At 33.3% G+C, this 72089-nt stretch overlaps 2 protein-coding genes and 1 long non-coding RNA gene across 4 annotated transcripts; 2 read left to right on the forward strand and 1 right to left on the reverse strand.

Moving 5' to 3' along the window:
• The first annotated feature begins 2682 nt into the window (after nt 1–2682).
• Nucleotides 2683–6440, forward strand: LOC133203259 (uncharacterized). Its single transcript, XM_061339076.1, has 6 exons — nt 2683–2860; nt 4925–5029; nt 5138–5204; nt 5291–5547; nt 5779–5823; nt 6427–6440. Exons 1-6 carry the CDS (start codon nt 2683–2685, stop codon nt 6438–6440), a joined length of 666 nt encoding a protein of 221 aa, XP_061195060.1.
• A 4285-nt stretch (nt 6441–10725) lies between these two features.
• On the forward strand, nt 10726–51348 carry LOC133203270 (uncharacterized). Its single transcript, XM_061339086.1, has 8 exons — nt 10726–10776; nt 14285–14758; nt 15192–15431; nt 27566–28051; nt 44643–44897; nt 45426–45659; nt 48403–48524; nt 49920–51348. Exons 2-8 carry the CDS (start codon nt 14533–14535, stop codon nt 51219–51221), a joined length of 2865 nt encoding a protein of 954 aa, XP_061195070.1. The 5' UTR covers nt 10726–10776; nt 14285–14532; the 3' UTR covers nt 51222–51348.
• Nucleotides 20174–25108, reverse strand: LOC133203287 (uncharacterized). 2 transcript variants are annotated; one of them, XR_009723374.1, is made up of 5 exons: nt 24723–25108; nt 22816–22898; nt 22279–22738; nt 20402–20484; nt 20174–20324 (listed from the first exon to the last, which is right to left on the reverse strand). It is a non-coding gene; the product is annotated as an uncharacterized LOC133203287 (long non-coding RNA). The 2 variants fall into 2 exon arrangements; XR_009723373.1 differs by lacking the exon at nt 24723–25108 and having other exon boundaries at nt 22816–23046.
• Nucleotides 51349–72089: the final 20741 nt, after the last annotated feature.

Genomic DNA, 72089 nt, shown 5'->3' on the forward strand with positions numbered 1-72089 from the left:
GATAGTAATACCAAACAATAAGGGTACCAATTCAACAAACCCACACTTAAATCTTCATTCAATAGATCCTATACTGCACAATCATGCTAAGATTTCCCTTCATTAATTGATTAATAAAGAAATAACACGTTGTAATTTAAATCCTTTTAAAGCTTGTGTTTACTTGAAGCAGATTTATTATGAAGGAAGATCCCCTCCTCAAAAATAATTATAACAGAAGTCAGAAATAAGGTCACACTAATCAATTTTCAACACATACAGGTAAAGGGGATATTTAAAAAAAACAAGGTGAAGGTTACCAAAGGGACGCCATATAAGGTATACGAACCTTAGCTGTCCGTCAGATTATGGATAACGAGAGTACCTGATTTCAGATATGTAGAGAGATAATTACATGAGGTAAAATATACAATAGCTAGATAGATTTGATGTTTTATTTGAAAAAAAAATATTTTATGAGATAATCTGAAAAAAAAACCTAGTTTCGTTTTTAAGTTTGAATGTACAGATCGTGGATTATTGACTTCAAGGAAAAAATGATGAATAATACGGATACATGTATACTCGAAATAAAATTAATATTCTTTTCATAATGGTATTTCCATTCTTCAAATATTTTTAAATAGTTCGTTGCTTTCATAAAAGGTTTCAAAGAAGTATCTGTTCACAAAGTTCGTGTTCCATCGGCATCGATGTATATAGTATACAGTTAAAGTATATCATTGAGGGAGTTAGCAAGATTCAAGTTCCTTAAGACCAGGACTATTTCCCGAGGCGAACTGGAATCTTGCTAACCCCCGCAATGATATACTTTTAACTGTTTTATTATACGATACAAACGTAAAATTTAGAGGATTCAGATAGCGTGATTCCAAAGCAGGGATTAGCTCACTGAACTAACACATGGGGATTAGTCCATTCACGTATCATACCAATGTAAAAGTAAAATCTAGAGGATTACGGATACCAGGAATTAGCTTTCGAAGCAGGGATTACATGTAGCTCACTTGACTAATGTACGGGGATTAGTCCTTTCATAACGATTTCTAGGGAATAAGTCACATCTAACGATCTAATGTTATATAGGGAAAAAAATCAGTAGAGTCGTAATAATCATATTTAACGATCTAATGTTATACAGGGGAAAAAATCAGTAGAAGTGTAACATGTGTAATAATACAAAATTATTCAAATTGCTAAATACAGAATCTTGGTAACGTGCCTTGAATTACATTATAATCTTAGAAAAGTGACGACTTTTATATCGTTTTTAAAAGCATTTTTCTATCCATTCTTGTTCCTGGACTGTTTTATGATTACAATCATGGAATTATTGACATTATAAAAGGCAAAAAACATAAACTTAGAAAAGAGAGTTTATTTAAACGGTGCAACCAACCTTTAGAGAAATAATTGTTATCATTATGACATGTTTGATATTGGAGTTTTTTTTTAATCCTGTTCATTTGTTTTATAAAGACATTAAGGTGGTAATTAAAACAAACAAAAACAAGATGTGTTTGTGAAACACTGATGCCCCCGTATGGCAACTTATAGCAAAGGTTAAACTTTCTCAAATGCAAATCAAATAGTTGGTACCCAAAGTAAGGTCTTGTGTCGAGGAAATATGAGAACCCTAGCAGCAATCATTGAATAGATATGGAAAAGGTTAAAGTTTTTTCCAAGTAAGTCAAACATCCAGGACAATGTCAAATGGTCAAAATTAATGGTTAAGGAAAGGCCTTCTCACAAGAAATATACTGGTGAAATATGAAAGCGCTACCATCAACCGTTCACAAGTTATGGCAAAGGTTAAAGTTTTTCAAAAGTAGGTCAAACTCCAAGGTCAAGGTCAAGGGGTCAAAGTTGTTGGTATCCAAAGAAAGGTCTTGTCACAAGGATGTGAAGTATGAAAGCCCTAGCTGCAACGGTTCAAAATTATGGCCAAGGTCAAAGTTTTTCAAAAGTTGGTCACTCTCCAAGGTCAAGGTCAAAGGGTCAAAGTTGTTGGTACCCAAAGAAAGGTCTTGTCACAAGGATAAAATATGTGAAGTATGAAAGCCCTAGCTGCAACGGTTCAAAAGTTATGGCCAAGGTCAAAGTTTTTCAAAAGTAGGACAATCTCCAAGGTCAAGGTCAAAGGGTCAAAGTTGTTGGTATCCAAAGAAAGGTCTTGTCACAAGGATAAAATATTTGAAGTATGAAAACCCTAGCACCAATTGTTCAAAAGTTATGGCCAAGGTTAAAGTTGGGGAAAATTTAGCAAAACTGGGTCAAACTCCAAGGTCAAGGTCAAAAGGTCAAATATGGTGGTACCCAAAGAAAGCCATAGCTCCAACCAATCAAAAGTTATGGACAATGTTAAAGTTTTTGCGGACAAACAGAAAGACGAGCGGACACGGCAAAATTATATACCCCCGAATCTTCGATACGGGGGCATAAAAAACCCATTTCAGCTGGGTCATAAATGATGGAAATTTTAATTACATAATTATTAACAACCCATCCTCCCCCAATGTATTTTTTTTATTGTTCTATTATAGTATAAACTACAATTCTATCTTATAAATTAGTTTTATTTCGAGTTAAATATTATATGATAACCAAAGTTCTTTGTTCTTCCTTTCATTTGATGAATGCACTTTTCATTTCCTGTATGTGATACATATTTTCTGTACAGCAATGGCTGGTATAGTCGACTCTTGTCCCCAGAACCTGACAGATACACTGCTAGCATCTGCAAGGCTGCGCTGTGGGAAAGACAAGTATGGTAATGATCAGTATTTATGTATCCCTAACTCAGAGAAGACGGGTCTGGTAGAATTATGTCACAATGGAATTACGGGGATATTGGAAAGAGGTAAGTGATCATTTTTTTGATTATTAATACATGTACAAAAAATTAAGTACAAAGGTTTTCAAAAAATTTCGTGGAAACATGCCACAGATTTCTTTTTGTTGACGTATACCATACCTAATAGGTATATGGTTATATATTTTTTATAAGAAAAATATTTAAGGTCAAGTGACTGTGCAATATGTACATCAAGGACCATTAAAACTGACAAAATGCTGTTGTCCATGATTGTTTGGACAACCCTCGTATATCCTAACATTTTTTAATGTTACATAGAAAAGAATTTTTCGAAAATTTCCATGTTATGAGCTTGAGTTTTTAACGAGTTATCAAGAGGGCAATGAAAGGAGCCCTTTTCTGCATATAAATTATTTTTACGTACACGTACACGTACTACAGCAAAAGCTAAATTCTTTAGAAAAAGATTGTGATGATTGGGGTATGAAAGTAAATTCTAATAAAACGAAAATTATTATATTTAACAAAGCTGGGAGAACAATCAAACATAAATTTCACTACAAAAATTTCAATACTGAATGTGTATCTAGTTATAAATACCTAGGCATCTATTTCACAGCCTCGGGGACTTTCTCTATGGCAAAAAATGAGTTATACAAAAAGGGACTTAAAGCTTTTTTCAAGTTACGAAAAGACTTTCTTAGCTTAAATCCTGGGATATCCACTAGCCTCAATGTCTTTGACCACACAATTAAGCCTATATTACTTTACGGCTCAGAAATATGGGGAATATTTAATGTTAATAATTCAAAAATAAAGCAATCTAATCAAATATTGATGCAACTATGCTATAAAAACTTTACAGGAGAAAATTTACACATCAAGTTCTGTAAAACTATACTAGGTCTGAATAGGAAAAGTACGAACCATGCCTCTCTTTCAGAATTAGGTAGATATCCTTTACATTATGATATTATCAACATGTTACTTAAATATTGCTACAGATTAGAAAATTTAAATTCAGATTTCCCTTTACTAAAAGATGCATTTATATGTAGTAAGGAACTTCATTTCGCCCAAAAAACAACTTGGTACTCCTCAATAGAAAAATTACTAAAAATTCTTGATATTCCAAACATAATGTCCTATACTAAGAGTAATTTTATGAATTCATTAAAACAATCCATGAATAAAAAATACTCACTTGATTGGCAACACTCAAATGAAACACTAAAAGAGGGCAAACTTGTCACTTATTTATTTCTGAAGAACAATTTTAGATTGGAAAAATATCTAATTTTATTAAAACCTGAATACAGAAAACCAATATGTAGATTACGTGTATCAGCGCACAGACTTTTCATAGAATTAGGCAGATATAATAACACACCCAGATCAGAAAGAATATGTAAAAATTGTACGCTAAATCAAATTGAAGATGAAGAACATTTCCTTGTTCACTGTAGCAAATTTACAAAGGAAAGAGAAGACCTATTTAACCTGATCTCATCTAAAGTAAAACATTTTACAGATTTGCCTGATAAACAAAAATTATTCTGGATTCTAAATTGCGAAGAACTAGATATACTAAACTCTCTTGGAAGATTTTTTACAAAAAACATTACCATAAATTTTAGGAATGTAACTTTTTTTATTATTAATTATGTAAAAGTATGATACTTTCAAGTATATGGTTTAGTAATGTATGCATATATATATGATGTACTGTATATATACCTATAAAACAAGTCTTATGTTCATATAAAATATTTTGGGTATTCCCCTACTTGTATGTCTTTTTCTATCAATCAAGCAATTCTTTCCCTCTTATGTATATGTATATTGTATTTCGTGTGTATGATCATAATCATTATATACATTTTAACAATGTACTTTCTTTTTGCCCCATGAGGGCCCTTAATTGGTCAATAAACGAACTGAATTGAATTGAATTGAATCGTACACGTACACAAAAAATATGTAAATGTAACCACATCGACCATAATATATATAATATATATTTCTCAAAATTACACATCGCAAATTTATATTAGTTTAATTAATAAATGCATACCATGACATAATTAAGTTATCAACATTATGTTTTAGGTTATTGTTTGGAAACCACTGGCGATCAGCTGTCTAGAAGTAACTGCTCAGATTTTCTAATGGGCTGTCCAGAAACAGAAATCCACATCAACGAAATGTACAAACGTAAGCACAACTTCATATTTGGTGTTTAATTTCATTGACATCCTTAAACTTAAAAAAATATTTTCCTAAATAAAATTAAATATTAAGTATTATTATCCTTTAATTTAGATCCAGCCTGTCTAAGAATAAGTACAGACCATCATTGCTATCTTGCTGATCCATCCTGTGGAAATACGTAAGTGATGAATATTTATAGTTAAATGAGCAAGTAGTCTTAGTCTTGTATCTATATTTACAGATATATTTTCCTTTAATGTATAGCACATGGAATACAACTACCAAAGACACAGCAGAGACATTGGTGACCCAGGGATTGTCTACAGACCATGAGATGTATAATGTTACGGCAACTAATATTCAAACAACCACTTTACCAGGGGATAACTCTGCAGTAATTGGGACAATCGTGGGAAGTCTTGTTGCTGTGTTGGTCACTCTTCTTCTAATTCTGACTATAGGTAGAGTTTTACGAAGAAGAAAACAGAAGCAGAAAAAGTGGGGAGAAGATGATGTTTCAGGTGTGCGTCTCATTTCCTTTTCAGATTTTCTGCTGTTAATGTAATCAAAAGATTTATGTTTATAAATAAAGATAGGGAAGAAATAAAGTAAAATAAAAATTAAAAAAATAACTTTTTATCAAAAATAACTTTAATACATTACATCACTAATAAATATAGTTTTGTATTTTTCCATTCTTACTCAATTCATCTTTTAATGAATAATTATTATATTATGAATTTCCTTTTTAGATGACGAACTTGAAATGATGTTGAAAGCAGAGGAAGTAAGACAAGGTAAATATATTCAAGAAAATAGTGGCACATATTTTTTAAATGATTAAGCAGTCACCGCAATTATTGACAAAGTAAAATAGTTTTCCCCTGGCAGCATATAAGCCTGAAAAATGACGTCAATATACAAGGACGATACAAAAGAAGTCCTCTTGTAAACAATAAAGTTATTGATCCTGAATGTAAAAATATACTGCTACCAACCGGATAGGATAAAAAGAAGTATAAAGTTTAATATCAATCTGTATATTGATGCAAATTTATGAACGCAATTTACTGCCTTATATTCTTCCAGTCATCTATAGGAATGCCCCCCCTTTTTTTTGCAGAAATTCCTCTTGGAAGATTGGCTCTCTCTCTCTCTCTCCTTTCTCTCTCTCTCTATAACAAAACTGCCCCGGATAATTTGCCATACACATGTTGCAAACGTATCCCCGAAGAAGGATTACTGTATTGTAAAATTCCTCCTCTCTAAAGCACTTCGCCCCCTCCTTAATGGTTGTGATATTTTAGATGCACCCAATTATAGGAGTATTCAGCTCGTTATTTTTCCGTTTTATAAAAAGTGTTTGAAACAATTCAATTCAACTGAGATATTTCTTACAGCCATAAGGCACTGAACTTTGACTAATTCGAGTGTTGTTAAAACGCAGAACGGAAAACAGAACGGAATGCTAAACGGAAAAATATGATACCAGGTTTAATCACGTGACAAATATATAAATAATTCTAGTCTACGAAAAGATATATTTCATCTAAATTGTTCATATTTCATCCTTGATTATAAAATGCAGGTTGATTTACCGGTAGTCATGATTATTCTCTTATAAAGATCGCTGAAGAAAGACAAAGCATATAGGGTATGGAACACGGAACAGAAAATATAATGCCGTACATATAACGTGTCGTGTTTGTCAAATACGCCTGAGTGAAATAACTTTATTCAAGACCACTCTGATTGATATGAATGACCAGATTCGATATTTATAGTAAGTAACGCTATCTTTTCTCAAGAATTTGTGATCTCCCCTTCAATTTCATTTTTTATATCGTTCTGTGCAATCAGCTTATGATGTTTTTCAATTTGGCTATATACGATACGGTATTTTTATTATAATATTTAGGCCAAATTATTATTACTTTATTGATATTTTTATTATAATGTATATGACCTTGTACCATAGGACTGGCGGTAAATTTAGATTTTGCTTTCATGTTGCTGTGGTGTATTTGCCAGAAGAATCACAGTTTTTTTTAAGTCACGCCCACCTTTTGGCATCTAGCCATACTGTGTCAAGACCTTGACTAATGAATGAATGATGTCAATTTCAAGACCAAGGCAATGGCTGATGAATGAATTAAGTCAACATTTTAAATTTCAAAAATACTAACATTATTTGTACCATAGGACTGGCGGTAAATTTAGATTTTGCTTTCATGTTGCTGTGGTGTATTTGCCAGAAGAATCACAGTTTTTTTTAAGTCACGCCCACCTTTTGGCATCAAGCCATACTGTGTCAAGACCTTGACTAATGAATGAATGATGTCAATTTCAAGACCAAGGCAATGGCTGATGAATGAATTAAGTCAACATTTTAAATTTCAAAAATACTAACATTATTTAGCTTGTCGGTGTCCGCTTCATAAATTTCTGTATGTTTTCTCCGCGTATCCTTAATCAGTAAATGATACGTCCCATCTCGAATTCTCGTCATTTTCTTTCCCGTCTCCAAATACATATAGCAATTTCACATCAGAAGTCCCCGCATTTTTTTTTACTTCCAATACCATTTCAAGCTTTCATTAAAATGTCACAAATCATTTCATTTTTTTTCTGTTCGCCGATTGCCATAAAGAAAAAGTTCAATGCCGATGTTTCCCATATCCATCCCCCCTTAAAAAAAAACGATCTAGAAAGATAACTTTTCTTTCAGAGTTGACGGCTTGAACATAAAAGCCTGCAATCGCTACCCCTATACCTGTACCTGACAAAAATCATGTTTTCTGCGTCTTCAACATTTCAAAGGTACAATATCTTCACACGTACCAATTCCGATTTTTTTATCAACAACTTGTACATGTAGTAGCAGTGCCGCAGTAAAGTATGATCCTTGCAGATGGAGACAGCTATTTATACAGACTCCGGACCGTGTCTTGACACCTCGTAGTAGGCGGTGCTATTTATCAACTCGCTTTTCTCTCATTGGTCCTCTGGTACAAGTAACTTACACAATAGATATTAATTGGTTAGCTGTAAATACACTCACAGTTTTTATTCACTCGGGGCTCCGCCCCTCGTGAATGAAAAACTGTGAGTGTATTTACAGCTAACCAATTAATATCTATAGTGTAACTATAACTTAGCTTGTCGATGTCCGCTTCATAAATGGTTTTGTATGTTTTCTCCGCGTATCCTTAATCAGTAAATGATACGTCCTATCTCGAATATTCTCGTCATTTTCTTTCCCGTCTCCAAATACATATAGCAATTTCACATCAGAAGTCCCCGCATTTTTTTTTACTTCCAAAACCATTTCAAACTTTCATTAAAATGTCACAAATCATTTCATTTTTTTCTGTACGCCGATTGCCATAAAGAAAAAGTTCAATGCCGATGTTTCCTATATCCATCCCCCCTTTTTTCAAAAAAAAAAAAACGATCTAGAAAGATAACTTTTCTTTCAGAGTTGACGGCTTGAACATAAACGCCTACAATCGCTACCCCTATACCTGTACCTGACAAAAATCATGTTTTCTGCGTCTTCAACATTTCAAAGGTACATGTACAATATCTTCACACGTACCATGCAATTCCGATTTTTTTTTATCAACAACTTGTAGTAGCAGTGCCGCAGTAAAGTATGATCCTTGCAGATGGAGACAGCTATTTATACAGACTCCGGACCGTGTCTTGACACCTCGTAGTAGGCGGTGCTATTTATCAACTCGCTTTTCTCTCATTGGTCCTCTGGTACAAGTAACTTACACAATAGATATTAATTGGTTAGCTGTAAATACACTCACAGTTTTTATTCACTCGGGGCTCCGCCCCTCGTGAATGAAAAACTGTGAGTGTATTTACAGCTAACCAATTAATATCTATAGTGTAACTATAACAAATTGTAAAAGTGAAAAACAGCCTCAAACGAGGTTGCACAGAATGTTATAAAGATAGAATTGATGAGGAAATCCATATTTTTGAGCAGATATATACACTTTGATTATATTTTGGTAATTGTGAAGGTGATGTTATCGCAGAGAATACATTATCCACGCTTCAGGTAACCGTGAATTGCAGCAACAGCCCCACCCCTTTTAAAGGTGCATAGACACAGATTTGAAGTTTATATTTTCTCAAATTTTCTGTATAATATCACAACTTATATATTGCTATAGCATTTCACACGAAAATAAATTTAAAAACTTATTTAATCTGGAAATTATTGAAACTACGAATTTCGGGAGGCGTTTGATTAACACATCCTTGCGCTTTCACAATCTTTAACTTTATCCTTAATACTTAAGAAAAGTAGCAATGTTGTTGTGTATTAATGAATAATATTACATCTATAATCCAGAAAATTCAGAGTAAAAATGTGCGAAAGCAAAACCCACTCACTTAAGTATTGTCAGCCCGTGCTCAGTGTTGTGTAGTTGTGTACAGAGTTTAACAAATTGAATACACTCGTGAAACGTAAACTGTTTTTGTAAACAGGGCACGAGCTCTGTTGTTGTTAATGTTTATGTTCCACCGGGTGTGCTCAATTGTTAAACTCTGCACACACCACTGAGCACGGACTGACAATACTGGTGAGAGGATTTTGCTTTCTACATTTCTACTCTGAAATTTCTGCATTATAGTTTTAATATTTTTCATTAATAAACAACAAAATTGCTACTTTTCTAAAGTAATAAGGATAAAGTTAAAATTTGTGAAAGTGCAAGGTTGTGTCTATCAAACGCGTTCAGAAATTAGAAGTTTCAATAACTTCCAGATAAAATAAGATTTTTATCAAATTTTCGTATGAAATGCTATAGCAACATATAAGTCATGAAATTATGCAGAAAATTTGAGTAAATATTAACTTCAAATCTGTGTCTAAATAAGTAAATAGGAAGAGTCATACATATGAAGCTTAAGAAGTGAATGAAATTAAAGTTTTCATTATCCCCCTCCCCCCCCCCCAATAGTTTTTTTTTTTTTACAAAAGGAAAGGGGTCAAATAAATTTCTTGTTGGATTTTTTTGGACGAGGGTGGAACCCCCCCCCCCCCTTTCCCTCGGAAAAAAAATCCTTGATCTGCGCCTGCCATCCAACATGTCTGTTTTTTAAAAAGCAGAATCTTTTCAGGATATGTTGTCTACTTATTTAGGGGGATAGTGCACAAATATGGTATTTATGAAAGGATATGGTTATATTTGTAACATTACTCACTAAAGCCCTGTCTTTGATTATGGTCTACTACATAGGTACCCTAACAAAAATTTACTAACAATAGTTAACTATAGTTTAGTATAGTTAACTATAGTAAGTACAGGTACTTTGATTTATTATGAAACTAAACTCTAGAACTTTTTGAAAATTTAGAGCCTTTATATTTATAAAGTACATACCTATGACTTAAATGTTTGAAATAATAATTATGTGAATATACAAGGTTAAAGTAATCATGTTTATTCAAGAAAATAAGTGATTAAAAATGAGTCGCGAATTGGAACTGTCGTGTGACATGCAAAATTGTTTTCGTATATTTATGTTACATATAAACTTGTTACATGTAGTAGTCGGAAAATAGCTCTTCAGAGCTAATGTTTCTTGTTGTCTTACTCGTCTTTAAATAAATATTATATTATGTTATGTCTTTTTGATATCTATTTCATTTATTCCGATTTTTTTTTCTCTTGTAGATTCACCCTTCGTGGGCAATTACAACGTGTGGAAGACAAAGATATCAGGTGAGCATTTATCTAAAAAAAGAAAAAAAAATACATTTGTGAAGGTTAACAATGACTATCAAGGCCATCTTTAAAAAAACTGTTTGTTAGCCCTTTCCGACTGGCTAAAAGTGGCCCGACTCGAAACTTTTTTTTAAACCTCCAGGAAACTTTTTTTAAAATTCATTCTGGAATTTTCTTATCCTGTCAAGAACTATTTAAAGTTTTATAAGTACCCTCAATTTTAATAGATTTTGAAAATTCTGCATTGATGTTGAAATTTTTCTGGGAATTTTTTTTCTTCCAACCTACATGTACCCGCCGACCCGTTTATTATTATTTTTTTAATCTGCTTTCGGAGAGGACAAACAAACATTATTTTAAAGAATGCATATTACATATATGTACATGCAATGCTTTAGCAGTATCTCGAATTCATGGCGTTATTCAAAAACATATACACATGTATACGTCACAGGATATTTTTCGGATAGGGTCAAGGTCTTTTTATTGATTTAAGAATCCAGGAAATACTCCCTTCCATGATGTCATATAAACGACATCTCTATCTATTTTTTAATTAAGCTTTACGTAGGAAAAACATTTTTGTTCCTCTGTAAGCTAAATGCAGGGAATATTGATTTGGACCTGTCCGTTTATCCGTCCATTTGTATGTCTTTCTGTAACTGTTTAGTTTCCGGATTATATTTCCAAAAAAAAATCTTTCGGCTTTTGCATCAAAAATTATGTTACAACATTTGACTAAAATAAAGGACAAGATAGGCTAAGACCCCTTTTTGGCTCCTGGTTTGCAGTGTCTTTTTAGAATGATGCAACAGTTTATTAATAAAAATCTGTTGTCAGCCCTGCCACAAAATGAATTTTGGTTCTAAGTTATGGGATACACAGAGGTCACAGGAAGGTCAGAAAATATGTCAATTTCCGAATTTTCTAATTTTATGCAATTTTTCATCGATTTTACAACACATTTTGTTTCAGATAAAACATGGAGCACAAGATTGCCTATCTATGAAGTATAAATATTTCATGCACTAGTATCAGATGCTTTTTGTGTATAAAAATCTCAGATAGGCAAGCGTGCGCTCTATGTTTACCGAAGTGCAAAGTATTTCAAATTTGACGAAATTCCATCAGAATTGAGGAAATTCGGAAAAATGTCCAACTTCTCAACTTCTGCCCCCTTGTGGCCTCTGTGTAAGCTTTGAATCAAAATTAGTGCTGGTTTTAAAACAAGCATAATTTCAATTTCTTAACTACAAACTATCTCAGTTTTAACTGTTCTGATTTTTACATCAAAAAAGGGGCCAGATTCCGCCATTACCATACCTTGTCCTTTATTTATTTATTTTTTTTTTTTAAGATCAAAGGAAAAAAAGGACAGAAACCCATCTACGTTGTATTGCATAACGTGATTTCCAGATCATTACTATAGATCTTTTTCACATTTCAGCGAAACTTAAAGTGAGGACTTGATCACTCTAAATTGAGAGAGATACCTATTGATTTTGAGACTAATGATGAAAGGTCAAGGTCACAAGTTTTAGAAAAACCCCATTGATTTTGAGGCCAGAAGATGAGAGATCAAGGTCAAAAATTCAAATATACATGTAGTATGAAATGGTTTCCAAATTCACTTAGATACTGTCTATAAATAAACAAGTCCACTATTTATTTCGAGGATAAAGAGTAATATTCAAAGTCTTAAATTTATACAGAATATTGTAAAAAATGGTTTCCGGGTATTTTCTTCCTTCATTATCAGACATAAATTCCAAGATTAAGCACTTTGCGTGCATAAGAAATATTTCAGAAATACTCTTTTCGAATATGCACACCATTATCTATATGAAAATATATCCAGGCACGTATCATCGTTTTAAAAAGAATTAACAAGAATTAAGATAAATAAAAATGCATTGACTCTGAAATATTAAAATATCTTATTCAAAAAAATATCTATATTTTAATTCAACCCGTTTTCCTTCCACATTTCGCATTATTTACTTTTAAACCATTCACAAAAGTAAATATATATATATATATATATATATATATATATATATATATATATATATATATATATATATATATATATATATATATATAAAATCCTGATTTATAGAAGTCTAAACAGTCCAAAGTATTTTGCTTGTCCGTACATGTAGCTTTATTTATATGTATATTTTTTTCAAAACACTTTCAGATTTAATCTGTTCTGTATAATAGTAGTTCACCTTTCCAGTGATTTTTTTGGGTCAAAATGCCATCGATATTCGGCTGTTTCCCCTCACAAAAATTAGCTATTTTTTCCCCAATTATTAGTATATTTTCCCCAATTTCAGTCATACGGAAATTATGTTTTAATTTTGAACAAAAGTCGCTAAATTCATGGCCGTAGGAACCGGGGGGGGGGCACGGGGGGGGGGCTGTGCCCCCCCAATAATTTTGCCGATATATAGATTACTATAGTAAACATAGATACTATATGCTTGTGCCCCCTCAATAAAAACGTCTGATGAGGTTTTTTTTTTTGCTTGTCAGGAAATTTTTGTTTGGTAGGGCCCCCTCAACTGTCAACTGAAAAATGTATAGCTGTGCCCCCCCCCCCCCCCCCCCCCCACTGAAATTGCTTCCTACGGGCCTGAAATTTGCTGACAGAGTAAATACGTTTTTATTCTTCAATTTTATTTTCCAAATCCATGCATATGCAGCCGATTTTTTAAATGAATGTGTAAATCAATGCAGATATCCATATAAGCAGATAAATAGTTTATAATATCCTAAATGAATTAGTAAATAGTTTCCAGGTACAAGTTATATTGCATGTTGACATAATGAATTTGGTATGACTGCCATTATTACATAGAGGGTCAGGCTAGTATCAGGAAATGAACAACACATAGGTTTCAGTAAAATCAGGGAAAACAAACAAACAGTAAAGACTGTAAACTTGATTATAAATATAAGACAGTTTACTAAATAATGAGTCTAAATGCTGTTTTTTTAATGAAATTAGACAAAGCAATTCCAAGAAAATAGAAGCTTTAAGGTGTGACTAATATAAGCCATGTTCACATTCAATAAAATATTGATGTTCATTTTTTTTTTTAAATGATTATTTTATGAATTTAAATCAAATTCAAAGTTAAAATTAAACAAAAACTGTTGTTGTTACTTTGATTAAATGATTTTTCCGAATTTGAGGAAATGTCGCTAATTTTTTCCAATCCAAAAGGAGGGGGTGGTTGTTTAAAAAACAAACAAAATCACTGCTTTCCGATCAGCAGATTGAAAATTTTTAAGGCGATTCCGTGTTAATTGTAAAAGCACTGCTTTCATACTAAGTAAAGAACACTAGGCGGTTTATAAGTAAACATGAAAAACCCCCGAAGTATTCACATTATGATAGTTATTTCAATGAAAAAAAAAAAAATCAGGGTCTTTAAACTATATTATGTATCATTTCCCATTGACAGGGTTACTCCTAATGTATTCGTTCTTTTTTTAGATCAGTTCTCCACACTGACTGATGAAGAGGTGTCCGTGTTATTTTGTTTTCTGTGTTCTGACTCCGGTCCTCCTGACTTCACTGATACAGAGTGGCTGGACTTGCTTAATGAGATACGACAGGAAGTGTACGGTAAAGAGAATCCTGTAACAAGTGAGGAAGCACAGCAGACTCTGGACAGACTGAAGTCACGTGATTATCTTTGGGAAGATCAGGACAAGATAACGGAGGACACAAAGGATGAGACAATGTATAGGATAGCATCAATAAAGTATTTAATACCATTCTATTACAGTAGTTATGACACAGCCAGTGTGTACCTGAGATCAGAGATGTACAACAGAAAACCTAAAGAGAAGTGTGTCTGTAGTGATGGTTACAGTGATTACTTACTGATACTCCGTCTACAGATGAACATACTGACTCACGTCACCATGGAGGACACGTATATATATGATGAGATATACCAGATATGTAAGTCAGTGCAAAGAAATGTAGTTATTTTCAGACTCCAGAGAATGCTTAAAATGATTGATTGACTGAATATTAATATATTTATAAATAAGATAGGGTAAGCATTAATCTAATTTCATGATATAATGTCTTTGATATTGATGACTATTTTATTTACTTCATGAGGCTTGTACACAGCGACTCATGCTACAAACTGTAGATAGATGTACATGTTAAACGATTGTGAATTAATTAAAAAATAAAAGGAGAAGACAATGAACAGTGATCGATCTCTAGGAAATCTAGTAACTATACAAATATGTAAACATATGTAAACAGTGCATAAATCAGGGACGGTGATTAGATATAAATTTATGTATATCTATACGTTTTAATTTTATTTTTGTTGAAATAACAAATTTAACACTGTGACAGTCTTTGTCTTCTTCTACAGTGAATGTTTCAAACCAAATACTGAAGGAGAGTGAAGATAAAAGAGAAGAATTTCTAATGGATCTAAGAAGAGTAGGGGAGGCTGTACATTACAGAGGAAGATCACAGGACAGTGTAGATCACGTGACATGGCTCTGGAGATACAGAAACTGGGCGAGACCTGACATCGTGAGATCCTGTATAGGCCTCCATCCACACAATGATATCTACATCATTGACAACAAAGCTTACAGAAAACCAAGTAAGAAAATTAATATAATTGAAATGTTTTATTCATTTTCCTTTAGGTTTTTTTTTTACAGTATTCACGGGAAGTAGTGGAGACACATAAGTTTTAGCCGTACGACTTCGATAAATAAAAACAAAAAAGTGCACTCTAAACATGAAACTAAACCTTATTCTGCAAAATACTGACCAACTTTATTTAAGGTGTCTGACATCGATAATTAAACAAAGTGTACACTAAACAGGGAACCTTACGTTATTTTGCTCAGTGTAGACTATATCCCTAGATGTATCGATCATGCTACCTTGGTCACAATAACGTTTCATGAGAATGAACAGCTCTAAAAGCTTAAATATGGTCACTGAGCCCCCCCCCCCTCCCCAAAATATCCACCATTCTAAGTAAGTTTTTCATGAATATGGAATTCCTCCTTAACATTTTACTCCCCCAGCTGTGACGTAGCATCATTTTTGTAAGTGGGGGATGGGCAGCCAGAGAAAAAAAAATCAACTAACCTGAAAAAAAGGGGGGAGGGAAAGAATTTGTCCAATCTGAAACCCTGTCCAAACTCGAAAATCCTTAATTCTGGGGGGGGGGATAATGAGGGGAGGGGGGGGGGGTAGGTGAACTTCTTTCAGTCCCAATCTTTTTCATATATTGCTACATTATCTTTATTTGTCTATATTGAAAAAAGTGGGGGGACCAGCCTTTCAAAGTACATTTTCCTTAGAAAAAGTTATGTGTGGAAAAAAGTGGGGGGGGGGGGGGCAGGCCTCCCCTTGCCCCCCTGATACTACCTGCCTGTAGTTCTACTTTAAAATAGATAATGAGTTCCTGTCTATAGTTGCAATGCTTTTATGTTTAAGTGCACATGCACTTAATATAACTTACCAGATAAAATTTGGGACGGTTGATTGCAATTACATGCGGTGTAGCAGCCGCTAATAATAAAACGCCGCTTATAATGTTAGAAATATCATTAAGCATTGCAATGCAACGCTTAATGTCATAAATTATTGCATTAATAGTTGTCATTCTCAATTCTATCATTAAGCGCCGATAAAGCGTTAGCGGTTGAGAATGCCAACTATTAATGCAATAATTTATGGCATTAAGCGTTGCAATTTTAAGCGTTGCAGTTGCAAAGCTTAATGATATATCTATCATTAAGCGGCGTTTTATCATTAACGGTTGCTACAACGCGGGGATCCATTTTTTCTCCTAAAAGGGGGGGGGGGGGGTGTTATGGATGAGCGATTATTTTCGTAAACCGGAATGTGATTATGAAATACGTATCGTGATACAGAAATTAAAATACCAGTATTTAGTATGTAAATATCAATTTCGGAAATAATTAATTTTCTTGTTAAAGTTTTTGAAAACAATTACTAAAATAAAAAAAAATGTTTAAAAGTAGGACAACGACATCCCAGCATTCAAACATGCTTTATAACATGAAGCTTTGTCTTCACAAAATATTTGTTAGAAACACTATCCAAATTCATTAAAACTAGCCAATTCAGAGAATCTGTGTCCCCGGCTTAAGGAAAAAAGAAGAGCATGCGCAGATCCGGGGGGGGGGGGGGGGGGGGGCAGACACTCCAAGAAGGGCGGGCGGAGTCATAGGGAGATATGGTATAAAATTTTATTGCATAAACTCAAAAGCTTCTTGAGATATTGCACGGAAATGAAAGTCTTACACACACTCACAGAATGTATGAATTAACGACCTTGACCTTTGACCTTTTGACCTCAAAATAAATAGGGGTCTTCTTTAGGCCATAGGAAATTTTGGTATAAAATTTCAAAAGCTCAAAGGTTTCTCTAGAAATCGTGTTAACATGAAAGTGTAAAAAAAAAAACAGACAGAATTTATGAATTTATGACCTTGACCTTTTGACCTCAAAATCAATAGGGGTCTTCCTTCGGCCATAGGGAGTTGTGTACAATTTCATAAAAGGGCTCAAAAGCTTCGCGAGATATATCGCGCGGAAACAAAAGTGTTACAGAAAGACGGATGGGACAGACGGATGGACAGACAGACCGAAATTAATATCCCCCATTTTTAGTGAAAGTATGGGACAAAAAAGTATAAATGAAATATCAGCCTAAGGTAATTTTTCCACATTTCTTTAAGAACAAATCTTGTAAATATAAGCTACAAAAATTCCCATACTCTACAGTGGCTTATATTCCTTTCTGTTCATGTGTAGGCTAATGTGGAGCCGAAAAACTTCACCAGGCGCAAAGTGCCAGAACGAGAAGGGTTATCTTAAGGGGGGTGGTCACCCACCAAGAAAAAAAAAATCAGGAAAAAGAACAAAATGGCGTGATATTATATAATGAAAATGAAAGCAAATCAAGTTGTCTTTCCTTGGTTAAAATCTCGAGGTGGCATGTCAGATTCGTTTTCCGGCAAATTGCGTCTGTCTGCGTTAACCTCTGAAAATGAAAGTGAAAGTAGGGGAATTCCAGACTTCTCACTGGTGTTATAATACATAAAATAATTCTGCTGATCTTATTGATGAATTACATCTTTTTTGCAAGGGAACATACTCCTTATCATTAAGTATGAGGCTCAGTTTAATACATTATCACATTTTTTTTTATTCAGTTCTGCAAATTAAGGAACTTGTAATTTTTTCTGCACTACTTTCTTCCCCTATCGATTCTAAAAATAATTAGAGGTATGTACCCAAATATGAAAGAGTATTTTCTGGATTTTACAATATTTTACATCATAAGTCATACTACAGTCTATGTAGTGACACTATGCCAAATTTCAGGAAAATTCAATCATTAATAAAGATTTTACAGCATGCACAGTTCTATATGCAAAATCCTTTAAAAATGCTTTCATCTAGCCACAACTGCACCCACATTTAAGTCATCGGTTAGCCTATTAATGTACTTATACCATTTTTATTCTCTTTCATGACTTTAAATACATCAAGCAAAATTACAATCAAGCACTCATATGGGTCCATTTCTCTTATTTCAAAAAATCAATGCATTTTTGCACAAATTTGATCATCCCTCACCCTTGAATTCATTGTTTCTCCATGATAGACAAAAAAATTAAGTTTACAAATACCCCGAAAGTAGTAAAAATAGAAAGTACTGATTATTTCCTGTCCATTGATGTATCATTCAAGAAAATTGGTGTAGGAATAAAAACGTTATAAGCCTATATATTCTTGTGTACATTCATCTGTTTCAAAGGAATTTTTACGCCAATGCAAGTTCAGTCATCTATGACGTCATAATGACATCATAATAATGGATTGCTTATTACACATGTAGTGTTACTTTTCCCGTACTTTTAATCAAAGATGAAATTAGAACTAAAATATTCATTATAACTATAAAATAATAAAAATACTTGCATGAGCAGATCAAATAAATAGTCTACAGAAAATGTTTTGTTTCCATGGTAACCATTTTGTAATTTGTAGAAAAATGAAAGAGAACTTTGAAAATTTTGAATTTCCTTACAAGTCGCTCGTTTTGACTGACAAATATTAAAGAAATTTTAACTCTAGTATTTTTTAATCTTAATATTTTATCATACACAACACTATGAATGTAAAATATTGTTTTGAAATTCTTTTCAAATTATATTAGCTGTAAAATATATAGCATACATGTACAGATTAGTTTGATGGTTCACTTTCATAGCTCAAATATTCATTTAAAATCTACATTTTCTAAGCTTTAACACCACCTCCCTCCCCTCCAACCCCCCCCCCCCCACACACACACACACAAAGAAGCTTTAGAAAATTCAACTTACATATTGAAAGTACTGCCATCATTTTACATGTGAAGACTCAAGTTGTGTTCAAATGAGTTTGTTTTTACTGACTGATAGCTTTAAACACCACCTGCATGAACCTGGAAGTTGTCCTGTATCACCATCAACCTAAAAAAAATCAATTTAAAAAATGGTGCAATAATTTATCAGCATCAAAAGCACCTAAAACATTCACAGACAGACATCAAACACACACAATCCTACCACATTCCTTTTATGCCCATAATTTGATATCAATTGAAAATTATGAATTTGCACTGATTAGTCTCAACATTGTTAAATTACATGTAAATTAATAATACAGGTAAAAAGCATGTTTACTGACAATAATTATACATTAGACAAATACATGTAATGCTGTTAATACATGTTAAATATAAAAAATGTTAGTGTGCATGTTCACGCACACACTGCTTAACTTCCACAGAACTGTAATCTGACCAACTTCTTTGAAAGAATGCACATGTATACTATGTCCTCATTCATGTAATTCTATTCCATGAAAATAAAAGTTTTCATTTACAAATATTGTAATAAGGCATGGAAACCTTTTTTTTCATTACCTCTTTCATAAAATGACAAGTGCATATCACCTACATACTGCAAGACTCAGCACTAGGTAGCACTAAGCAGTTTCGATAACTTAGGACAAACAGCACCAAATGTTTTCCCATAGACTTCCATACAAAGTTGAGCCCCTGTCACTGATTCATATATTCAATTTTGGGTATATGACTTTCTTGCCGTGAAAGTTCGAGATCTTGCAAAACAAAACATGCCAGAAAAAATATACCGTGCCGTTGCACTTTTACTTTCAAATTCCATTTTTTTACAACTAGGTGCGTTCAGCACCAAATGAAAATCTCTAACCAAAGTGCACCCCTCCCTTCAAATTTTTACCTGTAACTCCTATATATCTCAAAGAAGCCTAAGTCTTGATATGAGATTTTTATCACCTTTATTTCACTTGTCAAATACATAACAAGTCTTTTCTCTTAATGACCAATCATGTGCCGTGTAGCATTTTCTTCTCCGCACAACTTTGGGTGTCCAAAATGTCTGCACCCATGTATAAGGTTATGTAGGTGTTTTCCCTATAGAGATATACAAAACACTTGTAAAAAGTGGTCAATTTAGTACATTTAGAACACATATCCATTGGTTATCTCACCTCATGAATATTGGGACTGACAGTCCTAGCTGAGGTACACCACTGGCTGTTACATTTCACACCCCAGTCAATCAGACCTATACCTGTGAAATAGAAAAAACGTCTATAAATTGAAGCATTTTTCCACTTTTCTTCCAAAATTTTGAAATAAAATGATTAATCTAGCATATGTTTTGCTTGTTTTTCTTATTATCTCTCATAGTCTCTTAAGATAGATCATGTTAATCATTAAGGGTATCAGGTACCCGGTATAAATGAAAAATGAAAAAAATCAGCAGGTTTTTGTAAGAAAATGCTCAGTTATGGAAAGAGGAAAAGCTAATGTAGGTTAAATAATCAATGAAAAGAAAGAGAATTATGTTTGATTTAAAAGAACATTAGATTTTAAAAAAATTATATCAGGAATGGGTTGCTGGCATCAAAGAATCAAATACACCCTCACTGAAAAATTTTGTAATTCTGAAGGGGGTGACCTACATTTTAGCCATTGTTATAGGAAATTTCATGTAATAAATATTAAATATGTATATTCTCATGGAAGGCAAATATATTTATTTGCATATCATTTCTAATTATTTACATAATTATTAAATTGATTAAATGCCAAGGGCAGATAAATCATGTTGTCTGTCTGAATACAGGATTCAATTGTAAGCAAAATACTTAAATAACTGCTGTTCTGAGGAAGTTTATATTCTAACAATCTTTGAAAAGTTCTAAATAACTTAAATATTAAGAGATTAACTCTTAATGAATGCAAAGTGTTCATCCTGGGAGTGTCCATATGTTGTTCATTGTAAGAGGGGAGGGTTCATTAAACTTCTCCTTCTTGATGATGCATAGCTGAAATACATTTTATTTTATTAAAACATACTGATACATGCATGTAGTAATTTATATTATAATTAATTATTATTTACACCATCTTTTGAATTTTTTTTTATAAGCATTTGTTATGTAATAGCTTAAAAATAATAATGTTTTAATAGAATTTACTCAGATAATAATAATAAAAAAAAAATGCTCAAGAAATTTAAAAAAATTACTGCAGATAAGAATTAGTCTTGTTATTCAAATTTACTACATTAAAATTCTTTTCCTTCATTTTTTTGTATCATTAGAGCACAAATATACCCCCCCCCCTTTTCTACAGCATATCAAGATGGGATCTGACAAGGGGGAGGGATATTTAGAAACACATTTCACCATTTTTTTCACCTATAATTTTGCATATTTCTTCCATTTTCAATGTATTTTCTTTTGCAATATATTGTACAGTAATTTTAATAAAATATCCTACCAGTAACCTCTCAGTTACACCAAAAGCACAACTTTTATTTCAAACCAGCACTAATGAGATGACTGAAATCTGCTTTGCAGCTGGATTAGGCCCCTTATGTCAAAAGAAAGTAAACTATTTAGTAAACAAAACAGTCAAATATTGTTAAGAATTATTCCATTAACTCTGATTAATACAAATTTGAAAGATGTTTAGTCAATCTATACCAATGTCTACACTCATAAAACACATGGATTTAAATGTATTTCTCAAGCTGCGAGGGGGATATTCATCTATTTTGTGTATTAATGATGCCAATAAATATCAATATTGTATTATTTACAACATTCCCAGTAAATTTCAGCATAAATATTCATTAAAAATATTTACATGTACATTCATTGCAAATGTGAGAGCTAGGGGCAAAATTTTGGCATTTTTGCACCATGTGGAGTCCCCATTTGGGGCCTCAGTTTACCCAAACCCTCTGATTTCTATACAGATAGTAAATATTAACCAAAGTGTAATCCCAATGCTTAAAATATAGGAATTGATTGATTTTCTGGCTGTAATCAATGTTTACCAATGCAATACATACCTACTCTATAGGACAAACACCACCAAATGTTTTCCCATAGACTTCCATACAAAGTTGAGCCCCTGTCACTGATTCATATATTCAATTTTGGGTATATGACTTTCTTGCCGTGAAAATTCGAGATCTTGCAAAACAAAACATGCCAGAAAAAATATACCGTGCCGTTGCACTTTTACTTTCAAATTCCATTTTTTTACAACTAGGTGCGTTCAGCACCAAATGAAAATCTCTAACCAAAGTGCACCCCTCCCTTCAAATTTTTACCTGTAACTCCTATATATCTCAAAGAAGCCTAAGTCTTGATATGAGATTTTTATCACCTTTATTTCACTTGTCAAATACATAACAAGTCTTTTCTCTTAATGACCAATCATGTGCCGTGTAGCATTTTCTTCTCCCCGCACAACTTTGGGTGTCCAAAATGTCTGCACCCATGTATAAGGTTATGTAGGTGTTTTCCCTATAGAGATATACAAAACACTTGTAAAAAGTGGTCAATTTAGTACATTTAGAACACATATCCATTGGTTATCTCACCTCATGAATATTGGGACTGACAGTCCTAGCTGAGGTACACCACTGGCTGTTACATTTCACACCCCAGTCAATCAGACCTATACCTGTGAAATAGAAAAAACGTCTATAAATTGAAGCATTTTTCCACTTTTCTTCCAAAATTTTGAAATAAAATGATTAATCTAGCATATGTTTTGCTTGTTTTTCTTATTATCTCTCATAGTCTCTTAAGATAGATCATGTTAATCATTAAGGGTATCAGGTACCCGGTATAAATGAAAAATGAAAAAAATCAGCAGGTTTTTGTAAGAAAATGCTCAGTTATGGAAAGAGGAAAAGCTAATGTAGGTTAAATAATCAATGAAAAGAAAGAGAATTATGTTTGATTTAAAAGAACATTAGATTTTAAAAAAATTATATCAGGAATGGGTTGCTGGCATCAAAGAATCAAATACACCCTCACTGAAAAATTTTGTAATTCTGAAGGGGGTGACCTACATTTTAGCCATTGTTATAGGAAATTTCATGTAATAAATATTAAATATGTATATTCTCATGGAAGGCAAATATATTTATTTGCATATCATTTCTAATTATTTACATAATTATTAAATTGATTAAATGCCAAGGGCAGATAAATCATGTTGTCTGTCTGAATACAGGATTCAATTGTAAGCAAAATACTTAAATAACTGCAGTTCTGAGGAAGTTTATATTCTAACAATCTTTGAAAAGTTCTAAATAACTTAAATATTAAGAGATTAACTAGATTTGCTAAGAAAACCATACCTGGGAATCTTAATGAATGCAAAGTGTTCATCCTGGGAGTGTCCATATGTTGTTCATTGTAAGAGGGGAGGGTTCATTAAACTTCTCCTTCTTGATGATGCATAGCTGAAATACATTTTATTTTATTAAAACATACTGATACATGCATGTAGTAATTTATATTATAATTAATTATTATTTACACCATCTTTTGAATTTTTTTTATAAGCATTTGTTATGTAATAGCTTAAAAATAATAATGTTTTAATAGAATTTACTCAGATAATAATAATAAAAAAAAAATGCTCAAGAAATTTAAAAAAATTACTGCAGATAAGAATTAGTCTTGTTATTCAAATTTACTACATTAAAATTCTTTTCCTTCATTTTTTAGTATCATTAGAGCACAAATATACCCCCCCCCCCTTTTCTACAGCATATCAAGATGGGATCTGACAAGGGGGAGGGATATTTAGAAACACATTTCACCATTTTTTTCACCTATAATTTTGCATATTTCTTCCATTTTCAATGTATTTTCTTTTGCAATATATTGTACAGTAATTTTAATAAAATATCCTACCAGTAACCTCTCAGTTACACCAAAAGCACAACTTTTATTTCAAACCAGCACTAATGAGATGACTGAAATCTGCTTTGCAGCTGGATTAGGCCCCTTATGTCAAAAGAAAGTAAACTATTTAGTAAACAAAACAGTCAAATATTGTTAAGAATTATTCCATTAACTCTGATTAATACAAATTTGAAAGATGTTTAGTCAATCTATACCAATGTCTACACTCATAAAACACATGGATTTAAATGTATTTCTCAAGCTGCGAGGGGGATATTCATCTATTTTGTGTATTAATGATGCCAATAAATATCAATATTGTATTATTTACAACATTCCCAGTAAATTTCAGCATAAATATTCATTAAAAATATTTACATGTACATTCATTGCAAATGTGAGAGCTAGGGGCAAAATTTTGGCATTTTTGCACCATGTGGAGTCCCCATTTGGGGCCTCAGTTTACCCAAACCCTCTGATTTCTATACAGATAGTAAATATTAACCAAAGTGTAATCCCAATGCCTAAAATATAGGAATTGATTGATTTTCTGGCTGTAATCAATGATTACCTATGCAATACATACCTACTCTATAGGACAAACACCACCAAATGTTTTCCCATAGACTTCCATACAAAGTTGAGCCCCTGTCACTGATTCATATATTCAATTTTGGGTATATGACTTTCTTGCCGTGAAAGTTCGAGATCTTGCAAAACAAAACATGCCAGAAAAAATATACCGTGCCGTTGCACTTTTACTTTCAAATTCCATTTTTTTACAACTAGGTGCGTTCAGCACCAAATGAAAATCTCTAACCAAAGTGCACCCCTCCCTTCAAACTTTTACCTGTAACTCCTATATATCTCAAAGAAGCCTAAGTCTTGATATGAGATTTTTATCACCTTTATTTCACTTGTCAAATACATAACAAGTCTTTTCTCTTAATGACCAATCATGTGCCGTGTAGCATTTTCTTCTCCCCGCACAACTTTGGGTGTCCAAAATGTCTGCACCCATGTATAAGGTTATGTAGGTGTTTTTCCCTTACTGCCACTCTACTTTCACTTTGACCTTGAACTTTACTGAATACCGATTCCGTCCTCATTTGTGAATTTTTGTGTATTGAAAATAAACAATAGTGGTGGATGTACTTCTAAAATAAGTCTTCTTTTTCTAAATATCTATTAATGGCTCTGAATTCATAAATTGTATAAAATCGATACATTTAATTTACATGCTACATGTACATGTGTACACAATGGAAGATATGAGCATAAGCTGTCTGTTCCTAAGGGGGGGGGGGGCGCTATTAACAAATCAATTTGTTTCAAAATATGTATAAACAAATTACTGGTGTTATAATACATAAAATAATTCTGCTGATCTTATTGATAAATTACATCTGCCAAGCTTTTTTGCAAGGGAACATACTCCTTATCATTAAGTATGAGGCTCAGTTTAATACGTATGTACATTATCACATTTTTTTTTATTCAGTTCTGCAAATTAAGGAACTATATATTTTCGTCCGTCGTCTTGTTTTAACATTTGAATATTTTCAGCTTCTTCTCTGGAATCACTGAGAACCAATATGTATTACTATTACGTACAACTGTGCCTCGGTTGACAATGGTTTTCCTGCGAATCCCGATGAATATTTTCAATGTTACCCTCAACTACATGCAATATGTATTAGTTGAATTTGACTCATTAGCCTCAAATCCTTGCAGTTCCTATAATAATTTATTATACCTCTGTAAATTTTTATGCCCGCTTCGAAGAAGGGAGTGCGTATTGATTTGCTGCTGTCTGTCGGTCCAAAAACAGATTCCGTTCATTTTCTTCGCAGAGGTTGCACATACTGTAATGAAATTTTGTATACAGATTTATCATAAGAATATCTAGGTCAAGTTCTGTTTTGGGTATCATGAGCAATTTTGGACAGAGTTATGCCCCTTGGACTTAGAAAAATTCCAATTATTTGGGGAAGGGGAACATAAGTGTTTCACAAACATCTTTTGTTTCTATATAATAATATGACAAATAAACCTACTAACCCCACCGTGGAAAAGTTTTTGTGCTATATGCCCATGGTGAAGTAGTCATCAAACTATTCACCGGCAGCATTCCGTTTCCCTCGCTTTTCATCTCAGAACTCATTTGCTTTTATCCGGATCGTGACGTCCCACGTCAAGTAAAGTCGGCTTCGGTATAATAAAACACCTACTTACTGACTATTGGGACACTATCATGTTTATCGGCGGCGCCTTGGGAAATAATTGCTGGCTTTGGAAATGATAAAGGTGCTACTGTCCTTATAGCCAGTAAATAGGTGTATAAGGCCAAAAAAAAATAATAACCCTGTTTTCTGCTACCCGACAGACCCTATTTTTTTTGCGCCCGACCCTAAAGTTTTTGTTTGAGTTTTGGAAGAGAAAAAGTCGGGAATTCCCGGAATTTCATCGTTCTGTCACTGTAGTCGGTTTCCGTGTTAACACAAAACAAGCATTTCATGAAATTCTCTGTTTTAGATATGGACTTTCATAAAATACCACTCGAGTTATGCATCAAAAGACATGAATATAATTTTAAAAGACAATATTGACCTGTGACATGTTTAATTAGATCTTGTATTAGTTCATATCCCAAAAATGCAGTCGGAAAAAAATTAAAAAAAAAATTCCTACCTACCTACCCTAATTTTTTCAGGCTCGTAGCAGGAAACAAGACTATTATTTTCTTTGGCCTAATATACACTCAAGATTAAAAATGAATAGAATTTCTAGTAACTTTTAGTTAAAGCTGTATAAAGTGAGCACTCTCCAAATGACAATTACACTCTGCTGCCATTTATAAATTATAATAATTTAAAGGTCTAGCAAACCTATACGATAAGCACCCTCCATTTTCTCCCTATGTGGAGGGATAGGAGGGGAGAGGTCAAGGTAATGAAGGTAGTCTAATTACGGATTCGAATCATTCCGTGTATCGGTTTGGGATTTTGATAAACCGTCTTAGGTTTATACGTATACCTTATACATATAATTCGTAAAATTTGAATATAAAATATAAATCCAAAAAGACAGTTTTAATCGATCCTCCGTTATCTTTCCCTATCAACTTTACGGAGAATTCTTATATCCGGGTTTTGGTTTGGGTGGGTTGAAGGATTATTTGTTGGTTTATTCTCTATATATCAATTATATACCCCCTTCCTCTAATCCGCATGGATCATCCGTTACCGACAAGTTTTGTCTTCAGTTATTAGTACAAATGACAGGTGCTTGAGTCTAGTGCCATTAATATTCAGTTGAAAAATAAAGATATTGTATGATGATATAGAATGAAAGGTAAATAATATTTTGCTTATGTATGACTTTAAACCTTTTAATGTTTTTTTAAATGTTTAAATTTCATAATTTCAGGTAAACACCATAACTTTTCACCAGAAGTCAGATGTCTACTGTACTGCTTACTGTTAACTGAGAAATATCAACTGAATCTCAATGAACAATCACACAGAATCATAAGGGACAAAATCAAAGACAGATATTTTCCTGATATCACTGATGATGACTCTATGGATCCTCCTGATGGAATCACAGAAACACATAACCGTGTGATGACCTTTATATCAGACGACTTCCGACATGACGTCATGTACGCCTTTGTGACGGAGTGTTTGGTGGAGGACAGTGATCTGGAGTTTTTCCTGACCACGGCGTCACGTGATGTGATATCAGAGTACTGCAGGTCCTGGTGGTATAAGAGGAGTGAGGGAGAGAGATGTCTGTATATACCAAACGAGCCGGAGAAGATGTACGAGCTCTTCATAGACAAACTACAGTTGGACATCATCACACACTGTACCATGTCTGACGTGTTGATTTATGACAGTATCAGTAAACGTTGTGAGTATCATTTCTCTATCATGTCAAATGTAATGCATCTATGTTTGAGTACAAGCAATCAGTATAATTCAATGTCATATTTATACACAGAATGTGTAACTAAATTATTTAAATTATTTTGAAACAGTTTATATATATATATATATATATATATATATATATATATATATATATATATATATATATATATATATATATATATATATATATATATATATATATATATATTTTAAAATCATATCAACTTAAATTGCATAATGTATATATCAGAATTCTCAGAAAAAAGAATAATATAATCACAATTTTTTCCAACAAGTTATTTTTTTAATTTTTAGTATTGTATATTTTTCAAACTCCAGAGAGAATATATAATACTAGCTATAATAAATAACTGTAAATATAAAAAAGTTCTTTATGAGGTTAAACGAACCTTTCTTTCAAATCAACACCTCCTTTCAATATTATGTATGGGAAATCAAGCTTCATCTCTGACACACTTGAGGAAACTTAATTAAGACTTCTTACCCTTTCCTACAAATACCTATTTCATGTGGAGATTAAGGTAGAATATGGAAGGGAATTACCACCAAAAGTCTATTTATCTTGCTTTTATTCTTATTCTGCCTACTTCTTTATTCTTTGTTATTATTGTAACTATATGTCACTTTATTGTTTTCATATTCGTCTTTATTACATTTCACTTTGAACTTTTTTCATTCTTCATTTTGTCCTTACTTCTATGTTGCTTTATTCTTGTAAATTCGTTCTTCTTTCTTTTAAATTGATACAGTTTCTTTAATAAATAATTATGATCATCTCTATTACAAATGTAAATTCAGTCACGCAAACCATGAAGCGCATTCAACAAAGACGAATACAAGTAGTGTGAATTTAATGCGGCATTATAACGCTAGGTGGCAGGGTGTTCGCTGCGAGTGTTGGTAAAATTAGGTACGCAAACCCGGGCGAGGTTATTCGACATTTTTCTGCCTTTATACTTTATCAATCGAACCCAAATTTCTTTATTTCAGGATAATAACTGTTCATGCGCAGTCACTTGATTCTGGGAACTGCAGGGCTGGTCTGGTTTCGGCCAACCCATAATGCTCTGCAAAGTAGTGCGGAACGTCATGGGTAGGCGTGGCCGGAACCAGGCTAGACCGGGGCATACTAGAAATAACTTTTGATTGGTTGGAGCTATGGTTTTCATATTTCACATGTGTATTCCTTGTGATAAGACCTTTCTTTTTGTACCACCATATTTGACCTTTTGTCCTTGACCTTGGAGTTTGACCCAGTTTTGCAAAATTTTACCCAACTTTAACATTGACCCTAACTTTTCAACAGTTAGCACTAAGGCTTTCATACTTCACATATGTAATCCTTTTCACAAGGTCTTTATTTGGATTCCAATAACTTTGACCCTTTGACCTTGACCTTGGAGTTTGACCTACTTTTAAAAAACTTTAACCTTGGCCATAACTTTTCAGCAGCTGGTGCTAGGGCTTTCATACTTGTCACGAGACCTTCTTTTGGATACCTACAATTTTGACATTTTGACCTTGACCTCGGAGTTTGACCTACTTTTTGAAAACTCTTACCTTGGCCATAACTTTTTGTACAATTGGTGCTAGGGCTTTCATATTTCACATATGTAATCCTTGTGACAAGACCTTCCTTTGGATACCAACAACTTTGACCCTTTGACCTTGACCTCGGATTTTGACCTACTTTTGGAAAACTTTAACCTTGGCCATAACAGTTGATGCTAGGACTTTCATTCTTCACATGTGTTATCCTTGTGACAAAACCTTCCTTTAGATACCAACTTGTTTTTTATGCCCCCGTATCGAAGATTCGGGGGTATATAGTTTTTGCCCTGTCTGTCCGTCTGTTTGTCTGTTTGTCCGCAAAAACCTGTCATCCTAGTAGTCGGCTACATCCCAGGATACAGTACCATTTAACACAGTGGTTTGTCTTGTGTGTCAGAAATTATACAAAAGTACAGTGTACTGCGTATAAAGTGACTTAAATCTTCATATTCAATATACCTAATGTACATATATTAATTTTAATAATTCAAGTGTCCGTTACCATTTTCGATTTATTTATTTTTCTTGGTAGCACTTTATGTGGTTTATAAAATACCCTTATTCCTCTCTATTTCAAAGCGGATACAGAAATATAGGGAACCAAATAAGGCCTTTCCTTGTTTTTAGCTCCACTGGTCAGAGACCAGAAGAGCTTATGCAATAGTAATGTGTCCGTCGTCCGTCCGTCTAGTTGTCTGTATGTCCGTCTGTAAATAATTTTTCAAAACACTACTCCTCCTACAGTTTTGGTCTGATTTCAATATAACTTGGCACATAAGTAGACTACAATAAGATACATAATGCTGTTTATCAGTTTCTGATTTCAATGAACGGTGTTGCCATGGTTACTAAAAATAGAGATTTTTAGCTCACCTGAGCCAAAGGCTCCAGTGAGCTTTTCTGATCAAAATTTGTCCGTTGTCTGTCGTCGTCGTTGTCGTTGTTGTTGTAAACTTTTCACATTTTCATCTTCTTCTCAAGAACCACTGTGCTTGAAAATATGAAACTTAGGTGGAAGCATCCTCAGGTAGTGTAGATTTAAGTTTGTTCAAATCATGACCTCTGGGGGTCGGGTGGGGCCACAATGGGCGATCAAAGGTTTACATAGGAATATATAGGAAAAATCTTTTAAAATCTTCTTCTCAAGAACAGCAAAGTCATGATTGGTCATATTTATATGGTAGCATCCTCAGGTAGTGTAGGTTCAAGTTTGTTCAAATCATGACCCCCGGGGGTCGGGTGGGGCCACAATGGGCGATCAAAGTTAACATATGAATATATAGGAATAATCTTTAAAAATCTTCTACTCAAGAACAGCAAAGCCATGATTGGTCATATTTATATGGTAGCATCCTCAGGTAGTGTAGATTCAAGTTTGTTCAAATCATGACCCCCGGGGGTCGGGTGGGGCCACAATGGGCGATCAAAGTTTTACATGGGAATATATAGGAAAAATCTTTAAAAATCTTCCACTCAAGAACAGCAAAGCCACGATTGGTCATATTTATATGGTAGCATCCTCAGATAGTGTAGATTCAAGTTTGTTCAAATCATGACCCCCGGGGGTCATATGGGGCCACAATGGGCGATCAAAATTTTACATAAGAATATATAGGCATAATCTTTAAAAATCTTCTTCTCAAGAACAGCAAAGCCATGATTGGTCATATTTATATGGTAGCATCCTCAGATAGTGTAGATTCAAGTTTGTTCAAACCATGACCCCCGGGGATCGGGTGGGGCCACAATGGGCGATCAAAGTTTTACATGGGAATATATAGAAAAAATCTTTAAAAATCTTCTACTCAAGAACAGCAAAGCCATGATTGGTCATATTTATATGGTAGCATCCTCAGATAGTGTAGATTCAAGTTTGTTCAAATCATGACCCCCGGGGGTCGGGTGGGGCCACAATGGGCGATCAAAGTTTTACATAGGAATACATAGGTTAAATCTTTTAAAATCTCCTACTCAAGAACAGCAAAACCATGATTGGTCATATTTAAATGGAAGCATCCTCAGATAATGTAGATTCAAATTTGTTCAATTTATGACCCCCCCCCCCCCGAACCACTTTTTAGCTCACCTGAGCCGAAGGCTCAAGTGAGCTTTTCTGATCAAAATTTGTCCGTTGTCTGTCGTCAGCGTCGTTGTTGTCGTAAACTTTTCACATTTTCATCTTCTTCTCCAGAACTGCTGGGCCAATTTCAATCAAACTTGGCACAAAGTATCCTTGGGTGAAGGGGTTTCAAATTTGTTCAAATAAAGGGCCACGCCCTCCTCCAAGGGGAGATAATTACGAAATAGCAAAAAATTAATGGCATTATTGAAAAATCTTCTTCTCAAGAACCAGTGGGCCAGGAAAGATGAAACTCATGTGGAATTATTGTCAGGTAGTGTAGATTCAAGTTTGTTCAAATCATGACCCCCGGGGATAGGGTGGGGCCACAATGGACGATCAAAGTTTTACATAGGAATATATAGGAAAAAATCTTCAAAAATCTTCTTCTCAAGAACAGCAAAGCTATGATTGGTCATATTTATATGGAAGCATCCTGAGGTGGTGAAGATTCAAGTTTGTTCAAATCATGACCCCCGGGGGTAGGGTGGGGCCAAAATGGACGATCAATGTTTAACATAGGTACACATAGGAAAAATCTTCAAAAATCTTCTTCTCAAGAACAGCAAAGCTATGATTGGTCATATTTATTTGGAAACATCCTCAGGTGGTGTAAATTCAAGTTTGTACAAATCATGACCCCCGGGAGTAGGGTGGGGCCACAATGGACGATCAAAGTTTTACATAGGAATATATAGGAAAAATCTTCAAAAATCTTCTTCTCAAGAACAGCAAAGCTATGATTGGTCATATTTATATGGAAGCATCCTGAGGTGGTGTAGATTCAAGTTTGTTCAAATCATGACCTCCAGGGGTAGAGTGGGGCCAAAATGGACGATCAATGTTTAACATAGGTGTACATAGGAAAAATCTTCAAAAATCTTCTTCTCAAGAACAGCAAAGCTATGATTGGTCATATTCATGTGGAAGCATCCTCAGGTGGTGTAGATTCAAGTTTGTTCAAATCATGAACCCCGGGGGTCGGGTGGGGCCACAATGGGCGATCAAAGTTTTACATAGGAATACATAGGTTAAATCTTTTAAAATCTCCTACTCAAGAACAGCAAAACCATGATTGGTCATATTTAAATGGAAGCATCCTCAGATAATGTAGATTCAAATTTGTTCAATTTATGACCCCCCACCCCCCCCCCCCCCGAACCACTTTTTAGCTCACCTGAGCCGAAGGCTCAAGTGAGCTTTTCTGATCAAAATTTGTCCGTTGTCTGTCGTCAGCGTCGTTGTTGTCGTAAACTTTTCACATTTTCATCTTCTTCTCCAGAACTGCTGGGCCAATTTCAATCAAACTTGGCACAAAGTATCCTTGGGTGAAGGGGTTTCAAATTTGTTCAAATAAAGGGCCACGCCCTCCTCCAAGGGGAGATAATTACGAAATAGCAAAAAATTAATGGCATTATTGAAAAATCTTCTTCTCAAGAACCAGTGGGCCAGGAAAGATGAAACTCATGTGGAATTATTGTCAGGTAGTGTAGATTCAAGTTTGTTCAAATCATGACCCCCGGGGATAGGGTGGGGCCACAATGGGCGATCAATGTTTTACATAGGAATATATAGGAAAAAATCTTCAAAAATCTTCTTCTCAAGAACAGCAAAGCTATGATTGGTCATATTTATATGGAAGCATCCTGAGGTGGTGAAGATTCAAGTTTGTTCAAATCATGACCCCCGGGGGTAGGGTGGGGCCAAAATGGACGATCAATGTTTAACATAGGTACACATAGGAAAAATCTTCAAAAATCTTCTTCTCAAGAACAGCAAAGCTATGATTGGTCATATTTATTTGGAAACATCCTCAGGTGGTGTAAATTCAAGTTTGTACAAATCATGACCCCCGGGAGTAGGGTGGGGCCACAATGGACGATCAAAGTTTTACATAGGAATATATAGGAAAAATCTTCAAAAATCTTCTTCTCAAGAACAGCAAAGCTATGATTGGTCATATTTATATGGAAGCATCCTGAGGTGGTGTAGATTCAAGTTTGTTCAAATCATGACCTCCAGGGGTAGAGTGGGGCCAAAATGGACGATCAATGTTTAACATAGGTGTACATAGGAAAAATCTTCAAAAATCTTCTTCTCAAGAACAGCAAAGCTATGATTGGTCATATTTATGTGGAAGCATCCTCAGGTGGTGTAGATTCAAGTTTGTTCAAATTATGACCCCCGGGGGGTGGGTGGGGCCACAATGGACGATCAAAGTTTTACATAGGAATATATAGGAAAAATCTTCAAAAATCTTCTTCTCAAGAACAGCAAAGCTATGATTGGTCATATTTATATGGAAGCATCCTGAGGTGGTGTAGATTCAAGTTTGTTCAAATCATGACCCCCAGGGGTAGGGTGGGGCCACAATGAACAATCAAAGTTTTACATAGGAATATATAGGAAAAATCTTTAAAAAACTCAAGAACAGCAAAGCCACGGTTTGTCATATTTATACGGAAGCATCCTCAGATAGTGTAGATTCAAGTTTGTTCAAATCATGAACCCCCCCCCTCCCTTTTTAGGGGTAGGTTGAGACCACTTATGCATTTAAGCTTTTCAATACTTAACTGATTTTTCCTTTTTTTTCATAGCCACAGTGCTCAGGTGAGCGATATGGCCCTTGGGCCTCTTGTTTATTTAAACTTTTCAACCTTTCAAGACTGAACTGATTTCTGCTTTTTCCTAGCCATAGTGCTCAGGTGAGCGATGTGTCCCCTGGGCCTCTTGTTGGGAAATACATTCAAAACGCTACTCCTCCTACAGTTTTGGTCTGATGTCAATATAACTTGGCACACAAGCAGACTACACTACGATACATAATTCTGTGAATCGCTTTTTTTTATTTCAGTGAACGGTGTTGCCATGGTTACTAAAAATAGAAATTTCTGTGAAAAACTTTCAAAACGCTACTCCTCCTACAGTTTTTATCTGATTTTAGTATAACTTGGCACAGAGGCAGTAAGATACATAATTCTGTGTATCGGTTTTTGATTTCAAGGAACGTTGTTGCCATGGTTTCTAAAAAATAGGAATTTTCTTGAAATACTTTCAAAACGCTACTCCTCCTACAATTTTTGTCTGATTTATAGTATAGTATAACTTAGCATACAAGACGACTACACTGAGATGCAGAATTGTCGTTATTGTTTTTTTTTTTTATTTTATTGAATGTTGAAGTTGCCATGATTACTTAAATCAAAATTTCTGTAAAATTGATTAAAAGGCTACTCCTCCTACAGCTTTAGTCTGATTGCAATAAATCTTGCCACAAAAACAGACTAAACCAAGGATCATTATTTATTGCTGTTGCAAAATTTCAAGTTCAAGTGCTACTTTATCTTCCTTTATAAGTACAACCAGTAGAGCGAGCTACAGTCTCGTCAGAGACTTCTGGTTTTCTATGTTTAGCGTCTGTGTACGGATTGGTTTTGAAGTTATGAATTTGTAATCAAACACATACCAAAAATGTACGAATACAAATATTTGCTACACAATTTACTATTTTGAGATCGGCATTGCATTTTTTTAAAGTTGTGTACCAAAACTTTAATTTTGATAACTAGTAGTTATCAAAAGATGATGAGGAATTCTACAATTATTTTTATATTGTTGATGTGTTTTCCCCTTTTCAGTTTGTGTGTTTTCCCGGATAGAAAGATAGGTTTTTTGATTTAAGGGAGGACGCGAAACAAAGAAAAAAAATGGAATTGCCTGAACAACATCCTCGTTTTTGTTCATTCAGATTCAATATTCAGAATTCAATGTTCAGACCCTAATGAATCAGTATTCAGTTTGGGTGGGAACAACCAAACATTTTCCTGTTTTGGGGGGGATGGGGGGGGGGGGGATTTGGGAACACTACCAAGCAAGAATTCCTAGACATGCAAAGATGGTCAACACATGTGATTATTGACAGAACACACCATAAGAAGCCTTTAATAATATATTATATTTCGGCATCCCCCCCCCCCCCCGTTCGTACAGCCATAATGAATATTTTTGAAATCGTGAATGAATGAGATGAAGATGGAGAAAATTCTTTAAGTAAATATATGCGATGTTTTTGCCATGAATACATACAATTCAAACGTAAGCATGTTTAAAGTACAAGATAATGCCTCAACATCATCATTCCTTTCATACTGTTCAGGTTTATGCACGTAAATAAATTGAAGATCAATGAATATCAGTGAGAAAGGGAACGACATCCTTTATGTCAACATCATAAGCTTTAAACTCCCTTTTTTAGATATAGTAAACTTGTTGTCAAACCAGCTGTTCACTATTTTCTAGTATCACGTAGTAGATTTGATGAACTTAATATTGATATAAAGAATCAGTGACATACCTCCGTCCTAAAGTTTCTATATCTGCTACATGCATTAAAGTGTGATTTTGAGTGAATATCAAACTTCGTGTGAGAAATAGTCAGTCTAACATGTACGACATTTCTGGAAGTGAACATTAAATACACAGGATATTCTAGCTGCAATAATGTATCCCTCTCCGATTTTTAAGGTCTTTCGTTCCAACGTAAGACCTTCTACTGATTCTGATGGTAAAGATTATTATTCTTTTTTTTTTCTTCTCCTTTCTAGACGCTAACTTTGAGGCCTCGTATCTCGCTCATTTCTCAACGGATTTTGCTCAAATTTGCAGGGTTTATAAACGTTACAAAACTCTATCAGAATGTTGTCAAACATGTCAAAAATCCACTTCCGCTTTTGGGTTATCTCCCTTTAAATGAAAATTTAGGAGGCTTCATTTCCAGATAAAGGTTCCGAGACTACAAAAGCTGGAGTAGAAATTCTACTGAATTTAAATAAAAGAAGCATTGAAGTTGTACACATATATTTTTGTTTTTTGATTTCTGTGTTCAAAATGGAGCTAGATAGGGGTCAAAAATTAGAACGCCTAAAAGCGCGAAAATTTACACATATATGTTCCTACGTATCTTTTAAAATAAAAATATTTTGATAAGACATGTAGAATAAAAGTTGTGCACAATTTTAAGGCCTTTCATTTGACACCACTAAAAAGGGTCTGACTCCTAAAATTAGGGATCTGAAGCCCTTTAAAGTTTTTGCTTTATAACTCAAAAACGGTAAATATTTCGAAATGGCTGTCGTTAAAAAAGTTGTTCTTTGACATCTTATTGATCTCATGAAAATGTTATTTTGTTCGAGTCTTGTGTTTTAAATGCGCCAGAAGCTTGACCCATATACAGGTATATGTTCTCATTCAGCAAGTAAACGAGAGCTCTTCATGCGTGTAACTAAAATAAACTTACTATAAATAATAAACCTGGCTACATTAGATGCTAATATTCTTTAGAATTAGGTTCTTGAAGTGTTTTTTGCTTTATTTCCAAGTTTTTTTTTGACAACTTTTCCTTTTATTTCATTTTTTTTGAAAGTCGAATAAACCAGTCTACTAAAAAAAAGGAAAAAAAGATAACTTTTCTTCTTATCATATAAAAACAAACAATATAGTGAGAAAATAAAACAAAACTTTGAAGCATAGACTATTCACAGCCATTAAGTTCACGCCTTTTACATTCACCTTGTGTGTTTACAATTATGTAACACCTCTCTCGATAGCGCGTGGCAAAGGAGGTCACCGGGGATCAATCGGCGTGTGATCCAGCGACCTAGTCATACACAAAACAAATCATAGAATGGCCATTCCAAATTCGTTTTGTAAACTAAGTCATGAGTGGATAAATATGTTGAATCTTTCAGATTATTTCATAATATCTTTGATCAAATCGCTAGTGTATTTCATTTAATATTTTATTCGCAGAATTACAGGAAAGTTGCATAATGATTTTTATAAACAATTTATTTCTCGATATCGCGGTAATTGTCTGTTTTATTTAAAATAAAATTCAAATTATATTACCTTAATTAATTCCTACTAGTAATGGAACTTTTGAAACTTAAATGTACATGTATGTATTCTAATATACGTTCTTTTGTCGACGCCCTTATAATGTGCAACTGTATATATACAAAGCGCCCCAAATATTGGAAATACAAAATCCCACATTCACACGCGCCTCCAAAATATGTAGAATGAGACATACATGCGTAACTGTATTTTAATATTACAAATTTATTACACACCTAACCTTGAACAATTTTTTTTTCTACTAGACTTGTTATTGTATGCAAACAGAATGATAAACATGTAATTATTTATATGTTCCCATAATTTTTTCTGAAAATCAGAACACATTTATCAGCTCTCTTAAGGTTTTACGGACACATACAATGTACACGCATGCAAGCACAGAACAGATCTTTTTTACGGCCCAAAATTCTGATAGTCGCTGTATTTCTAATCTGATTGACTATACATGTACCTTTAACAAATATTCTTTAATTTTCTTTGGGACCCCTGCATCACTAGTCAGGTGATATACCGACTGAGCTACCCAGGCCGATATCCACGACCCAAACCACTACAGTTTTATTAACTAATATCTTCATTTTCTTTTCTTTTAATCTTTTTTTTAAACAAATTTTTAATTATAAGAAATCCATGCAGGTGCTCCACATGTCAATTATTGTGATAGAAGTACTTACCACGTGACCTGATCATAATGCATTCATATTGGTCAACTCTGTGATGCATGGTGTGATTTATCAAACCTTTCAAAATCTTTCCTCTTGACCACATCCTTAAGTGTATTCAAAAGTCAAACGACTTCCTGTCAATTTTGAATATCACCACCACACGTGAATTTTGAACTTTGATTACCAATTTCGTTATTTTCATCAATAACACATATCCTTTTAGCCTGTCATTTTTCGGATTTTTAAAAAACTAAACTTCACACAAAAAATCACGGACGTCTTGTTAAGTTATAATGCAAACAAACGACTGAAGAATCTTGAACACAAGAAGGGTGGGTGGGGTGCATAACTACATGTATAAAATTAAAAAAAAAGCAAAGGCGGATCCAGGGCCGGCGCGCCGGGCGCACCCCCCCCCCCGCTCCCCCCGTTTGAATTTTTGTATGTAGAACTTATATGTCCATTATCCTAAAATCAAGGAAAAAACATCTCTTATTTGTAAGAATTTGTCAACTTGTGGGGGCTTCTCCCCTGGATCCACACCAGGGCTTTGTCATAGACCCACTCCCCTGCCTTCTACTTTGCCCCCCGTTATGAAATTCCTGGATCCGCCACTGCAAGGGGCGTAATAAGCAAGAATAATATAGCTTTGAAGGGATGTGCTCTTCGGTATTGGTACTTTTACCTATGCTATATACACAAAGACCTCTAGATCTACACGACAGAAATAAAGCTTGAGCGGCAGCTCTGCTTTAAAACATGTATCTACTTTTTGGTACAATCACAGAAAATTATTAGTATTTAGCAAATCCTTGCTACAAAGCACAAACACCATAATATTAAACTTGACATGTAGCAAAAATTATTCCATCAATAATCCACGAACATACATTAAAAGGATTATAAATATCTGTAGAAATTAAAAAGCAATTTGGAATTAAAAAAAAAAACTGTCGGCGAGTTTCTTATTGCTGCTATTGCGTTGAACATGCCATTTGATTGACAATCTCTCTATATATGCCAGGACAGACATATCTACATGTTACTTTTCAGGGACGTAGCATCGTTTTTGAAAAGGGGGGGGGGACCAGAGAAAAAAAATTACTTACCTGAAAAGACTTCACAACCAAAACCAAAAAAGGAAAATTGCCCAAAATCCTATTTCCTGGTGGGGGGGGGGGGGATATACTGCAACAAAATGTGGGGACCAACGGGACTTTCAATGAACATTAATGGAGTAAAAAGTTAGGTCTGAAAAAGGGGGGGGGGGCTGATCCTACGTGTCTGCTCTTATAGCTCATGCTTTATTTGATCTGCAATATCATAAGTTTACTTGATTGAATACCTCGGAGTATCTCTTATCCTTTCGACAGCCTTTTAGTTTGACCAACTATACAAAATTTAGCCTTTTGAACAGTTGGCGTTAGGGCTTTCATACTTCACATCCGAAATTCTTTGTGACAAGTCCTTTCCTTGGGAATAAATATTTTTGACCTTGTGACCTTCACCTTGGAGTTTGACCCACTTTTAAAAAAATTAACCTTGGCAATATCTTTTGAACGGTTGGGACTAGCGTTTTCACATTCACAGGTGTATTCCTTGTGACAACGCCGTTCATTGGATATCAACAATTTTTACTATTTGACCTTGACCTTGGAGTTTGACGTACTTTAAAAAAAGTTAAAAGTTTTGAATTTTTACCTTTGACCTTGGAGTTTGACCTACCTTTGAATTATTTTAATCTCATTAATAACTTTTCAACGGTTGGTGTTAGGGTTTTCATATTTTTACATGTGTGTTTCTTGTGACAAGACCCTCCCTTGAGTACCAACAGTTTTGGCTTTTGTCCTTGACCATGGGGTTTGACCTACTTTTGAAAAAAAACGTTGGCCTTTGCCATTACTTTTGAATAATTAATGCTAGGGCTTTCATATTTCAATGTCTATTTATTGTGGCAAGGCATTCCTTTGAACACCGTTAATCTATCCTTGACCTTAACATTTGACTTGAGTATTAACAAAATCAATCTTTGCCATACTTTTCAATAGTTAGTCCTAGCGGTTTCATATTTCACATTTATTTTCCCTGAGACGAGATTTTTCTTTGGGTAACATAATTTTTTTATCTCTTGACTTTGACCTTGGAGTTGGATACGAATTTGAGAACTTAAACCTTTGCCATAAGCTGCAACAGTACCGGGGCATCAGTGTTTCACAAACACTTCTTATTCAATATCCAAACTGGACAAAAACATTCACAATGAATCCTTAAATCATTGTGTGGAACCTGATAAATTATTTGACTCGATCTATGGTCTGAAAGAACATGGCTGAACCTATCCAGTCAATAAACACAGATTGGGATTTTTTTGGGACATGGCCTAAACTCAAGTTTAAGGTCACTAAGGATATTTTGACTGGATGTATGGACTGTATGAACATGTGTGAATTTGAGAAGTCAGTAATACACAGATGGGGTTTGCTCATAACCAGAGTGTGTCATGGCTTTCGCAAGGTCATTTGGACAAGTTCAAGGTCACATACATTCCTTTATCGGTTGTTTTACCTACAGAGTGAAATATTGTTAGTTGATACCCCTTACAAGATTGCTTATAACCTTATGATATGACATGACCTTGACCCAAGGTCACTTCTTCCTGCCTGCAGCTTCAACGGAAGACCTACTCGTTGCTTTGCAACGAGCTCGGCTCTAGTTTTAATCTGATATTTTCTGGAGAGGGCTACAATTCCACAGCATCTCCGTAATGATGCAAATATATACATGTATATATATATATATTTAAATACGGGAGACTGCAGGCAAAATAAGTTGTTTTTACATTCAACTTACTTCTAATGAGACAAAATTTTATATTCACTGTCAACAAATTAGTCAGGTTAAACCCGAAAATCAGGTAAATTAAATCTGCGTGTTTACCAGTCGCTCTCCTCAGCAGCCATGACAGTTCTCGCATGATGTACTGAGACTTGCACTTGAAATTTAGAATAACTTCATAAAGCAAATGTCGGTGTTGATAAACGATTGTGTTGTATGGAATCACTAAACGTTGATAAATAAAACCATTCCATGTAATATTTTTTCGAAAACAGCGATATTTCTGTTTAAAATAAGGGAATTCCACAATACATCTGCTCTGTAGATCCCGAATTCTCATTGGCTGTCCCAGAATAAAATCGCTCAAGGTCAGTAAACATGGCGGGTAAATTCAAGTTGTGATGTTGACATATATGAAAAATAACTGATATATGGATTGCTTTGTATATTTTTGGATCGATTTATGTCTTGCATAACTACATTTTTGGAGTTCAGGTAAGAAATGTTAATTTGAACCGAAATCTATGCGGGAGTCAATAAGTCCCGCACTTGCACCATTACGGAGATCCTAAGGAGTTGTACCCCCTCTCCCCCATCCCCCCCAAAAAAGGAGAGGGGCTACATTATTGCAGCTAATGATATTCCGTTACCAAAGCAAGAAAGAAAACAAGATGTGTTTGTAAAACACTGATGCCCCCGTATGGCATCTTATGGCGAAGGTTAAAGTTTCTCAAATGCAAGTCAAATTCAAGGCCAAAAGAAAAAAAATGTTAAATTTGAAAGCCCTAGCTGCAACTGTTCAAAAGTTATGGCAAAGGTTAAAGTTTTTTACAAGTAAGTAAAACATCAAGGTCAAGGTCAAAGTTGTTAGTATCCAAAGGAAGGTCTTGTCACAAGGATTACATATGTAAAGTTTGAAAGCCGTAGCACCAACCATTCAAAAGTTATGGCAAGGTTAAAGTTTTTTGAAAGTAGGTCAAACTCCTATGTCAAGGTCAAAGGGTCAAAGTGGTTGGTATCCAAACGAAGGTCTTGTCACAAGGATTACATATGTGAAGTATGAAAGCCTTAGGTCTAACTGTTCAAAAGTTATGGCCAAGGTTAAAGTTTTTCAAAAGTACATCAAATTCCTAGGTCAAGGTCAAAGGGTCAAAGAGGTTGATATCCAGAGGAAGATCGTGTCACAAGGAATACTCATGTGACGTTTGAAACCCCAAGCACCAACTGTTCAAAAGTTATGACCAAGGTTAAAGTTTTTCAAAAGTAGGTCAAACTCCAAGGTCAAAAGGTCAAAGTTGTTGGTATTCTAAGAAAGGTCTTGTTACAAGGATTACTTATGTGAAGTATGAAAGCCCTAGCTCCAACCGTTCTAAAGTAATGGCCAAGGTTAAAGTTTTTCAAAAGTAGGTCAAACTCTAAGGTCAAGGTCAAAAGGTCAAAGTTGTTGTTATTCAAAGGAAGGCCTTTTCACCAAAAATACACATGTGAAGTTTGAAAACCCAAGCACCAACTGTTCAGAAGTTATGGCCAAGGTTAAAGTCTCATAAAATTTTGCAAAAGTGGGTCAAACTCCAAGGTCAAGGTCAAAAGGTCAAATATGACCAAAGAAAGGTCTTGTCACAAGGAATACACATGTGAAATATGAAAGTCATAGCTCCAACCAATCAAAAGTTATGGGCAAGGTTAAAGTTGACAACAGACAAACAGATTAACAGACAAACAGATAAACAGACAAACAGACAGACGGGACAAAAACAATATACCCCCGGGATCTTTCGATCCGGGGGCATAATAAATATTTTACTCTTGATTCTTCTGAGTTACAAAAACGTTTGTGCATGTGTTCGTTTGTGAACATTCTGAACTTGAGTGTATTATGATATGTTTTGATTTAAATTATTCTTGAAAAAATAAATGTTCCCTTTTAATCTTTCATTAAATTATTTTTTACAAGTTTGCATGTGGTATGAAACAGTGTAAGTATACTGATATGAAGATTGGATATAATTTGATTATTTAAACAAATAGGATTCTCTGACAGTTCAACACATTATTAATTATCCTGGTAAAATATACTAATATGAATTATTCTATATAAATTGATATTAAAAACTTCAGGGATATTTTATGGGTTATTTCATTTCAAACTGTAAGGGACGAAAGATTTTAAAAGCTATGTAAGTAAAACAATTGTGTATATGGTGCATATATTAACTCTCTTTGAAAGAAAATAACTTACACTCATTTAAAGGAAAACAAAGGATAATGCATTGTAGTGTCGTTGCTGGGGAATAAACTCCTTGACAGTCTGTGTATGCCTCATGAATATATAAAATTCCCTACAGAGCGTTTAATTTCAACCTAGCTTTAGGACATCTGATTCATTCACCTATGGATTCCTGTGTGTCATATGTTAGGGATGCTGTGGCGTAGCTTCCATTGAAGCACAGAAGCACGTGCTTCCACATTGTTTGATGAAATTGAAACTTCCAAAGCATTTGATAAAAGATAATACATATTTAATATAAATTTTATAACATTAATTATGTAAAAATGCATGTAGGCTTATAGCAAGGCTTGTGATAAGGATAGGGGAGCTGCTGCTGTCTTTTGTAAAAAAAAAAATTTCTCGCTGAAAACGCATTTCTGACAATATCTTATGAATAATAACTACAAAAATACTTTCAAAAATATTGATTAATAATTAACATTTAATGGTTTATAAAGTTATAAATCTATTTAAAACTGAAGGATAATATAAGCGACTTTAAAATATTGTCTATCGTCTAAACTGCACCGCAACAGCTTCCAGGGACTTTGCACCTTAAGTCCTACCAGGGCTTTTTCTTGGTCTCATCGGGGCCTCATGCTGGCCCCCAAACCCCTTGTGGTTTCATGCTTCCACATTGATCGACTCTAAGCTACGCCACTGGGATGCCTATTCCTTCATGGCACCTGATTGCATCTCTGATCTTTTTATAGGCCCTTGTTTGCTCCACTCCCGATTTGTTTTGTTTCGATTGACTTAAGAGCATGATTACTGTTCGTTATCTCCATATTTGATTACGTCAACCTCCGTACGTTAACAACCTTATCACTGATGTAGAGAAAACAGTTTCATTCAAATTTACATAAGAGTGTGTTACTTGAAAACAAAAAGTGAGAAACCCATTAAATAGAAAAGTAGAACATGAGAAGGATGGGATACAGAAGTAAAACGATGTTATAATTTAGTCGAATATTTGTGTGGTAATGAAGTAAATCGATCTCTACATCAATTAAAATGTATTTTTCAAGAATGTTGAAAGAAGTCATATTATTTATTAATTTGAGGTTCGAGTAATTTCACCTCCACTTGATAAGCTATAAAGGTGTAAAATTTCAGTTTTCTACACGAACTTGAAGTAAAAGAAAATAGTATTTTTCGTGTTGTGAATTGTTTATTCTTTCACATTGTACAGTTGGAGTCCCTAGGGAAGTACTGCGATGGGACCAGGAGGCCAGAGAGCGGTATTTAGAGTACGCTAAGAGGGGAACACAGACAGTCCACCATGCCCGGGGGATGATTGTAGGCTGTGCAGGGGCGGGGAAAACCACGCTACTTAAACTTCTGCTCGGTTGTAGTAAAGAGGAGATTGATAATGTAAAATCTACTGAAGGATTGGAGGTGCATGAGGAAATATTTGATATATGTGATGAAACAAAATCATTAAAAGGTAATACATATATTAATGATGCTCAAACCTAAGCCTGAGAGAGAGAGAGAGAGAGAGCTCTTGCACAAATCGAAAAATATGACATACCTTTACTTTATTTTCTACATCAATATTCTTTTTCAATAAAAAGTAAAGACACTTGATTTACATAAACTTCTCTTTTTTATTTGTGGTACATGTCTCTTAAAAACACTGACATTGTGAATCAATACTTTACTGTAAAACTGATTTTAAACAATGATAAACCAGAAATGCAGATACTATTATACTGATTGCTCAGTGTTTTTGACAGTAGAATTGATGCTTGTATGCTTAATCATGCACATAAATTGCTTTCAGCATTGTAAGTTTAGCACTTGATTACTTTAAAGAAAACTTATTAGTCTTTAATTCTATGAATCTTAAAAGAATGTCAAAAATACCATCTTATTGCTTCTGTAATGTATTATATTTTGAAAAATTTGATAGAGTATGAGATATGCCGGTTAAGAAAAAATAGAAATACTAAACACATGATGACTTTTTTAGCAAAGAAAAGCAAGGGCAGCAATGGGAAAGTATATACTACAAATGTTGACTCTAAGACTCTGACATTCTTTGATTTTGGAGGACAGTGTGCATACTACGCCTGTCACCAGATTTACCTGACCAGGAGAGCTTTCTATGTTGTGGTGGTGGATGCTTCTAAACGTCTTGACCAGAAGGTGGATAAGAAAGTGTGTGATCAGGATGACAGTGTTTTCAGTGGATGGACGTATGGAGGTACAATGTATACTTTTAACAAAGACACATTTTATTTTTGTCCTTTGCATTATAAAAGCATGTTTGATTTTCAAATAGGTGACGTAAAATAGATCATTTCCGATAAAGCTTTCTAATGTGTTAATGATTGAAACGACTTTACATTACCGGTTCCCAGAAAAATGCATTAAAATAAAGTGTCGCCGTAGGCGACTTAATTCAATTGATATGAAATCGCGTGAGCGATCGATAAAATAAAAAGTACGAGGTTTTTGGCCTTTTGACCGCAAAATCGAATTCTACGGTTTAAAGTTTAGTATAAAACTTACATTTAAAACGAAGTTTTAAACCTTATTCTCTGAAAAACAATTTATTATGTTGATTCATTGAAAAATCACCTAAAAATAATTGTCAATGAAGTGCGTGCGGCGCATGCTTAGTGTCGTTTCTTTCGTACTTAGCCATTTTTGCATGTAAACAAACCAACGAGATACCGTTGAAGCTGACTTAAAATCTTGCAAAAATACAGAAACAACTGAATTTCTTAATTTATCTAAAAGAACGAGTCACTAGCCCTAGTCTTTCGGATGGTGCATGAGGACTAACCCAAGTCTTACGGGCAGACTCTAGTCTAACCCTAATCAGTCAAATAATGAGCGAGGACTAACCCTAATCTCTGGGATGGATACGAGACTAACCCGAATCAGTCAAATACTTGTACAAGGACTAACCCTAGTCTCTTAGTTGGGTGCAAGACTTACCCTAACCAATCGAGCAGTGTGCAAGACTAAACCTTATCAGTTGAGTGTCGTAAATCTGACATCATAGTGCAACGAGCGCGCGGATCTTTGCGGATCTAGGGACCGGTAAAGTGAAGTTTACCCTTCTCTCATTTCTTTGTTGTATACCTTTGAACTCAAGACGTTTCTAAAAACAGATAATCTTTAAGTTCATAATCATGGCAATGATAGGGAACAATGCATATCACGGTACATTTTATAATATTTCTTCCATTATAATGAAAGGATATTGCACTCATTCAGTCACAAATGATCAAGCAATTAACATAATAAAGAAACAAAAAAAATAACCAAAAACAAGAATACATTTTTAAGAAACCCGTTAATTCTTCAAATTTCTCATTTGATCTCAATTTAAAATTTTTCTTACGAGCGGTAGGACATGTAATTTTATAAAATTAATGCAAACAAAGATTTTTTGAGTGGGCTGAGGCTAAGGTAGGGGATGCTAATTTGTATATATTTGAATAGAATAAAAATCATGCATTTTTTCTAAATTTTATGTAAAGTCTTTGTTTTATAATTTTAACATAAATAATTCTAATATTTAAAATGGAGGACACAAATTCACTGCTTTTATTTAATCTCAAGGTAATCCTACTTATTCATAAAAATATATATTCAAAAATATGTAGATTGGTCTTAATATTATTTTTAACAAATCCAGCCATGAAACACACTTTTTTCATAAATTCTAAGCATTTTTATTGAAATATATTAAGCGAAATTCAGAGTTATTTTACCTTCGATTTATATTTTTAGAGTCTTTCAACAATGTAATTTTTGTTTGTTTGTCGTTTGGGATTTAAAAAAAAAACAAAATAAATGCATGCTTTTGATTATTCCTTCTTTGAGTATATCGAATGTATTTTGTCATACTTTGTTCTTGCATTCACTCTCCACAAAAGTTGTATAATTATATAAGCTAACAAGATTTCATGATAACAATGACTCATTTGTCTGTTACCTTATCTGTCTGTCTGCCTTAAATGTATTTTTGTCTTCTATATGCTTTAACCTTTGATACTTGTACATGTACCGGGATCATAAAGGGAAAAAATAATTTCAAATATCTGATTTTGAACGAAAGAATTTTATTCGTAAGAACAGATAGAAGATGTATACTAGTAATTATGTTCACCAAACGAAGTTTTGGAACATATTGTTTATAATGAAATGAACAGCAAAATAGTTACATCAAATTCTGTTAAAAGAATCTTTAATTTAAGAACCCTCTCTACACTGCACACTAGAGAGTTCTGATTCTGTTGTATTTTTCTGCAGTTAGAGTGACCTACCCTTAGATCTAAATTCCAATAAATTGAAATTTACAGTGTATTACTGAATTTATAATTAATTCAAGTATTCTTAACATTTTAGAAGGCCAAGATAAATTAAATGAACACGTTATTTACAAGTATTTTCTTAATGGAAGTAAACAACTGTGATTTCTGTTCATTGATACTTGGTTGTGTTTGAACATTTTTTTCTGGGGGTAAATGCCACGTACCATATATTGGAAATTAAATAAATAAGCTAAATATTTACACCTTTATTTAATTTTATTTTCTCAATGTCCAAAAAATATCTGCACTGGTGTATAGAGGGTCCTTAATTTTACTTATAAAAACTTTGTCATCTTTTAGATTGTACACGAAGTGTTCAATAAACATATTTTATTCAATGTAACTGCAATGAAATACTCGAGTAAAATGGACTACAGAAGACTTCAGAATTTTGTCCTGTTGATAAAAACAAAATATTATACCAGACTCAATGAAAAGACGATCGTGATAAAATGTTTACTGTCTGTTAGATTAGTCGTATGATATATCTTGTTAAGTTTGAAAAGAATGAATGGACTTGAAAGTGCTGAAAAAATAACGTAAATTGAAGTTTATTTTTTTTTTAATTTCTTTCCGTAATTTAAATTAAAAAGGAACATTTTTATGTCTTTATTGCAGACTACTTTGTGTTCTGGATAAAGTCTATACATACCTACTGTGGTTCTGACAATGAAAAAGATATAAAACCCGTAGTTCTAATTGTGTCAACACATTGGGAAGAAGGAAACAGACAGTTCAGGGTGAACTTTTTTATCAAATGATCTTGTCATTTACACACCATTTTTATGCCCCTGTATCGAAAATTCGGGGGTATATAGTTTTTGCCCTGTGCGTCCGTCTGTCTGACTGTCTAGCTGTGTGTTTGTCTGTTTGTCAGCAAAAAACTTTGACCTTGCCCATATCTTTTGATTGGTTGAGCTATGACTTTCATATTTCACGTGTGTATTACTTGTGACAAGACCTTTCTTTGGGTACCTCCATATTTGACCTTCTGACCTTGACCTTGGAATTTGACCCAGTTTTGCAAAATTTTACCAAACTTTAATCTTAGCCCTAACTTTCTTTTCCTTCCTTTGGATACAAGCAACTTTGATCTTGACCTTGGAGTTTGACCTACTTTTGGAAAACTTTAACCTTGGTCATAACTTTTGAATGGTTAGTGCTAGAGCTTTCATATTTCACATGTGTAATTCTTGTGACAAAACCTTCCTTTGGATACCAACGACTTTGACCCTTTGACCTTGGAGTTTTACCTACTTTTGAAAAACTTTAACGTTGGTCATAACTTTTGAACGGTTGGTGCTAGGGTTTTCATACTTCACATATGTAATCCTTGTGACAAGACCTTTCTTTAGATACCAACAACTTTGACCCTTTGACTTGACCATGGAGTTTGACCTACTTTTGGAAAACATTAACCTTGGTCATAACTTTTGAATTATTGGTGCTTCAGCTTTCATATTTCACCAGTGTATTTCTTGGGAGAAGGCCTTTCCTTGGGCACCGTTTATTTTGACCATTTGACCTTGATGTTTGACATACTTTTGACAAAAAACGTTAACCTTTTCCATACCTATTCAATGGTTGCTGCTAGGGCTTTTATATTTCACAGGTATATTCCTTGAGACAAGACCTTTCTTTGGATACCAACATATTTGACTTGCATTTGAGAAAGTTTAACCTTTGCTAAAAGTTGCCATACGGGGACATCAGTGTTTCACAAACACATCTTGTTTATTTCAAAAAACTTAATTCGTTGACATATTGCAATATACCGGTAATCTTTTAGTGATCTGTAAGTCTTTTTTGAATAAAATTCATTTTACCATGGTACCGTTTAGATCGACATTATATACATGCATGTTTGGATTATTTGTATTTGAATATAGCAAGTATTAGAAAGTCGATTATGCGATCATTTTCATCAATGAAGATTCTTCTTCAATTTGTATATTTTTGCAAGGCTTTAAAAAATGTACGATTTCGGGATCTTTTTTGTGTAGTTTGGAATGATGCTTTTTAAGGAACATAAAGAGAAAATCACAATTCAAAATGATGTCTTAACAGAAAGAGAAAACAGTATATTATAACCACTTAAAAAATAATCGGATAAAAAAAATCTGTTTTCATTGCAGGATACAAAGGAACTGACTGAGAGCTTGCGGGATCAGTTTCCAAAGTCATCTAATTTATCACAGTACATTAGAGACGATAACGTTTATTGTGCAGAATTAAATATACCTCTCCATGATTTGGAAATATGCTTCTTCAACATAGCTTCCCATCATCGATGGAAAGAAAACATTCCAAAAGAATGGTCTTTCTTTGGTTTAGAAATTGAGCAGAAAAAACAAAAAGAGAGAATCCTAGAAATCTCAGAAATAACAACGAAAGTATCAGAGATTGCTGCTAAAGAACAGAAAGGTTCTGATAAAGCTGAAAAGGGAAAACTAGATATGCTGCGATATTATCATGATGCAGGAAAAACTTTATATTTTAATGAAAATGGTCTGGAGAAAGAAGTTATTATTGATGTGCAATGGTTTATTGACGCCTTCAAACATATTATCACCGACAAGCTACATTGTAAAGGTATTCCTGTACCTCAAGGGGACTGGGATGAATATTACAAAACTGGAAATTTGCGAAACCGACTTCTGATAGAGATTTGGAAACATAAAGATGAAGAGTTGTTTGAAAAGCTTAAGGAAGAAGACGAAGATTACAACATTGAAGACGGATCATATGAGAAAGATAGACGATATCTGCAATGTCATAAGGATTCACTTCTCAGTTTTATGGAAAGACTTGGTTTGCTGGCCCTTGGTACAGAATCCTACTATGCTCCGTGTATGAACAGGAAAGAAGTGGAGTATAATCTTTCAAATCTGATTAACAATTCGCAGAGTAAATCATCAGTCCTTATTTATCAATTTGACTTTTTACCATTTTTCTTGTTTTATCGCCTTATTGTCGCTTGTATGCAAGAAGATGGTTGGAAAGTACTACAAAATCATGATACATCTTGCCTCTATAAAAACGCCGCTTTGTTTTCGTGCATGGAAAATACCATCCTTGTATCCGTCACAGAAGAGTCTATACAACTTCAAGTATTTTGTCTGATGCAAGGATGCGTTTTGGAAAGGGTAAAAACATGCAGGATTCAAGAAAGAATAATAGATATGTTAAATAATTTATCGGAAAGATTTCATAGAAAAGTACAGTTTGTAAGAGGCTTTAGATGTCGAATGGACAAAGAAACGATTGCTATCGGTATCAAGGGGCATTTTTTACCAGAAAAAAAATACATTCCAAAAGAAGACTGTAAAATGATGTGCCCTTTGCATTCGATTACAGATCAGCATATCATTGATACAACTGAATTTACTAGATACTGGAAATTGCAAAGAGAAATGATACTTTCAGATTGCAAGTAATTAAGGGAATTTTTTTTTTTACTAAATTACCGTTTTATTGCTTTGAAATTAAAAACTTTTAAGCTCACCTGAGCTGATAGCTCAATTAAACTTTTGGGCTGGTACTCATACTTTTATTATCCCTAAAATAAATTTTAAAAATAAGATTGTGTGACATTCTTCTTTGGAATTTTTCTCCAAATTGTAACTTTTCCACTTTTGCTTAATTAGGATTATATCTAACATAATGAATGTATACAGGAAACCCCATAGCTACATGGTCATGTTAATTATATTGATATTGAAATATTCCCATATTATGTGGATTCAGATACCCATAAAGTGACAGTGGGGCTGTAGGATGTGGCCATTCTTTTCCATATGAATACAAATGAATAAACTCGATTTACATTGTAAAATCTAAAAAGCTACACGAGTTAATGTGGTGGTGCATGCATATGGACCTCTTGTTACACATATATAGTTGGAAATTTCAACTTCTCCTATTTCTGCAAATGTTTAATTAACTTTTCAAAAATGTGTGTATTTGAATGTCTGGCAATTTTTGTCAAACACTTGGCTTGCCGAGTGTCTCTTGAAAATTTACAAATAAAAAACAAACAAACAAACAAACAAAATCGGTTCCTTAGGAGCACTGGTTCTTGTTCTGAGACCTGTTTATCCCATTATATAAACATAAACTGTATTGTTTAAATGAAATAAACATGGCTCTGAAGAAGTTCCTTTTCTTAGATTATAATTCCCTGATTAATAATTCTCGATCATACAAGAACAATGGAAAAGATAAAATATAAAAAAAAACTGAAATGGAACCATTTGTGTCATCATAGATTTGAACATGCAGTCAATGAAAAAGTAAATGAAAAAGCAGCCAATTGGAGTCATTCCATGTGTTTCCTAACATGTTGGGAACACGAAAAAGAAAAAAGCACTTATGAAACACTTGATAATTGGAGAATACGATTTACAATTTTACAGAAAGTACTAGTACTTTTATAATGCTAAAATCTACGTAACTATGTAAACAGTGTGTGAACTGGGAACTACAAGAACATTAATGTAATTGTATTAATGTACATTATTTAATGAATAAACCTGCTATATTATATTTATTGTTGATAGAATATGCTTTGGTTACTTTTAAGCCTTTTAATGCTTTATATAATTAATTATATGTAACAAAGCATGTACTCATAAACCATTTTCAACTTTTAATTATTCATGTAGTAAACAGTGTGCATGTTTTAAATACATTAAGTCATTTAATGAGATATAAAAAAGATGCATATCAATTCAAAACTTGTCCATGGATTTTTTTTTATCAAGATTAATTTACAGTTTGCAATGAAGGCTTGTATCTTTGCTTATAGATACAAAAGTTAGAATAAAGTATATATTTTGAAATACTTGAATTCCAGGGGCCATGCGTTTTACATTTAGGAAAGTGGTACCTTAATTTATTCATTATAATGATGTACCTAGTTTGTCTGCTAAATACACAGGAACATAAAAGAAGATTTTGAAAGAATTAAAGCATTCACGCCATATGATCAATATAGCCGCACTCTAACACAAGAACCCCTAAACCAGAAGACAAGGGGACATAAATTCACAATTTTTAAAGAGACACATTTGCTCATGATAGTCATGCATTTGTCTGCTAAATATCCAGTAGCCGAGAAGGATGATTTTAAAGAATTGATGCATTTCTTTAATAGATGCTTCTTGCCAAATTGGTTGAAATTTGCACGGCGCGCACAGCAGAGAAGTCAATAGTTCCAGAAAAGATGAAGAATATGTTCATATTTAACGCATGAGAGACCACTTGCGACGCATGACAAAAACGGATAGCAATAGGTCTGCTGTGTGACTCAGATGATCTTAAATCTACACTGTATCTAAACGCTTTCATATAAATTTTGTCTTTTTTGCTCCTGTGTTACTTGAGATGAAAAAGTAATTCTTTTATTCACCTACCAAATCTTTCCAAGGTGAAAGGTGGACTCGTTGACCAACACAGAATGTGTCTGTGAAACATTTATATCCCCGTATGGCAGCTCATTGAGAAAATTAGTTTTACAGATGCAAGTCAAACTCCAAGGTCAAGGAAAAAAAAAAAAAAAAAAAAAAAAAAAAAAAAAAAAACAAGTATTCCTTTTAAAGAAATGATCGGCATGGGATCATAAAGTCAGCATTATGAAGTGTCTTGAAATACGTTTGTAGAATTTTCCTTTTATTTTCGTTAACTTAAATTTATAATTCCTTTATGGTTATGAGTATGCTAATACATATATTTAATTTCAAATTATTTCTCAACTGAGTATGACGTGAAAAGGATAGCGAAATTAACATGCTTTTCTTAACATACTAAATTTAAATTGAAGAACAAATTTAAACTTAATGAACCCATTCCCTTGTACCAATCAATGCTTTTTCTTTTATTTAAACAACCCATTCTGAAGTATTTTTTAATTAAGTCAATGTAGACTTATTTAAAATAATAAATATACAGGACTATTCATGTTTATTTTTATTAGGTTAGTGCTTCCCATGATTTTTAAATAACACAAAAATCAAAGATTTTACTTGTACAAATATGAAAGCACTTGTCTATAGATTGGGAAAATGTTCATGTAATTTTCTCACTTACGACCGTAATATGTAATGAAATGTGGAGTGTATACTACTCCATCTTTTATTTACTAAACACATACTGCTACATGTATATTTACACTCAGCATGCAGCTGCAAGACCAGTAAATGGTTCGTCCAATTAAATGAAGGAATAATCTGTAAAAATAAAATTATGTTCCTCGCTGAAATGATTTACATTCTTCCAAGGAAACGAACTATTTAAATCGACATAATGAATTACAATCTGAGAGAACAGATTATCTAATGTGAGGGAGCGAATTGATAATCTGAGAGAACGAATTGTTAATTCGTTATAACAGATTGTCAATCGGAGAGAACGGTTTTAATTTGACACTTTTTTTGAAAAACCTCATATCCCTTCATGGCTTTCGTACAAATCCCCTTTCGTTTCCGAGTTCCCATATGATTTAAAATTTAGGAGCTTTTCTTTCCAGACAAAGGCTCTGAGACTTAAAAGCTAGGGCAAAAATATTACTGAATTTGAAAAGTTGTGCAAATCGGATTTTTTTTTTAACAAGTAACCGTTTTCATTTGGCATGTGAAGATATCATTGATGGGGAAAAATGTCTATATATAATATGTATCTTACTACATTGAATGCTTTTTTTCTGAAATATGGTGTTTGATGTGTTCTGTAGTTCCCTTACTGATTATTAAAAAAACAACTTTCTCTTTTATAGCGTTTTAAAATAAACAAACCTCTTCAAAGAAAGAAAGAGGGGGAGAAAATGAGAGAGAGAGAGGGAGATTACCTTTTCTTCGTTTAAAATTAAAGCTACGGAAGTCCATTTAGGACCTATCAAGAATATTTTTGAATTCGATATAACGAATTGTCGAATTTGTTTCAACGAATTTAATTCGTTTATACAATTCCTTTGAATTCGTGATAACGAATTTAATCTGTTACAACAAATTTGTTGAATTCGTTATAGCGAAAGCAAGAATTTGTTTTAACGAATTAAATTCATTTAAACGAATTTTAAAATTTTTTATAACAAATTAAAGTCGTTTTAACAAATTCTAAAATTAATAATGACGAATTAAATTCCTTTAATCAAATTCAACAATCAGGGCCTACAGTAAAATATATATGAATTCGATATAAAGATTTGTCGAATTCGTTTTCTCGAATTTAATTCGTCATAATAAATTAAAGAGTTCGTTTAAAGGAAATGAATACGTTATAACAAGTTTTAAATTCGTTATAACGAACTCAAAAAAAAAAAAAAAAAAAAAAAAAAAAAGTTATAACAGATTAAATTCATTATAACGAATTCAAAGAAATCGTTCTAACGAACTAAATTCGCTATAACAAATTCGACAGTTCGTTATTTTGATATTTATATTTTTGATAAGCCCGTATAAGATTAACAATATTTATTCAAACATATACTTTTTAGAGTAAAATAATTCATTTTCATTAACTGCACGCATCTTACATTCAATTCGATCCTTGACTGTTTTGTGTTTACAGTTTTGTAACCCATCCCTCAATTGCGTGTGTCATAGGAGATGATCAGACATCCACCTCGTGTGAACCAACGACCCTTGCAGTTTATCATGTAAATTTTTATATGGATGCAGCTTGCCAACCCCTCCTCTCTTACACACGAATGTTGCTGTATAGTCAAACATAAGTCTTCCTGAACATTTGATAGAAAAAAAACGTTCAATCACTGAGACTGATACAAAATATCTATGTTGGATAAGATGCTTTGGTCTAAAATAAACGATTTTAACTTTCTTTTTTTCTACCATTCCTTCATGATCTGTATCGCTGGGTACCCTGGGATTCTGAAAGTAGGGTCAAATCTTTCGCCCCTTGAGGGGACATTAAATCCCATTCGTATGTCCGTCTGTCTGGCACAAAAACTTTAACTTTTGTGATAACTTTTGAATGAAAAAAAAGATAGGACTTTCATATTTCACATGCACATTACCTGTGACAGGACCTATCTAAATATTTAATGTACTATGATTTTTGACAGCGAAACCTTGAAGTTTGAGATATTTTGCAAAACTTTTAACATTACTTTAAACAGATACTTTTGAATGGGAAGAGACAGTGTTTTCATATTTCATGTCGCTCATATGTGACAAGCTCTTCCCAAATGTACTATGATTTTTGAGTCCGTGACATTCACCTTGAAGTTTGATATTCTTAAAAAAATAACATTGGTGATACCTTTTAGATAAGATACGGCATTCATTATGACATGACATTACCTGTGACGAGATATTTCTAAATATACTAAGATTTTTATTCCATTTAATACCTTGATATCTGTCATAGTTTTAAAAAAGTTAAATTTACTAATAGCATTTGAATGAGAGAAGATTATTTTTTTTTATATTTGACATGTGCACTGCTTGTTTCAAGACCTTTCAAAATATTTTCTGCCTTTTTTACCTTGTGGCCTTGACCTTTAAAGTTAAACTACAGTCTTTTTTCATCATATTTTAAAATTGTTAATTACAGTTGTATGAGAGAAAATAGGGCTTTCAAATTTCTACAGGTACATTACCTATGACAGCAGCTTTATGAGAGAACTATCAATTTTAACTTCATGACCTAGACCTAGAAGTTTGACTTACATGTACTGCTAAGTCAGAAACGTACTGACATTCCCATTTTTTACTGATAAACTTAGACAATTACTGACAATGTGCTGTCTTTACTGCAAAACTTAGACAATTACTGACCTTTTTACTGCCGGTGCTGATAAACTTAGAAAAGTGCTGACAATCTTAGTCGGTGCTGATAAACTTAGACAATTACTGACCCGTTTACTGTCCCTGCTGAAAAACTTAGACAAGTGCTGACTTTTACTGATAATTACTGTCCCTATTGTTCTCGCTCTCGGGGAGACTGCAGATGTGTGAAATTGATTTTTTAATTTAAAAGAGGGTTTATTTGGTTTTTAAAAATTGAATAAATTTTTAACTATGCCCCAATGATATTTTTATAAAGCTCCTATATCAGTGTATAGTAAAATTATTTATTAAAAAATATTTCATAAGGAAAACATAAAACTCCAAAACCTTTCAGCAGATAAGCAATTTATAAACTATTTTTAGTGGCTTTTATTAGCGAAATACCATGGTGTTTTACAGTGATCTTTTCCTACTGATTAAAAAAAATATTATTATTTCATTTTTCTTTTTACATGTACTCCCTCTCTTTGTTTAATTATGTATGAAAAAAAAAAAAACTGTCTTGTTAGATGTGTTATATGCATTTAATTTTGAATAACAATATTTCAGACTCGCAGTATGCGGTGGGCCAGGGGTGCCCCCTTTTCTGAGAATGGACTTTTTGGTGCAATTTTCATACATTAAATTTGACGTAGATGCTGCCCCGCCCTCAATTTATGTTGCTGTACACTCAAACAAACGCTAATTCCAGCATTTGAAAGAAAATATACATTGTAAAGTAAGGCACCCCCCCCCCCCACTCCGGAAAAAGGATGATTTTGATGAATGTCTTAAAGTTTATACAGTTTACTTTCCCTCCTTAATGGTCTGTATTTTCTCATTGATCCATGGTATTCATTGATTTAGTTATTGCTCATTTTATTCTTTTGAACATGTTGAATAGAATACATGATAGTTGATTTCCATATCTTGAATCTCTGGATTCCCACCTGAAAGAGTTATTTAGGGTCAATGTCCTTCTATGTAAATCGTATTTTCTTAATTCATATGTCAAGTGTTACTGTTATGATTTGTAATGCACGGCAACTCATTTGGAATTAAGTGATAATAAATAAATGATCTATTAAAAAAAAAAATCAGTGGTTTGAACAAAAATATCGTATGCATGTATATTTTAACTCAATTCGGATTGAAAATGATACTTTGTTCAGTTTATAAACTGGTTTGATTTTACAGTAATACTGTGCTTATTGTTCTTTCAAAATATTTCAAATCTGTTAGTTGATAACGAGCAGAGTTACAGAATTATTAAACACACAATTGGAAACTCTGTGAAGCACCTTCGTGTAGAAGAAATCGCCTGAGGCGATCCGAGTGTGTACAGTAGCGAGAAAATAAGACAATAGGTGTCACTGCAGCATTATACAGGTCTAGGCGGCCTCCGTTTTTGGAGGATAGCTAAATTCAATATGGCGGCCAAATTTTTTACCATATATGGAAACCGCATTGCATTGTGGGATAGTTTATCCTCCAATTTCAGAGGATAACACAGGTAATTTTCAAACGCCTCGTGCCTACCTTTAATCAAAAAGTGCAAGCACCAGAGTACATGTATATTAAAGTTCAAACATTAAACTATCGATTGTATGTGGCGATTTGAGATTCTATGTCTAGAATTTTTACAATACGCTTTCAAAGTTGGCACTTCTTGCACTCCATTTTTACTTAATATTTCTTGGCATTTTGTTATATTTTTATGCTTTTCCCTATCAAGACAAATAAAAAGGGACTTAAATAATATTACTTTCATATTTTCTCTTAATTTAAAAATGAAGAAAAAAAGAAACACATAAGGACACATATTTTAAACACAAAATATACTCTGTCTTATAATTTAAGCAATGAATGAATATAAATTAAACAGATAAATAAATAATATTATAAAAAAAATAAATAAATTATTTGAAAAGCATATAAATAAATAAAATAGATAATTGAACATGTTTACTAAGAAATTAACATTATTATATACATGTACATACATATGTATAATAAACTAATTAAAACAAAATATTACAAAAATGATGTGTTTCAGGATTATTCATTAAATGAAATACTGGTAATACTTAAACTTAATTTTTCAAAAAAAAAAAAAAAAATTATCAACATTTGTAAACCATTTTACACATAATTACGGTACAGGAAAATCGGCTTGGTAATAATTAACGTCTCAGACAGGTAAGGGTAATCGTTGTTAACTAACCTTTAAAGTTTAATTAAAACTAAATAATTGATTGACAGCATTTACAAAATAAATTATGTTATATTGATTTAATATCTAGATATATCCATCATCACATGAAATTTTACACGTTTTATTTGTTACGGTTCATAAACTGATAAATGCAAGAGTTGCTGTTATTTGTTTGGTTAAGAGTTAACTGCCCTTTATTTTGAAAAATCCGGTAGGTGGCGACACCTCTATCCTCTGTTTTTAGAGGATAAAATCTATCCTCCAAAAACAGAGGCCGCCTAGACCTGTTATATGAAAGGGCACTCGCCGGATATCACAGTAAGTTAGTTACGCAACATCACGGCGACGGGTAGACATCTCTGATCTTCAACACAATTTTGAGCAATTTAACACACATCTATCCCCATTTTTTTTAGAATAATTATTGCAATTCTAAATAAAAAATACTACTAGATTTTTATGAGATAAATTAAAAAGAATTACTAGTATCAATTAAAAATTATATGTAAAGAGCAAAGTTTTGGAAAGGTACAAACCTTTCAGATTTATCTGCAATTCTAACAAACAAAAAATAATAATTTAATAACTACTAAAGTGTTGCAAAAATGTGGTTTTCATGGGTTTCTTTCTAATATTTTCTGTTAAGTCGGGTTAGTGTGCGACGTACATTTCAAGGGACGGTAAAGTGAGAGAACAATTATAATGAATGTGCTGTCACTTGCATTTACCATAGATGATAAACATTTTGAAGATGCATGTAAAGTTTGTTTATCAACTTAAAAAAACCTGAAATTCATAATTCAAAGTTACCGTATATTATCTGAACTTTTAATGAACAATTTAAGAATAATTATTCGAAAACAATTTACATACAACGAGATTAGAAGAATAAAAATTTATTCTCAGTCGGATTTATACTGTATCTAAAACTATCTTCATTCACTTCGCCTGGATAAATATTGATTTTTTTTTTGGAGAGAGAGACACACGAACGGCAACTCGGCACAGAAGATGTTGGGGACCTACAATGTATAGTCTTCAGTAATCTTATAAAAAAAATTTTTTTAAAAAGCGATATAAAATATTTATCAAAACTGAAACTAATGAGTAAAAAAAAATACTAATAATAACGATAAAGTTTGTATATTGTACCAAGTGGCCACATAGATTTTCACCCTGCAAAGTAGCAAATGAATCCTTTTCATGTATACAATATAAATATTGGGTATTTCACGTTACTTGGAGAATATACGTGTATGCTAATATTGAAGATTAAATCTAATTTTGATGTTTTGACGAATATTTCGTTGAGCTTTTTGAATTTTTGAATCTGACGGCATTTAAAATTACAGTCATGTATTTTTCATGTGCAAAAGGAAAGAAACGTCACTATTAATGAAAGAGGATTATGTATTAAGTCAGAAATACATTTCATACTGATTCTGTATTACACATGTAAATATTTCTACGATAATTCATTGCATTTTAATACATTTCATGATTTTGTTTACTGTGTTTAACGCATTTGGCCTCAGAGTGTCAGTGTTAATTCGCATACACCTTAATAATTAATAATTTTTCTGTCGGAGTTACACCGATGTAATGAATTCAGTATCAGTTGACATATTCAACTTAAACAAGACCCTTAACTTTTTGCTGTGAATAAAAATATCAATTTCTGTTATTTTCCTTTGCAAATCAAACTATACATGTCCTTCCTTGTGCACCCGTACTATCCTAAAATTGTCTGCACATCTGAAATCACCGACAAATAACATTTACATGTACCTAATTGAATTCTACCAAATCACGAGTCAAGCTCTTTCATTCGCCCGAATTGTCGCTTGAGTACACAGAAACTAAATTTGCATTTATTAAGAACTGACATACACCTTAAAATTAAAATGCTAACAATTAAAATAAAATGATATTAGAGAATTATCATACGCTGAAGGTATTAAGCGCCTTTTTGGTGAAAATAAAATCGAAATACATTATACCCCCCCCCCCCCCGTTAGTTTCATAATTTGCTAAAGGACAAGTTTCTTTGTGTAAATATACAGTCATAAATATATTCTGCCATTATCTTGTTTCAAGATGTCCAACAATTTAGTTTTCTAAAATTAGGGTTATATCCATCATACATTGGAACATAGTTGCTCTGGTGGAAAGTACTGGGTTTTTTTTTATTTAGTTGATATTATGATTGTGAACTCTTTTTTAAAGAAATTGGAACAAAAGAAAGCCAATTCGCAAATTGTACTTCAAATTTTTGTTATACTTGCATTGTCAATTATTGCATTAAAAGACCAAGTCAAATGTTTCTCATCAAACATGGCTATTGAATATCGGTATTCTTCTCACAAATCCTTAGCTTATCTTGCTATCAATAGTCAGGATTTTTTTTCTCGAGTCATGATTAAAGTTTATAGACATCATTTGACCAGACAGCAAGTGCTAAATGACATTATCTTCATTCAGGATATTTCTGGACTCTCGATAATGAAAAACTAATGATTCCAAAACAATGATTTATAAGATGCTAGAATTCCATTCTTTAAATAGCTATGGCATCATCCAACTTGAAGATGATGTGTACATCATGTAATCTGGAATCTATATAGCAGAAATAGACTTGCAAATATACTAACAAATAAACCTATCTGCTTGTTTATTATTCTTCATTTTTTAAAATGCTCTTTATTTCTATCAATAATGCAAGCTGTGATTCGAGATTATGTGACCTAAACAATACTGACTTTTGATAGCATGATAGGCCAAGGGTTTGTGAGAAGAGAAGCAGATCAGAAATCCTTGTCTACCAAAGATGAGCAAATGCGTGCCACATAAATAAGATGAATGAAAGGATTGTAATGAAAAAGCCACTTATTTGAAAAAGAGATTTAAAGTTCCATGCATTGTCCTTGTGAGGTTTCTTCATACTTATCAAATGACAAAAATTGTTTTAACAAGTGACACAATAAAGCCATGAAATCTGTTAAAAACTAGAAAATGTAAGATAATTCTTGTTAGAAAAGAAAATTGTAAGTATTTTCTTATATTCCAATAGACAAAGAAAATTGTTGTAGTTTTGAAAATGATGAAATAAGTACTTAACTGTATAATTTTTGAAAATTTGTTGATAACTGGTTGCATTACTTTTTTACCATATTATTTTAACAGTATCTGTCACTAAGGTTGATATACATGTAATCACATCTTACAAATTTTATGTCAGTTTACTTAAGTTATAGATATATTTTTTGAATGACAACCAAGATATGCAAAATAAAAAAAAAAAGAACAATTCATTCGTGTAATATCTCTGTGGATTTTGTCGTTCACAATTTTATATGTCAATTATTGGACAATATGTCCATAATAATTGCAGCATTTCAAAATGGATATGTTCTTGCAATTTAAGGCAGAATTCTGTATTGAGATGACCTTGACCCCCTAAGAAAAGAAATGTCAAGTTCAATACTTAAGACAATTATCTGATGTACATGTATGTTCTATACATTATTTTTGCCCCATATCTTACTTACAACATCATGAAAAGCACAAATTAAAGTAGCTTTCCATGAATGAGCGGTAACAAACTTATACAACCGAAAAATTGAAATTTTTGTTGTTGCTTAGCAACCACTTAGAGGTCATTGAACACATATTTGAACATAAGTGGTATATGGATGTTGTAGTTCAGCATGATGCCTTCTAAGGAGTTTATTCAGAAATGTCTATTTCGGCATTCATTGTTGTAAAATTTTAGCTAGAATATTGAAAAGTGTTGGAAAAAACTGATAAAACTCTGCACTTATTTGACCTTTGACCTCCTAAAAATAAGCCTACTGAGGTCAAACTTTAACACAAATATTTACTGTACATCCCTCTTAATATTATGACCCCATATCTGACTTTAAAAGGTAATGGAATGCATAAATGTGATTTGGATGAGCAAAAAACAAGAAATACTGCCCGAAAAATACAAAATACCCATTGCTTAGCAACCTCTTTAAAATCTTTATTTTGCAAAATTGAAAAAAAGTTTATGTGATTAATGTAGTTCAGTATAATGCCCTTTTGTGAGTATATTCTAAATTTCCTATTTCAACATACATCATTGTAAATTTTTAGCTTAAAGATTAAAAAGTGTCCAAAAATTCAATAAAATTCTGCACTTATTTGACCTTTGACCTCTATTTCCAATAGTAAGGTCAGTCGTGTTGTATCTGAATATCTATGGAATATCATCTCTGGAAAATTCCCTACAAAATGGTATGCATTATGCCTAGCTTTCCCTTTGGATAAAAAAGTTAAAAATTAATTTATAATGATATGTCAAAAGGTCTCCAAAGTCGCTTAAAATGCACCGGTAGAGAAAGGGTTAATAATATGTGACAGGAAAGGAGAAAATGTAGGGCTGAACCGGGAATCGAACCCGGGACCCCTGCCTCACTAGTCAATGCTCTACCGACTGAGCTATCACAACCGATATGCAGAGCCCAAACCATTACATTCCTCCCTCCTTAGATTGTCTTTGCCCTCAAAGACACAATCCAATTTCTTATTAGCCCCTGGCAGGACATTCACCTGCAAGTCCAGGGGTGGTCTTCGGCACCAAATCTGTAACAGGAAAGGAGAAAATGCATGGATGGACCAGGAATTAAACCCGGGACCCCTGCATCACTAGTCAGGTGAACTAAGGACTGAGCTACCCAAGCCGATATCCACGACCTAAACCATTACACATCAATAAACATGTATTATTTCATTATTCATGAATACCAATATAATGCTTGTACGTATGTTACATTACCTAGTCTATATTCATTTGATAGATTCTCTTGCTCTGCAACTTCCTTAGCAGTCAGTAAAAGATGTCCTAAAAGCTGAACAAAGAGATTTTATTTGTAAAACCAAATTCAAATCAACTTTCGTTTGATTATTATACCCATCCACTTGAAAAGTAGAGGTATTTAGTGAAGGGGGATGTTTTTCCACACATCCTTCAATTTATCTGTATACATGTACATCAGTTACACTTCTGCTCATATTGGAGGGGACATCATTTTGTGAGCTTATTAATCACAGCACCTCTATTTTGAAATAAATATAATTGCTTTAAAACAAAAGGAACTGAAGCAAGAACATGTCAATAAAAAGTATGCAAATGCATAAATCAGAGAAAAACATTTTAAAAATGTAAAGTGTGTACAACTGGATTGTATGAGAAATAAAGACTTCTAGACAATATCCTTAACCAGAGCTGATTAATCATGAAATGTACATTTTCTACAGTGTATGTCTGACATATAAAGTGTACTTAACTATGCCTACATGTAAATCCTGCACTTCAAGCATGAGATATCAATTAGATGCAGCAATTAGTGATACTTTCTATCTGTTAATCAATGATATATATTTATAAACTGTAAAAGTTCTAACTTTATATCTCACATAGTTTTGGAGCTATTGTGAAAATAAATTTTTGGATATCTTGACCTTTGGCAAAACCATAAAAACAATGTCCTAAATCACGGGAATTAGCGACATGCTTTGATAAAATAGGGTCAAATCTCCTGATGATTGCTCTTTAGTAAATTATATGACCTGTTTTTCAAGGATGTCAAATATGGCGTCATAATTAATTTAAATGATAACTATTTCCCAAATGTATGTTATCAATAAATTCTTAAGCCTATTTACTATAATTTTAAATAAAACTTTCTTATATTTCTGTTTGCATATCAATAAAGTGAGGAAAGCAAATGGTTGCATGTTTTCTGAAACACCCTGTACATGCATCATACAAATTTTAGAAGGAGTAAATTTAACTCGGTTTTTATACATATTAGTATATGTACATGGAATTAGCAAGAAATAAATATCCAGGTACAATTGGGCACTTTGAGGAGCTCGTGAGGCATAAAATGAATTTTAAATCATTCACTTTTGCAAAACTGAAATCCCAAGTATGCACACAAAATTGTAACCAGAGTTTTTTCATGACGAAAAAAAAAAAAACAAACTATATGCGACAGTTTTACCACTGTATCCGGAGTAAGCATGCTCTACTTCATATTTATTTATCTATTTGTTTATTTATTTATCATTTACTTATATACATGTATTTATTTATTGTTATTCATTCAATTATATATTTTGAACAATTAAAATTTTGATGTGATAAAACAAATGGTCATATAATCCTGTTTTTCCTATAATTCGTTAACTACTTAGTTTGGAATACAAATAAATAACATGATTAAATTTCATTGCTTTATTTTTTATATAGAGTCATTGACATCAATTATTCGTTCTTTAACAATAAACAACGGAAATCAATTACTGGTATATGTTTGGAATAACGGATATCCTGCTAAAAGTGGAGACTGCGCATCTTCCTCTGTCTGTATTTGCTCTGTTTCCGCTTCTGAAAGTTCGGCTATTCGGATAGAGCTTCTAGACTTTCGTCTTCACGAGGACATCAGTGGAACTTGTTATCAAAGACGTTTGTTTCTGAGGGAGGATCAGAGACCAATATTGACTGTGATAAAAACAATGGGTTTTTCGGGGAAGTTTCCTGACGACTATTTATACCAGCCAATCAAATTCACCTAGTATAAGATACGATAATTCATACGTTGATGTCGTGTCTGGATTCCACTGCAATGTGCATTTGTTCGCCTTTGAGTGATTACTTAAAGAACTTGGAAGTACACTAAAGGAATGTAGCAGAACATGTTTCATTTCCAGTTTACGTCATATGTCTTCTTTAACGGATTTTATGTCATCAAAAAGCCTCGAGGCAACGCACTTTGAAAAAATTACGCACTTTGAAAATTTTTTTCAAAGTGCGTTAAAATTGGGACAAAATCAACGCACTTTGAAAACAATTTTCAAAGTGCATTTAATCCGGGACAAACTCAACGCAGTTTGAAAATTTTTTTTCAAAGTGCATTAAGAGTGAATATCCACTTCTTTTTTTTTTTTTTACCATGGAGACACTTAACGAATTTTGAAAAAAAAATATGTATAAAACAAAAATTCTGTACTTAGATTTTAGTAATAGAGAGCATTAATTTGTTATATATCTTTTGAAAAACGTATGAATTAATTTACCCTCGTCAAGAACGAGGAAAGACGGGTAGGTCTCTCAACAAAGCTCTTTATCTTTCCTATAAATAGGCGTCGATAGCAAATTGAAAGTGGGGGGTAGGGGGGTAATTGAAAGTGGAGTGGGGGACTTAATTAAAAAACAGTATGCCCTAATTTTCAATGCCTATATTATGTATATTTTTGCAAAAAAGCGGGGGGGGGGGGGGTGTAAGCCTCCCTAGTCTTCCCCCGGTTCCGATGCCTACACTATACTATACCCAAATATATGTATTTACATAACTAGTATGACGTTGATAACTTTCAATAAATTTGAGTTAACGTAAAAGACATGAAAACTAGAAAATTCTAATTACAGTAAAACGTTTGAGAAAGAATGTTCATAGTATGGAAAAATCACTATGGTTCCCTTTTTGTTAAGAAAAAATGCGATGCTGTAAGCCAATCTCTTATAGCCCCCCACATCTACCGAACTTACTGCAGATTAGAAAAAAAATTAAAAGAAAGGAAATTATGCTTTTAAACAATAATTTGTCCATTATTTCTAAAAGACCCATTTCTCTTTTATAATATTTACAAGAACCTAAAATATTTAAAAGGTCTATATCTCAGGTCCTGAAGTGACATAATCACCGAAAAGTTAACCAACCAGGTCCAAATAATTATTTATCATACCTAAAATTTGCAAGAATACTGACAAAGCCATACACATTTTTTTCAAAATGCGTTAAGTTGGTCCCAAATTTAACGCACTTTGAAAAAAAAATTTCAAAGTATGTTGTAACAAAGCCTCTACAATACACATGTATGACTATTTGTCAATACCGGCATAGAACACTGTTCTACAACATTGTTTCTTGGTTGAACGCCTTTTTCGTATTTATGTATAAGTCTTGTTAATTAAGATCTGTTTCAGCTTGAAATTATTTTTTTTAACTTTCATGTACTTAAACCGATAAAACAAAAGGTTTTTGGCGGAAGAGAATGCATGACAAAATTATTTCTGATTTTTTTTTTATAGCAGTAGACAGTGCTTCTGATTTAATATTGAACTGTGGAAATGCTTCCTCAGTGTATTCATGTGGAGAGTCCCGCCCCCTCTCCAGTCACTTCAGAAAAAAAAACTTTAATTAACAAGAGACCTAAGGGCCACAACGCTCACCTAAGAAGCTTTAGCCCTGCTGTTCTTCTTCAGAATTTCAAAAAAAAAAAATAAATAAATAAATTACTAGTAATCCAATGAAAAATTGCTACCCCAAATTTAAGTGCCACTCTAGGGTTCTCTGAATCCACACAACATGAAGATGCTTCAATATCATCATAATTAACTTAGCTTTGCAGTCATTAAAAAGAAAATTCTTTTCCGGTATACATGCATTTTTATTCTTTTTTTTTACTTAACTTTAACCCACGGTGCATAAATTTCAAAATTTATATAAAAAATCCACTGAACTTGAAATCTTTGCACATATGTGGCGCAATTGTTGCTAATATTCATTTAGAAAATTATTAGATAATTTGTTCTTCAGATTATTGAATAATATTTCAAGACTAGAGAGACAAAATCAAAGCTTTGCTTTTACTTGTATTCAATTTTGAAATGCATGCATTCACTAGTTGGAAGACATCTTAGATTATTTTTGCATGCCTTAGACAAGGGTAATTTTTATAACCCGGCCTTAACATGGCACTTTGGACAAAGTCAAGGTCACTTGGTTTGAAGTGTAAATTCTTGTTCATGGCATTTGTTTTGTAATATTTCAGATCATACTTTAGTATCAGTCACAGGGTTTAGAAGTATAAAATTCATAGCAATTCACACATGTCTATATGTAAATTGACCTCTGAAAAATCACCGTCCGGATTAATGAAGCTATTTTCATTGAAAAATCAGGCTTCGTTGTTAAAATCGACCCTCCGGATCCGGAACGCAGATTTCAGGATTATTGAGACAAAATGACATTAGAAAAAAGTGTTCCCTTCAAAATCTTCCCGAACCTGAATTGTCCCTATTACATGTATCCGCGTCCGGATTAATGAGGCTCCTCTATACTAAGAAGGAGGGGGGGTGGGGGGGCTGTCTTCTGTTGAAATACAAGTTTTAAAAAAATAAATAGTTATCTCTCTTTGTCTTACAAATCAATCAAAGTTTAAATATATTTTTAGATTAAAAATTAAATCAATCAATTGTACTGTTAATTTTGAAAATTATCTTGGAGGAAGGCAAGGGAACAATATTTTTGAACAGATCCTTATTTCAGGCAATTTATAAGACTTCACAGTCACAATATTTGGAATATACATGAACAGACTGTAGATGCAGCACCACGTTTCAGTTTGGCAAATGGCATTTGACCTTGTTCATTCTAATTGCGTGAATGGCCTTGTATTTAACATGCACTTTTTGTCGGAACGTCCTGCTACACTTCTGAAGAAATATGACTGCTTGTGTATATGATGTTTGACATGAACCTCCTTTAAATCTACAATTAAAAAAAATATTTACATTCAGTGTAATTTTTGTTATATCCACTGGAAATCTTACAACTTTCAATACCCTAAAACAAACACGAAACCTTGTCAATGCGCAGTAGAATACTAAATAGGAACTACCCTAGGAATATCAAAAGGTATACTGTTTTGGCCTAATTTAATTAAAAAATATTTACCCGATTGAATAATTGTAAAAATATAACAACTGTATGTTTAAAGTTTTTTTTTTCATCGCAATATTCATTTGCGCTAACGCGCGATATTTGATTTGTCGGCACGGCCAGTTGCATTAATAGGGCCGACAACAATCAAAAAATAAGAATTCACTGCTAAACTTTCTTTTGCCCTCTCTTGTTATGTATGCTGAGTTTTATTGTAATGAATAGTAATAAAAGCATTTAATGTGTGTGTAAGCCAAGACCAAAATGTTTTCAAAGAGTTTATTTAACTGAGAGTTGGAAGTAGCATAGAGGATCGTATAGTTGTTCCCTAGCAGAGCGCCGCTCAGAAAAGCCTCGCTCAGATGAATGGTAAAGTTTGAATCTTAATTTATAATGTACAATATATAATACTCATTTGCAAATGGGATAAACAAGTCTGATTCAAGTAAAGAAACTATGCATTAAACATGTTAAATTGTGACAAAATCCTGGAACTTTACAAAATATTTTAATATAATTTAAGCATAAACTTTAATAAGCTTCAGCTCAACGTCAGCCACAGTATTGTATATCAAAGGACAACATCATTGCATGTTTAAAAGTGTGCAACTTTCATAATGTGTGTGTGTGGGGGGGGGGCATACTTTTAAGGCATTGCATAACAGTTTGTGACGGACTGTAATAATACATCTTATTGAATGTATATGTTCACGGTTATTTTACATCAATGTAAAGAATATTATGTCTGCATGTCAATACCTATGCGCATACACACCTTAATGAACAGAAAGGGACCTAGGGAGGTAGTGGGGATCGTCTCAGTTTTCCATGATTTCCAGAAATAACGTCATCATCTTCTCATCAGAAAGATAAACAATGCCTAGGGCTCTTATTTTATTTATTTAAAGATTACCTGATTGTTGCTTTTATCCACTGCATATCCCAGCTGCTGTCGCCACGTTTTTAGATGTAAAGAACATTCCGTGTCACCGAGTGCAAGCGCTTGGCTGAATCCGAATGCAGCCAAACGACACAATAGAAAGTGAATTATTTCGAAGATGTGTTAATAATATATAAGAGAAAATCACTAATATTTATTCATTTAAACATGAAAGTACAGACATTCATTACAAATTCTCGCAATCATCATTAAATAGCTTTTTTGAGCTCTATTTCCTTATACTATCAAGGCGGAGCAACTGTCATGACGTCAAACCTCATCATGACCTCATTACCATATTATCTTCATGTGTAGCCTTAACTGTACTGCTTTATATAGAATATCACACTGCTGTTTTGATTTCGGCCCTGGTATCAGCCCGAGCGGTTGGTATCGGCCCAAGACGTACCCTGATACCAGGGACGAGTTCAAAACAGTGGTGTGATGTTGTTTATATCATATATCTAAAACCAAAGAAATAAAGAACAAATATAAAGACTTTTTACCAACAAAATGTTTTATTAAATTAAAATGAGTTATCGTTCTTTATTTTCGATGTTCATCGATCTTGAGATAGGTAAAGATGTTGCTTGACAAAGGTAATTAATCATGTAAAGTGAGTATTTGCCTGATTTGGTCATTAAATAGATGAGTCTTGGTGTTTTAAAACATGTTACGATCAAGGGCACATTTAATTGCTAGGATTTAAAGGTACCAAACTTTTGATAACTCTACTTTCACTTTGGATCGAACCGGTTTACTTGTTCAACAAATCGTCACATGTCTGAGATTTAAAGTTACTGTAACTGTTTGTTTTGCTTACGATATGTATTAAAATAAATAATGACACAAAAAAGAGAAAATTTGTTATTGTCTTACTGTCAAAGCAAATTAACGTTCATTTCTGTTCAAAACATACAACTCTCAGTAAACAAGAGTTACCTCTCTTACGTCACAACTACCATCATTTGGCGCACTTTTTAAAAACAATTTTCTCAATATTCTAGCATAAATAAATAATTCTTAAAGATTCGGGACTAGTTTTAGTATACAAAATATTTATCTCTAACACTTTAATATAAATTTTACTCTGAAATCACACAAATTAAATAGAAATAATGGATTGAAATGTGAAGGCGAGACAGCCCCTTGACAACGGGCTGAGACAGAGATATCTTAGCCCTGAGGGCGAGACAGCCCTTGTTCCAAGAGGCTGTCTCACCTAGTCCTAAACGCCTGTATCAAGGCTGATACACTACTAGGTATATGATATAATATTATCCCATTCCGTCAGGTCAATTAACAGTAAAAATTCATAGGTATTAGGTTTATTTTTCTGGATTTATTTTGGAGACATAAAAATCCGATTGCATCTTTAACATAATTTTAAATACTAAGCTTTGGTTATACATCATTCATGATATCTTTACCCATCTGCATTCCAATGTCCGTTAGATATCAGATGATAATAATAATATACGTTAAAATATAGTTTAATGATAATTTTTATCTATGCAGAACAGTCAAGAATTCCTGGAATCCCTTCACAAATCATTACCTGACCAATCGAATCTAGTACAGTACATAAGGACAGATCGGTGCTTCCTAGCACAATTTCCATTATCTCCTATCAAGAAACTAGAGAAACTAGAGAAGTGCATTGTAGATATCACTACCTTAACGAAATGGAGTGAGAAAATTCCCCACGAATGGATTTTCTTGAATGATGACATTACTGAAAAAAGAGGCATTCGTCTTTTTTTGACATTTGAGGAAATAAGAAATAGGATGCCCGTACAAAAAGAGAAAAAAGGACAGAGTGTTTGTGATATGTTATAATATTATCACGAGGCTGGGAAATGTCTATTCTTCAAAGAGGATGGGCTCCGAGATTTGGACATTATTGATATCCAGTGGTTTATCGATACATTCAAAACCATCATTACAGACAAATTACACGTGAAAGGAATACTTGCAACAAATAAGGATTGGAATGAGTATTACGAAACTGGGAATTTAAAAGATTCCCTGCTTGATGAAATCTGGAATTTGAACATGGGTTCATCTGAAGAGGAGTCTGGTCAATTAATTCTGCACAAACAAACTTTATTGTTGTACATGCAGCGGTTGGGTTTTTTAGCGGTCAGTAAAGATGTTCATTATGTTCCATGCTTGAACAAAAAAGAATTTGCTACACCACAAAAACAAATTATTCAAAACTTACCTAGGACTTCAGTTTTGATTTATCTATTTGAATTTTTGCCTTACTTTCTGTTCTATCGGCTGGTTGTTTCTTGTATGCAATTGCCTTGGGAAGTTTTAGAAAACAATGGGGTGTCGTGTTTGTACAAAAAAGCTGCGATGTTTGCTATAGTACCAAAATCACTATATTTGCCCTGCTGTGACAACAACTTCTATTCAACTTTAGGTATTTAATCCGGAAAGAGAAAAAACAATTGCAAAGGAAGTCAGTGTTGCCGTGAGAAAACACGTAGATAAAATAATGAAAGATATTACCAGCAATTTTCACAAGCATCTTCAGTATAAGACAGGATTTACATGCACAGAAGAAGGGAAACAAGTTATTGGGG

The sequence above is a fragment of the Saccostrea echinata genome, unplaced genomic scaffold, assembly GCF_033153115.1.
Source record: "Saccostrea echinata isolate AGI-Se365-2 ecotype Australia unplaced genomic scaffold, CSIRO_AGI_Sech_v1 ptg000049l, whole genome shotgun sequence".
Classification (NCBI taxonomy): domain Eukaryota; kingdom Metazoa; phylum Mollusca; class Bivalvia; order Ostreida; family Ostreidae; genus Saccostrea; species Saccostrea echinata.

Excerpts from the sequence above, each read along its gene's own strand:
- LOC133203270 (XM_061339086.1), top strand. The coding sequence starts at position 14,533 with ATGTATAGGATAGCATCAATAAAGTATTTAATACCATTCTATTACAGT. Across the intron at positions 14,759-15,191 it reads TGATGAGATATACCAGATAT|TGAATGTTTCAAACCAAATA; the intron begins GTAAGTCAGTGC and ends CTTCTTCTACAG. Across the intron at positions 48,525-49,919 it reads AAGGAAACAGACAGTTCAGG|GATACAAAGGAACTGACTGA; the intron begins GTGAACTTTTTT and ends TTTTCATTGCAG.
- LOC133203259 (XM_061339076.1), top strand. The coding sequence starts at position 2,683 with ATGGCTGGTATAGTCGACTCTTGTCCCCAGAACCTGACAGATACACTG. Across the intron at positions 2,861-4,924 it reads TACGGGGATATTGGAAAGAG|GTTATTGTTTGGAAACCACT; the intron begins GTAAGTGATCAT and ends ATTATGTTTTAG. Across the intron at positions 5,205-5,290 it reads GATCCATCCTGTGGAAATAC|CACATGGAATACAACTACCA; the intron begins GTAAGTGATGAA and ends TTTAATGTATAG.